The sequence below is a fragment of the Sebastes fasciatus genome, chromosome 2, assembly GCF_043250625.1.
Source record: "Sebastes fasciatus isolate fSebFas1 chromosome 2, fSebFas1.pri, whole genome shotgun sequence".
In the NCBI taxonomy this organism is placed as follows: domain Eukaryota; kingdom Metazoa; phylum Chordata; class Actinopteri; order Perciformes; family Sebastidae; genus Sebastes; species Sebastes fasciatus.
The window spans coordinates 36,228,087-36,300,175 of record NC_133796.1 but is presented as its reverse complement, the minus strand read 5'-3'; the positions used below and the strand labels follow the sequence as shown (position 1 = coordinate 36,300,175).

The window sequence follows — 72,089 nt, the reverse complement described above, 5'->3', positions numbered from 1 at the left end:
AAAGTGTTTTTGTAGTGTTTTATTAGTAGCTTGACAATTATTCCTTTCACACCTGGTGTATAACCATTTCTCTTAAAGATTCTGATCTGGGGTCAGAGCAATTTTTACTCCTCAAGCTGCAAAGAGGCATCCAATCAAAGGAGAAAATAAATTGTGCAGTTCATAAAATCTTTTGTTCTTCCGCATCTTAAATGAGTTTCTGGTTGTAATTCAAGGAGTCATCTCAATTATCATCTCTCAGGGAGAAGTTAAGTGTTACAGTTAAGTTTAAGCTCTTCACACCGACTCCCACCATCTGTGACCTTTTCTTGAGGCTAATAAGTGTTCTCATGTAATTACATGCTGCAGACCCCTGCGCCGCGGCAGTAAAAGCATAAGCTCCAGTAAAGGGCAGCCATGGTTTCTTTCAGGACTTTCAGCACCAACTTGACTCACGCCCTCTCTCCACTAATACTGGCTAGACAATGATTCCTTTGACAGTATCCTGGGTCATGTTAATGCTGTATTTCAGCGAATATGTGAATGCCCAATATAATGGGGAGGACCAACTGTCATTATTGTCATAGTTCCTTAAAATGTAATTCAGTTAGAGACAGATTTGCACATGTTACTCATTATCAGTCAGCAGGGACATTTTATTCACATTTCCTCAGTGATACCTGCATGCCCTGGGTTATTATTAAGGCAGTAAACAGACAAAATCCCTCTTGTTAAGCTGCACAAACATTAAAATTGTTTCAGGAGCAATTATCCAAGAACTCTCTAACCCTAAAAACTATATTTTCTGACATTAGTATGAATATTACGTGGCGACCAGATCTACCTTTACCTAGAACTGAGCCCTTTTAATGTAGTCACCCAGTTTTCTTCCTCATCACGATGGAGGCGATTATGTTCCACAGAGACCCTGGGAGCAAAAACACAAAGCAGACAAGCTGAATTATTCGTAACACTATCAAAACAATCTGCTGGTCCATTTAATAGCTGTTCTGGAGCTTTCAATCATATCACGTAATCTTCATCAGGAAATGAAGCCCTGCAGATATTTACTCAGCCTTTTTCCCAGTTCGTCAGAGTTGCTATGTGCTTTGTACCTTTATTCTTGAGCCTCTGTATCCTGTAATCCTGTTACCTGGAACCTGTACCTGTAAACCTTTGGATTCGTTTGCCTGTTTGGACTGACTTCCTGGTTTTGACCAAGGCCTATTGAATGAAGGCTGGGTCACGGGCACTAGAAATAAAGGGACATGGTGTCTGCTCAGGTGGTCTTTGGGTGCGCTCGGCCTGACAGAACTTTTTGGGTATGCTCAAATGGATGGCAAAGCATTTGTTTGTGGTTGTTTATCAAAGATATTTTCAATAATTGCAGAATTGTAATTTTCACCCATAAAGTAGGCTACTTTTGGCACCCTCCCTGCGGACGCCTCAATGAAACGAATCAATCATCTTCATGTTCTGTGATCGTGCACCAGCTAGTGAGCCTTTCAGCAAGTGCAGACCAGATTTTACCGTGCATGTGTTGTTGTACCCTGATGATATGATGCAATATGGCGCATATCACTTTGGCAATAAATCACTGAACTTATGCCGTTTGTCCGCGTTTGGGTCCGATCCTGCATTCCCTAAGCCGTGACAAAATGTCCAATTTTTTTTTAGGACTACTCATCTTCATTTAGTTTAAAAGTTTAGACTTTAAAGTATTTTTTTTAGCTTAGTGTAGTTGACAAAACACTCTTATTACATGATCTTTTAGTAGCTGCTCTGTTCTGAACAGCTACTAAATGGCCCTTTCAGTAAGACTGCTTCCAAGGTCAAGAAAAACATTATTGGTGTCTTTTACAGTAAATGAAATGCAAAAATTGTGCACAGAATAACAACCGCTAACTCCAGGCACCTGTTGGCCTGCTGACCTCCCAGCCTGGCTGTACTGTACATGGCCCATAAAAGCTCAAATCTTTGTGAGGTCACCACCTGAAGTGAGAAGGACACAGTTGGTTACAATCCCTGGCAGAGTAGAGCAGGTTCTAGCATCGACTGAACATGGAAAATGACCTCTGTGAGGTAAAAGAAACATGCATGGTTCAGGAGGTTGAGCCGAATTTCATTCTGCTGCTCCTCTCCTCACACAATGTGAACAGTTCTCCTCCACGGAGCTTTTGGTAATGATGGGGGATTTGGAGTGTGCTCTGGGGAACAGTCTTACTGATCTGGAGCATTGTTATTGGACTTTTGTGCTGGAAATTGTCTACAACAAAGGTCTGTGTTCAGAGTTTGGCAGACATCTGCAGAGGGGGCTACACTGCTGAAAGAGACGTGGTAAAACCAAACTGCTGTGGCAAATGTTGAACTGGTGGAACCATCGCCCACAAGTATTCGGCTTCGGAATATTTTCTGAGTAATGTTAAGATTGTGTAATATAATGCTTCACCTTTTACATAACTGCTAAATGAGTTGTTTGGAGAAAGATGACAAGGGCCTGTGCACCTTGCACCCAATTTTAAACCATTGTCTGGTACAATATTGAAAAATAAATTAAATGTTAACATTTTGAAAAATAGGAGATGCTGTGCCTACCGCACTTCCTTTTCTTTATAGATTAAACAAGTTAATCAGTGAGCTTTAGAGCAGGGGTTCTCAACCGTATGTAACTTGAGGCCCACTTCTGATTGTTAAAAATTCCCGAGGACCACCTCCCCAAATAAATGACAAGCTGGGCTATAATTGTGTTATGCCACTGTCATGTGTAATGACCCGCATAATTATTCAGCTTACCCTCACCCATCACTGCCTGCCATTATGAATCCAAAAAATCCAGGGTCATATTTCCTCACCACACACTTTGGAGCTTTTACTGGTGCAGGGTTGTCTCCAACATCACTTTTTCATTTAAAAAAACTTTCCATTTTGTGTCACTGCATCCGAGACATGTATCTCTGTAAAGGGGAGACTCATGGGTACCCACATAACCCATTTTCATTCAGATATCTTGAGGTCAGAGGTCAAGAGAACAGTTTTTCCTCGCCAGAATTTAGCATAACGTTGGAGCATTATTTAGCCTCCTTCCCATCAAGCTAGTATGACATGGTTGGTACCAATGGATTCATTTGGTTTTCTAGTTTCATATGATACCGTTATCTTCAGTTTCTAGCTTTAAAACTGAGCCCGCTATAACCTCTGAAAGACAGAATAGTGGTTGTCGGATTTTGAAAGGTTAATATTGTTATGTTTCTGTACACCAAAAGCGTGGACTCAATTGCAGACACAACAAAAGTCTTTTGAAGGTGTAACAAAATTAATTTATTACACTAAATATAATAGGACTGTGAACAGGACTGGATTTCCTGGAGGGAAGGATCCAGATCGAGGAGGAGCAGCGTGCAGGAGTGAGCAGGCAGGTAGTTCCAGGAAGCAGCAACAGCTGACAGGTGAACAGACCTGAACAGAGGACAAAAATAGTGTGAATCCACAAATCCGAAAACACGAGCAAGTCAAAAAAAGCCAAAAACACAAGGGAGCCTGAATATGTAATGTACCACTGTGGGTGACGGAACGATCTGGCGATGAGTGGCAGGAAGACCGGGGTATATATACTGCAGGTGTGTGTGATGATTGCTTGATTGTTTTCAGCTGCTCCAGCAGTGCCCGCCCAGAGGAGGAGGAGGAGAAAGGCCACACCTCCCAACACACTGACAGAGTAGACAAACAGGGAAAAACACACAGGAGACAAAAGGGCAGGGAAACAGAGGAAACACAAGGAAACACTAGGCTGCCAAGATGATAACATGACAGTACCTCCCCCTCAACGAGAGCCTCCAGGCGATCTTCCAGGTTTCTCAGGATGAGCCTGATGAAACTCCCGAACCATGTCAGCATCCAGGATGCGGGAACGAGGTACCCAGGAGCGCTCCTCTGGGCCGTATCGCTCCTCTGGGCCGTATCCCTCCTCTGGGCCGTATCCCTCCCAGTCCACCAGATACTGACAACCCCGGCCTCGGCGTCTAACATCCATTAGTCGTCTGACCGTATAAGCCGGCTGATTGTCAATGATCCGGGCGGGAGGAGGGGGATTGGTCGGAGGGACCAGAGGACTGGTGAGAACCGGTTTCAGCTGGGAAACGTGAAACGATGGATGAATCCTTAGAGATTTAGGCAGGATGAGTCTGACAGTGGAAGGGTTAATAATTCTCTCAATCTCAAACGGTCCAATGAAACGGGGAGACAGTTTTCTGGAGTCAGTTTTCAAAGGAATGTCTCTGGAGGACAACCAAACTCTCTGACCTGGGATGTAGACAGGAGCCGGGGTCCTGTGACGATCCGCGATCCTCTTGTTTCTCTCAGCCGTACGAAGTAAGGCAGCCATAGTGTCCTTCCAGACCTTGCGACAGCGTCGAAGGTGGTGCTGCACAGATGGCACAGCCAACTCCTCCTCTTGTGCTGGAAACAGTGGAGGCTGGTACCCTAATGAGGCTTCAAAAGGAGAAACACCAGTGGCAGCAGAAGAGAGAGAATTATGCGCATATTCAATCCAACATAACTGAACTCCAAGAAGATGGATTAATAGCAGCGACACAACGTATGGCGGATTCCAAATCCTGATTAGCCCTCTCTGACTGTCCATTCGTCTGAGGGTGGAAACCAGAAGACAGACTGACAGTGGCTCCAAGGGCTTGACAAAAAGACTTCCAAACCTGAGAGATGAACTGAGGACCACGGTCTGAGACGATGTCCACAGGAATACCATGCAGACGAAAAACATGGTTAGTCAAGAGATCAGCTGTCTCATGTGCTGAAGGCAGCTTGGGAAGACCAATGAAATGAACGGCCTTGGAGAACCGATCAACAATGGTAAGTATCACTGTCTTACCATTAGAGGGAGGAAGACCAGTGACAAAGTCCAATGCGATGTGGGACCAAGGGCGACCAGGTATGGGTAATGGGCGGAGCAACCCCACAGGCGGCCGATGAGATGTCTTTCCCCGGGCACAGACTGTGCAGGCGAGGACGTATTCCTTGACGTCCCTCTCCATTGTGGCCCACCAGAAGTGTCGTCTGAGGAGTGACAAAGTCCTACTCATCCCAGGATGGCAAGCGAACCGGGAAACGTGTCCCCACTGCAGGACCTGGGAGCGAACTGACACAGGAACAAACATTCGATTAGCGGGGCCAGTACCTGGATCCGGTTCTTCACGTTGAGCCTCCCGAACCGCTGACTCAACCTCCCAGGTTAACGTCCCCACCACCAAGGCTGCCGGCAGAATGGTGTCTGAAACACTTGGTGACTCCTCTGATGAAAACTGCCGGGATAACGCGTCAGGCTTGATGTTCTTGGAACCAGGACGGTAAGTAATGGTGAAGTCGAATCGACCAAAGAATAAAGCCCACCGAGCCTGGCGGGAATTCAGTCGTTTGGCTGACTGGATGTAGGCAAGATTCTTGTGATCAGTCCATACAATAAACGGGATCTCCGAACCCTCCAACCAGTGTCTCCATTCCTCCAGGGCCAACTTCACTGCTAACAGCTCACGATTTCCCACGTCGTAGTTGCTCTCAGCTGGAGACAGGCGTCGAGAGAAGAAAGCACAGGGATGTAACTTCTTATCTGGTCTGGAGCGTTGGGAGAGAACAGCCCCCACACCAATGTCCGAGGCATCAACCTCCACCACAAACTGAAGAGAAGAGTCAGGTTGCACCAGGATAGGTGCGGACGTAAAGCGGTCCTTTAATAAGGCAAACGCCTGGTCCGCCTCAGGAGTCCAGCGAAAAGGAACAGCGAGGGATGTGAGCTTGGTCAGTGGTGCAGCAATTCTGCTGTAATCTCGGATGAACCGGCGGTAGAAGTTGGCGAATCCAAGGAAGCGTTGTAAGAGCTTTCTGGAGGATGGTTCAGGCCACTCTGCCACCGCCTTGATCTTGTCCGGATCCGTCTTCACCTGCCCACTCTCAATGATGTAACCAAGGAATCCAACAGAGCTTACGTGAAACTCGCACTTCTCAGCCTTCACAAACAGTTTGTTCTCCAGTAGTCTCTGGAGCACTTGGCGCACATGAAGCTGATGTTCTGCGAGATCAGAGGAAAAAATCAAAATGTCATCCACGTAGACAAACACAAACCGGTCCAAAAAATCTCTCAAAACATCATTAACCAGTGCTTGAAACACTGCAGGAGCGTTAGTCAGTCCAAAAGGCATCACTAAGTACTCGGAGTGACCCAGTGGTGTGTTGAATGCTGTCTTCCATTCATCTCCTTCCCGAATCCGTACCAGATGGTACGTGTTCCGTAAATCTAGCTTGCTGAAGACAGTGGCTCCCTGTAGTGGTTCAAAAGCAGAGCTGATTAATGGCAGAGGGTACTTGTTCTTCACCGTGATATTGTTTAACCCTCGAAAATCAATACACGGGCGGAGAGTCTTGTCTTTCTTGCTAACAAAAAAGAATCCTGCCCCTAGAGGCGAAGAGGAAGGTCTGATGAGACCTGCAGCTAGAGAGTCATTAATGTAGGTCTCCATAGCACCTCTCTCAGGACGTGACAGATTGTACAGGCGACTTGAAGGCAGAGTGGTACCAGGTAGCAGCTCAATAGCACAATCATATGGACGATGAGGTGGCAAGGATAACGCTCTCTCCTTACTGAAAACCTCCCCGACATCATGATATTCAGTAGGCACAGTAGACAAGTCAGGAGGAACACAGGGCGGAGAAGCAACACTGATCTCTACAGGAGGTAAAGCCGACTGCAAGCACGAGGAATGACAAAAACTACTCCATCCCATAATTTTACTGGTCGACCAGTCGATCTGAGGGTTGTGTAGTTTTAACCACGGGTGTCCGAGAACAAGAGGAGTCTTAGGGGCAGAGAAAACAAAAAACTGTATTAGCTCACGGTGGTTACCAGACAGAATAAGAGACAGAGGTTCAGTGCGGTGAGTTACTAATGCTAAAGACTTGCCGTCTAAAGCACAAACTCTGACAGGAGTCTCAAGGGGTTCCATGCTGATGCCAGCCTGAGAGACTAACTCAGCATCTAGAAAACTCTGCTCTGCACCGGAGTCAATCAATGCTAACAGGGGCAAGGACATTGTACTCATACACAGTTTAGCAGGTATTTGAGTACGAGGTCTAGTGTTGGTGGGGACGTCAGTCTTACTCACCAGTATCCCCACAGCTACAGGTGAGCCCGCTCTTTTGGGCGGAGAGGACATGCAGCAAGGAAATGTCCGACTTCACCACAGTAGATACACTCACCCGCTCGGATCCGTCTCTGACGTTCAGCGGGAGTGAGATTAGCCCGGCCCACCTGCATGGGTTCATCAGAGTGAGCAGAGGAGCTGGGGCCGGAGCCGTGAGTCTCTGACGAGCCGGAGGCAACTCTCGCGAGAGCAGGAGTAGCAGCAAAAAAGTTCACGGGAGTGTGGGATTTGTAGTTCTTCTCCCGGCGTCTCTCCCGCATACGGTTGTCCAGTCTTATAGACAGATCAATAAGAGCATCAAGGGAGTTAGTTTCATCACGGACAGCAAGTTCATCCTTTAACTGCTCACACAACCCGTGTAGAAAAACTCCTCTTAATGCCTCGTCATTCCAGCCTGCCTCCGCAGCCAGAATCCGGAAGTCCACAGAATAATCCGCCACATTTCTTTGATTCTGTCGTAGGTTAAGCAAACGTTTAGCAGCATCTCCAATACAGACAGGGTGATCAAACACTTTCTTCATTTCACTCAAGAAACGATCATAGGACACAGAATTTATTTCCCCTCCTCCCAACATCGCTTCAGCCCAGTCCAGTGCTCTCCCTCTTAACAGTCCTGTAACATACGCTACCTTGGCTTGATCTGTGGTGAAGGTGACTGGTTGTCGGGAAAAAAACAGAGAACATTGGAGCTGGAATCCTTTACACCTCCCCAAATCACCGGCATATGGTTCAGGTGGGGGAACAGGTGATTCTCTGAGTGGCTGAGGCGGAGGAGGAGGAGGCAGAGCGGGGGATGGGGCTAATTGGCCTGAGATTGTCTCCAAACATTTCCCCATCTGAGAAATTTGGATACCTAAGGCTTGTTGGGTCTCCAATAAACCCTGAAGTAACTGGTGATGGTGTGATAATAAATTATCATGGCTGGAAACAGCCTCCTGAATTGTATTTGTGTCTGCTGAGTCCATTTTGTAGGCCAGATCGTTCTGTTATGTTTCTGTACACCAAAAGCGTGGACTCAATTGCAGACACAACAAAAGTCTTTTGGAGGTGTAACAAAATTAATTTATTACACTAAATATAATAGGACTGTGAACAGGACTGGATTTCCTGGAGGGAAGGATCCAGATCGAGGAGGAGCAGCGTGCAGGAGTGAGCAGGCAGGTAGTTCCAGGAAGCAGCAACAGCTGACAGGTGAACAGACCTGAACAGAGGACAAAAATAGTGTGAATCCACAAATCCGAAAACACGAGCAAGTCAAAAAAAGCCCAAAACACAAGGGAGCCTGAATATGTAATGTACCACTGTGGGTGACGGAACGATCTGGCGATGAGTGGCAGGAAGACCGGGGTATATATACTGCAGGTGTGTGTGATGATTGCTTGATTGTTTTCAGCTGCTCCAGCAGTGCCCGCCCAGAGGAGGAGGAGGAGAAAGGCCACACCTCCCAACACACTGACAGACTAGACAAACAGGGAAAAACACACAGGAGACAAAAGGGCAGGGAAACAGAGGAAACACAAGGAAACACTAGGCTGCCAAGATGATAACATGACAAATATAACCATTTGGCAGAACCTCCGCAGGCCAACTAGGTGGCGCTCTGAGGCCCGCCAGTGGGTCCGAATAGCTGCTTTAGAGGATGATAGGTATATATTTGTTTACTTTGGGCAGAGCCAGGCTAGCTGTCTTTCTGCTCGCCTCCTGGGTCCAGCTCCATACTTAATGCACAGACATGAGTGGTATTGATCTTCTCATTTAACTCTTGTTCTTGAATGAGGCCCCTGTGTTGTTTTGTAGCAGATTTATTTTTCTTCTCAGGTAGCCCACTCTCTCTTAGCACCTGTTACACTACATATTCAGATGGCAGTACAATCTGATTTTACAGGAACAGTGTATGATCTAGTGGTATCTAGCGGTAAGGGGTAACCCCCCAGAACCCTAAGCATAGCCCCGTAAACCGAAACACACATCAGACATCACAATGGACCTGAACTACAGTGTTGCAAAAACGCAAATGGCCGCTACTGTGCATGAAACATGCACAGTAGCGTTTGCTCGGTCACATGACTCGGTCACGGGGTCCCAATGTCAAGCCGTCGTCACGGATTGCGCTCCAGCCTTGGTCTGGGTCTCATTCACATGAACGGAGGAAGGAAAATAACTCTGAATTCGGCTATTAGTGCATTTTACAACTTTTAGGACTTAATGATTTAAATACGGGCAATTACAGTGTTCGTACTGGGAAGTTGATTAACCTAAAAAAAAAAATTCCGCTGAGTTACAGACGTCTCTTTCCCAATGTAAGTCTATGGGAAAAAGTATTTTTGGGCCCAATGTCATCACGTGACGGACGCGGAAGTTGCAGTACCGCCGTTTAGCCACTACGAAAGTTGGGATCAACGACCGGCGCTCTTCCTGGGGGCTTAGTGTGCACAGTACGTTAATAGATAAAATCAAAACAGAGAGCTGCAGGCTAAATGAGGAATACAGATGTATCCTCCTGCACTGGAGGACGTCGACATGCAGCCATGCTTCATGCTGCAGTGACAGCCCTTCAACATTTAAGACTCTGAGGCCAAACTGAGACACGCCTCTACTTTGATGTGAATTGGTTTTCAATTATCTATGAGTGGGGTTTGACACCGACTTCCGAAAAAATCGATATCCATGACCATGTGTGTTTCAAGCCTCGATAAAAGCAGCCTGGCTTAGATTTGGTCTGCCGATCTGGACATACTGTAGCTTTGGAGATCTTCACGCCTGTCCCTATCCCAGCCTGTGATTTACACATAGCCCTCCATGCAATGTGGTATATGAGTCATATCTGTTTTTGTCCAAGAGATTCTATGGCTCATATCAACTCTCCCAACACACTGCCAGACTGATTCACTGTGGTGAAATGAATCATTTTTCAGTTAAACCAGTTCCTATGCCATTCTTCTCTTTGGAGCTGTGTGAGTGTGTTGACTCATCGCTTCATTTTCACCTAATACATTGTGGAAAAATGTCCATCTGCCCAGCGCTTTGAATTAATCTAATTGTCTGCAAAGATGGTTGCGTGTTTTTCATAAACACTCAGCCGACAGTATGTTTTATACTAATGAGTGTATGGATTTAATTCTGTGTGACAACGTGGTTGAGTTCATTCTGAATCACTGCTGTCTCTTATATCTGTCATCGTCCACTTCATACCTAAGCACACAGAGCTTTGTTTGTTTTTCTGTTAATACAGTGGGTTGTGTGTCATCAGCGCTGTGTAGGCCAAACCTCTTGAAACCAGTCGCCCGAGCTTGGCCATTATTTAAAAGATGACTGTAAATTACTTCTGCATGGTCCATTATATTTGTATAATACGCTGTTTTCACATTTGTTCATTTACTAGGTGTTTATTAATGCTGATTTTTATCCTAGTACGTTATAGAGGTGATTTTATTTTGAAAAGGTAACACCGGTAATAGAACCTCTTACATTACATTATTAAGGTGGGTGCTTTTATTTTGAAAGGGGGATTCCAGTAAGAAGTGAAGACGATCAGTAAACATGTCTGTCGTCGTGTCTTCCCAAAGAAGGAGTGTGTTGTACAGTTTTGTTGTTTAGCACCTGGCTGACAAGGGCACTTGAGTAGCCATTATTTAAATAATTAGGTCCTAAAAGTTGTAAAATGCACTAATAGCTGAATCCAGAGTTATTTTCCCTCCTCCGTTCATGTGAATGAGTCCAAGATCGAGGCTGGACCGCGGGCTGGGCGGTGGAGTTAAAGGAAACGCTACTGTGCCTGCTCTATGGCCCGATGGATGCGGAAGATCCGAGTACTTTATCACTCGGCAGTCAAGCCATTTTGGCTTCATGCATCACTGAGAAACTCTCAGGAATGAACAGGAGCCCGCCTCCAATGCTGTATCCAGATATCTTTATGGTCTTCCCAAAGAAGGAGTGTGTCGTATAGTTTTATTGTTTAGCACCCGGCTGACAAGGGCACAATGTTTGTCAATGTTTCGTTTCTTAGTAGAAAACTAGAAAAGTGACATTATAATGTAATTTTACAGTTTTTGCTCTGTTAAAAAGAGTGAAACAGTGTGTGTGTGTGTGTGTGTGTGTGTAAGCTAGCAAAGACGCCATGTTGGCTCTACCTGCCTGGTGTGAATTCCGTGTCACAGCTGCATTTTGTGTGTGATTAAAGGTTTAAAAGGGGACTAATAATATAATTTAAAGTTAAATATGCTCATCTGTAGCACTCTATCAGAGCTTGTCATTTGTGTAAAGTTAAAAATGGTAATATTTAGTTTTCGTTTTCTCCTCAGCTCTTGTCGTGTGTTCACAATGTGGTCACAGCATATTGTTTTTGGAGCAAATAATGTTTGTGAACCGTCAGTCGGAGAGTTAGACCATCATTCGGCCAGAGATGCTACGATGACACAACACTACTATGTGGTTTTCTGCATTTTGACTCGGGACTTGCTTGTCTTGATTTGGGACTTGAGTGCAAAGACTTGAGACTTACTTGTGACTTGCAAAACAATGACGTGGTCCTACCTCTGGTGCACACCGCATAATACACACAGCAACTAAATTGTTGTAAATTGATTCAATAGAAATGTCCAATTTATATAAAATCGACTTTGAGTCAGCATTGGGTAATAATGCAGGAACCCTTCAGGGGATAGCCTATTCTACCTTGATGGTGTATATTCCCAAACACATTTGCAATTCATGATATTACCTCAAACCAATTGACACCCAGTGAGCCTGGTGCCCTCAGAGCCGCTCAGAGTCTGGAGCCCTGGGGCGGTTGCCCACTTTGTCTGGTTGGTGATGCAGCCTCGGTAGCATCTGAAAGAATCGCGTTGGTTCAAAGATTCGATTTTCCATTAACTCCCTGACCTACCAGGGGCAGAGGGCATCACATTTTCACTGCATGGGAGGAATCACTGCAAATATTAACCAGGTCAAACACAGAAAGTTTCTTTGGCAAAACTATAATCTTAAACTACACTGTAAACCTAGTCCTGTCAGCAGCGGGAGCAGAATGAAATTATTACCTTGAACGCACCTCAAATCATTTATGGAGACGCAGTCCTCCCTGATTGGTCTTCTTAGTTCACTCAATAGATGACATATGAAACTCATTGAGGCTGTTTGAGGACATGCAGCGAACTGGGAGAGTTCATACAGAATACTATCAATCAGCACAGAAATTAAAAAAATGTATGAAACATCTTTCAGCTGAACTACTTTGTTTATAATCTTAAAGGCAACATATCATGCTCATTTTCAGGTTCATACTTGTATTTTGGGTTTCTACTAAAACATGTTTACATGCTTTACTGCTGCAATGGGTAGAAATGGAGCATATATGATTTTAAAAAAAGTTATTGCTATAAGACGGTCGCTATGTAGTACATGAGACAGGTAATCTGAAAAAAATCATGTGCCTCTGTGTCCTCCGGTGCTCCTCATGCCATCTGCAAGATTTCACAGACCGGAGGAAAACAACCAATCAGAGCTGATCTGGAGTCTGCCGTTTCTGAGCAGCTGTCAATCACTCACAAACTCTGATGAAACGGTCAAACTAGGCAGCACTGATCAGATATCAATCAATATTTTGTTACTGTAATGCCTATTTCTCTCCTCAAATGTTTTCAGAAACATCTTGTAGTGTACTGTTTAGCTGTAAAATTAGAAAGTTTGTGACCTGGCAGCCATGTTGAGATCTCTTGAGGAAATACCAAGCACCGCCCACCAGCCGGAGCAACAGCCAATAGGAACGCTCTCTCTGGAATGACCTGTGATTGGTCAAAGTCTCCTGTCAGGGGCTAGATTTTTTAAAGCCTGAAAACAGAGTCATGAGGAGGTGCAGAAGTCTAGTTTTCTCTCAGAACACTTGAATTACAATATGCTGAAAGATTATTATGGAATCTTTACCCAATGATGCCAAACACTTATTGCCTGAAGCTTTAATGTATTTTTTTTTAACAACATACATTTAATCAACTAATTACAACTAACAAAATTCATCAGCCAATTAACACAGTAACTACTTTACAATATTTACAAATTTTCCTTGCCCTGCTCCTCCTCAACTTGCTCCTCCGCGACCTCCATCTTCTCCTCCGTCTCTCTGTGTGCCAGCATCACAGACATCATCTTTTTCAAAGCAGGCTGAGGCCGGCGCCACCTTCAAGCTGCTGGAGAGAGTTCGTCAGTTTGGCCTTGGTGGCTTCCAGCTCCTCCGCAACATGGCCACCTTTTTTTCTGCAGGCGGACCTGGCGCACCAGGACATCCATGGCACGCGTACTGGTCCGTAGGCTCTGGTCACAGAGGTATTGCACAGCAGGATCAGAACATGCATAACTAAGCAGCTGGCATGCCTGTCGGAGTGCCTCCATATCTGCATCTCTGCTGAGTACAATGACACCTCTCGTAACAGTCTACGGCAAACAGTTCAGGAGATATGAAGGGGGTGAGGCTAACGTGTAGGGGCGGGGTTATGAGTCTATATTGGCATGTAAATGACCTCAGGCCTTGACCGTCATCATGGCTTAGAAATTTGGAGCATATTTGACAAAGTACGCTGAAGTTAGAACAACTTCCTGTTTCATGGCGAATCACGCCAAATGGCCGCCATGCTACGGCAACGCCGTTCAACGAAAACTCCCAATCTTCACTATAATGCATCATCAAGCTCTTAAGGCTTTTCTGACCACATTTGAGGTGCATCTGCTCAACTTCCTAGGAACAGTTCATTAAAATATAAAACATGTCATTTCCTGTTGCCAGTAGGGGGCGCTATGAGTGTGACTCAATATCGACATGTAAATGTCCTCAGGTCTGGGCCCTTACCATGCATGAGAACTTTTGGGCGGACTGGACTATGTGCATTGGAGTTACAACAACTTCCTGTTTCATGGCGAATGGCCCAACATGGCTACCAAGCCACGGCAAGGTCGGTCAATATATGGGATGCCTCTATATCTGCAGGACATTGACACGGTTATTCATTAACGAAAAGGCAAACTAATCACGCAGCTCCACCAGGTGGGTGCAAAACTTTATGACTTGAGTCAATTCAGACATGCACACTTCAACACTGACTTAAAAACAACTCGCATTACTGACTTTTGCAAAGTTAGACTCATGCCAAACCCGCTGGTGTGCACAAAACCGCAATCAGCAAATTTGGCTCTGGAGACCCACTGGTAACGGTTTTCATCAGAACTGCATCATAAAATTGCGTGGTGCAGAATTAACTGGCTGCTGTGTATGTTTATTTTTCCAAATTTCCTGTGCCGTGAATGAAGCAGTGCATTATTTATGCTTCCCGAGTTCAAATTCCACAAAGTCCCTGAAGTCATTATCTACTGAATGAGACATTTACCAAATAACGCCACCGCCGGCTGCATATGAAAAACATTATCATTTAATGATTATTGTTCTCCTGATGTTGAAGGCGGTGGGTTTGAGATGGAAAGAGGTCACACCTCAGGACACTTTTAGCTTCATATTTACTGTACAGACATGTGGTATCAATCTTTTCATCTAACTCTCTGCCAGAAAGCAAGCAAGTATATTTCCTGTAATGTCAAACTTTTGCTGTAATGCTAAGCTAGCTACTGTATGTGTCTGTTTAAAGATTGATCTCATGAAGAACAAAATGTGCAATTGTGTGTTGAGACTGAAGTCGTTGCTCGAGAAGAGCATATGAAATCCAGGGACTGTGTGTAGTTGCAGTTTTATGTGGGTTGAAACATATTTGGCTTCTGAGGATTTGCCAATAAAAGTTATATGGCACAAACAGAAAACTTGATTTTCTCTGAAAAGAAGGTCTCCACAGAAACAATGACGAAACACCCACTGTCCTAAATCCAGTTCTTTCCTGGCGTGAAGACAAGTTCACATGAGGTTCACCGTGGGGAATCATTCCCTGTTTCTCAAAGATCAATCAAGCAACACGTGCGCATACACAGTGCCAGTTCAAGTCCATGCTGTGCTGTCTATTAGTCAGACCTGTCTTTACTTTACACAGTGAGTCAAAGGATATCAGCTAGCCTGAAAAGCAACAGCTGGAGACTGCCAGTGGCCGTACAGGGAAGAAGACCATGATTTGAAACAGACAAGAGCTTGGAAACTTTCAGGCACTCATAGACTGTCTTTTTAAGATTTCAAATAAAAATCCCAACATCTGACATCAAGAAATCTATGTATAGCACTATAAAACACTTTTCATCTTTTGATTCATAAAACACATCAGATGTTACACCTTGAAGAAGGTTGTGGACAAATGGTTAAACATTTCAGTTCATCCAGATGGTCTGAGACAGATTTGAAATAAAATGTTCAAATACATTTATGTCATCGCATTATGAGCATTACTATTTGTCTCAAGTGTTTTTGTCCTTAACCAATAAAACTGCATGGTTGGAGGTGGATGTCTAAAGTAAATAAGCTGTCCAAAAAAAGAAAACATAGATTCAAAAGCTGATATGACAAGTTACCACATCTGGCTTAAATAACATTTAAGAAAACATCTACTGTGCATCAACAACATGTGAAAAATCAGAAAAAATCATAGACTGTATATAAGAAGTGGACGTAGTCACCGTGACGTCACCCATTAGTTTGTGGAATGATGTTTTGAAGCCTTGAGTTCGGCATTTTGGCCGTCGCCATCTTGTTTTTTTTGGCAACCGGAAGTGACACGACAAGGGCGGAGCTTAGTACAACCGAACACTGAATAAGACAGTTTTAGGTGAATAAAAAAGTTCTAATTAACTTTCATGATGAAGTTCTAAGACGAAAACACGGACAACTCCCAGACCAGACAACACCGCGGTAGCGACCTGACAATCACAAGGTAGCCCCGCCCTAAAGCATCCCCTGCTTTATGGTCTATTTGACTCTAAGTGGGACCATAATTTACTAAATGAACATCATGCTGTATCGAAGAAGACTTGAAACTAGCGATTGAGACCATAAACTCATGTTTACAATGTTTACTGAGGTAATAAATCAAGTGAGAAGTAGGCTCATTTTCTCATAGACTTCTATACAATCAGACTTCTTTTTGCAACCAGAGGAGTCGCCCCCTGCTGGCTACTAGAAAGAATACAAGTTTAAGGCACTTCTGCATTGGCTTCACTTTTCAGACCCCGGAGCTGCCCACTGGAAGAAAAATGTAATTAAATTGAACGATGCTTAAATGGCACTGGCATCATATCAAGCAAGGGGACCTTTCTTCACAGTTGTCAGGTAAATCCAATTACCAATCACAACTCATGTTAACTAATGATGCTGCGTTCGAAAATTAATGAACGCCAAAACAAAATGACATACCGAGAAACATCTTATTTTAATTCTGTCTCTCAGGGACTAATTCATGTTTCGGAAAAACAGACTAACTCTGACTGTCCAATTCTTTTAGCAAATCTTGCAATAAACATCCCCAGTGTAGAAATGGCTTCACTGAGGAAGAGGTCAAAAGTGGAGCCACATTAGCACATCAGGACAGGCAGTAGAACCACAGCAAAAAAAGAACACATATACGTATTACACAATTTTCCCAAGTAAAACGGAATTACCTGAAACGTCTTTTGTAATGACACGGACATTGAGTGTGCAGGCAAATGGATTTGTTCTTGGGCCATTATCTCAGGCTGAGAAGGAATAACTTCATTATCGTTGGGGGACGTACTGTGAGTCTGGGTTGCTGGAGCAGGAGAACAGAGACACATGACTTAAGGAAAGGAAGAAAAGAATGAACGAGGATGAAATTCATTTGGCAGCTGGTTCGTGACAAAATTGCCCCTAAAGTCCAGACAGATAATTATGGATTAAAGTAAAACAAATGTATTCAACTCGTATTAAACTATACACAAACATACTGTGAAACATGTAAAGTAGTGAGTGCATGGGTGTAGGTGAGTGTAGGCATAGTGTAAGGTGGAGAGCAAATCTAATAGAACTCAAAACACAACCAAACAAATCCCTGCTGGGAGGAGAGAGAGACTGAACTGACATATCCAGCCCTCTTATATCAGGAGGAGCAATTAGGAGGTGGCTCATCCTCCTGACACACCACTGCCACTCTGACTGCCTCCTACACAGGAACAGGAAAAACACACACACACACACACACACACACAATGGGCCTTTCTCATTTCCCAGTTTGTACATCCTCGATTCCTTTCCGCTCGGGACTAAGACGCGAGGAGAGGACGTGAGGAAGAGACGCGAGGAGAGAGGAGCCCAGGCAACAGGCAATTGACGTCAGTTGAATATAATGTGGAGCACACCTGCATCAGCTGGCTCGGACATCTCCGTATTCAAAGGCGTTTGCAGCAAGCCCCCGGAAAGTGCGGCAGTCGTCGATCCGGACTTTCGTAGTGGCCAAACGGCGGTACTCCAACTTCCGTGTCAGTCACGTGATGCCGTTGGGCCCAAAAATACTTTTTCCCATAGACTTACATTGGGAAAAAGACGTCTGTAACTCAGCGGATCATTTTTTTGAGGTGAATCAACTTCCCAGTACGAACAGCTAAATAGCCCTCATTTAAAAAAAATGTTTTTAAAGTTGTAAAACGCACTAATAGCCGAATCCAGAGTTATTTCACTTCCTCCGTTCATGTGAGTGTGACCCAGACCGAGGCTGGAGCACAAGCCGTGATGACGGCGTGACGAGCGGACGCTACTCCGCCAATCATCTCGGACACTACTCCGCCAAGATCCGGGTACTTTTCCAGACGGAAGTCGAGCCATTTAGGCTTCATGCGCCACTGAGCAACTCTCACAGGAATGACCGGGGCCCCGCCTCCAACCCTGTTCTTTTAATACATCCATGGTTTGCAGGCAGGCAATGCCGGCTGTATGGGTTGTAGCTGCTGCGGAAGTGGGACAATCATACATCGCATTAAATCAGAGAACGCTGGCCGTGATTGGCTGCAAGCAAAACCATACAATCTTTTTTTTCTATATCTGGGCACAAAAATGATCGATTGCATGTGTCGTTTGCCTGGAGATGTTTCGATAAAACTTGGTACTGGGTTATCAATGCGATACCTTAGGTGTTGAGTATCGGTACCCAGCCCTAATGCTGTGTGTGCAAACTCTAACAGAGTACACTATGGAGACTAAGATGTAACTACTACTGCCTATCCTCTGATTCCCAAAAATCACACTGTATAAAATCATACAACAAAATATCCGGTGGATTCATCATCTGGGGACCAGGCATGCCTTGAAGCAAAATTTCATGGCAATCCACCCAGTAGTTATTGAGAGATGTCAGTCTGGACGAACCGCTAGACATTCCTTCCCAAGGAGCCAAGGAGCTATAGCATGTCGTGTGTTAAAACAGCACTTTAGTTGCAGTGCACGTACTCCGCCAAAGTGTATTTCTAGTTAGCCGAGCAGGAAGAAGGCTAACAACACTGTACGTGCTCTGCAGAATATCATGTTGTGGACATCTGACACCTCCACCCACATCTAGCTGGATAAAAAGACCTTGAGAGATAAAAAATAATGATCCAACACATCTGTTCATATGGGAATAAGGTATATGATTTGTTGTGCATACTGCAGCATATAAGCCTGGTCTGAAGGCTGGAGCAGGTCCAGAGATGCTGCTGGTTACAATCATATAAAAGACGAACACTAAACCAACAGGATGGCCAACTTTCATTACAGTTGTAAGAAGAGACAATCTCACACACCTATGCATTAGCTCTGCCTCGCCAGAGCAGGGAGACACTTTTATGCACAAAAAAATGATGGGGGAGAGTCGACTTCACAGATACAAAGGACATTTGGCTTTACAGATACATAGTTTGAGGCTCCGCAGACAAGGCCATGCATCTTCAGCATTGGCTGTCTTCCTGCTTTGCTATCTAAATCCTCCCTGGCCCACAATCTGTCTGTGGAATACAATAGATTCGCTGACTAGCAGAAACAACTGATAATGAAAAAGGATAAGAATGAATATTGGAATTTCTCTTTGTGTTACATTTTACAGTCTGAGTTGCAGCACAAACCAACTCTTAAAAGTTCACATGATTTATGATGTCACTGCCACCACACTGTAGTAACTGGGTACGCTTGGTCATCACTTTTTTTGGGCTTGGAGCAGAGTGCCGGAGGGGTTTTGCGAGAACGTTACAAAGTTTGGTGCGTAATTCGAAGCCAACTGTGACATAAAGGCTCAAAGAGAGCAACGTTGTGAGAAGTGCAGCCAAAAACATTTTCAGAGGAGATTTTTTAATTATGTTTAATTGGGTGAAACGGAGTGAGTGGGGCAGAATTTTCCGCAGACATTTCACAATATACAAACTACTCTGGGTCTTGCCATGAGTTAGTAAATTACCCATTTTAAATCAATCACATGTATGTATATGCTTTTTTAAATTTCACATTTCATTTTCATTGTAATACTTTAACTTGATGTGTAATACCAAATCATTTGCAACGTGTTTAAAGAAAATCTTGTCATAATGATAAATTGTCAACACTCTCTCATCCCAATTCGTCACATACTGCCACTTTGTCACGACCTTTGGCGCCACCACCCTTGGTGCCACCATCCTTGGCGCCACCACCCTTGGCGCCACTTTATTTTCGGCATCAAAACCACTATATATTTTTTTTCACCTTGATTTATTACTCTCTTTTTCAGGAACGCCCTGATCACATTCACACAGTTACACATTCATACCTGGAAGCTGCCCAGTACAACCACAGTCTGATCTGCTGGCCACTGAGCAGCTCCACTGGAGCGGTTGGGGTTAAGGGCCTTGCTCAAGGGCACCTCAGTGGTGGTAATGACAGAGGGGCAAGCGCTGCTTCTTCACTTTCCCCACCCACATTTATCCTGTCCTATCCGGTCCAGGGGATTCTCCCGGCAACCTTCCAGCCAAGCTCGCCTTTAGGCCATCACCGCCCTAGCTACCCTTGGCGTCCCTTTAGGATTAGGCTACAAAACCACTATAGTTAAGTTTAGGTAGGAACTACATGGTTGGCCTTAAAACTTCTACGTTTGTAGAGTGAAAATGACACCGAACGTTGTGAACACGGGACACGAATGAACAGCTGATTGTCAAGTGAGGCACGGGACACGAACAGCGGTCTCCTGGATGAAAGCCTCGTGTTTGTTGGACCCATCCATCCATCTACCCTCCCGTCTGCCATCTGTGTGTCTTTTCGCTCTTTGCACACCAAGCCGTCAGTCGGCCGTCGGACAGTTTGGGACCGTCGGTGAGCGCCTGTCGGCCTAGTTTTTGCGGTGCACCGTCGGCTCTAGTCAGTTGGAGTTTTTTCAGCCGATTCAGCATGTTGAATCTGCGGCGGTGCCCGTCGGTGAGAGAAATCACTCTGATTGGCTGTTCAGCGTGAAGAGAAACAGACATGAGGAAAGCAAGCCAACAAGTAAAGTCAAGAGGAAAAACACAGAAGGCTCTTTTTCATCTTCATCTCATTTGATCATTCCAACGACATGGCCATCTGGAATGAAGTGGTGAGTGAGAGTGGTGTGAAAATGGTCGGCAAACGCAGCTTTGTTTCATGTACGTATCATAACATTGGCTTGTATATCCACAGTCCGCAGTCTTCCGGTAACCTTTTTTGAATGACGAATACAGACTACCCCCACCTGCTGGTGGGGAGAGTTATTTCCTCTCACGCAGGCACAGAATGTATATGTTCAAATGCAACTTGTTGGCAAAAGACAAAGACGATGTGAGGCGAAACTACGTCACCACACTCCCGGTGCACTTTCTCTGAGTGTTTACTGTTGCCGCGGATGGGTTTACATTTTAGTTAATTGAAAGTCTGGTGCGTCTCATACCAGCACTTAAGGGTGCCGTGTGCCGCGGTACTGAATTCAGATGGTCGTGACACAGCCTCGGTATTTGACGCCCTGGGAATGAGAAACGGGCTAAAATCGTTTATGGGTGGTAAATTAGTGTCTTTTGCTCAGACTCACACATGTTTTTTTTAAGTGTGCCACAATGCTAAGACTCTAGAGATAAAAATAATAACAATCATCTTCAGTTTATCTGTGTTGGATTAATTATGACTGAGTTGCAAATCCATCAGCTTCTAATTAGCAAAATCATATATGCTTTCACAACAGTCAGCTACTATCTGTTTTACTGTTGGAATAGATCGTCCTTTAACAAGAAAGGTTTAGTTTTTTTCAGCCCAACACTGTTGGCACAGCAATAAATCACCTTTGAGGAGCTTATAATGCTTCTAAAGTTCAGTTGACACAGTGTCAGAAAAGTGTCGATTCAACTCTAAGGTGCTTTTTGAAGCTCATAATTTGTGGTGCCGTTGTGCATTTTTATCAGGTCTCAAAAATCCCCCAACAGTTGAGTCAAGACCTCTCTGACATCAGACTGGATTACACAGCACAAATGTGGACTTTGTTGTGTTCACTCCTTGTACGTGTCACAGCTCCATCACATAATGTCAGGCCCTGTTATTCCCTTCCTGACCAGCAGTGGTCCTCAGTCAGCTCCCACCGCTCCCCAGTCATGTGATCATCACCTGCCAGCACACCTGCCCCTCATTCCCTCTAATCAGGCACTTATATACAGTATATACCCGCCCACAGACACCAGCCCTTTGCCAGGTTGTTCAATGTAGCATTATGCCATTGTGTTTCATCTTCCTGCCTGCTCCCATTTGGACCAGTTTGCGTTTGCTGACAGCTGACTTCTGTTCTCAACATCGACCAAGTGAACCCCACTTTTATTTCACCTGCTCCGCCTCCATGTTCTGCTTCGTGAGACAAAACATCTACCAGAACTATGACAATAAGTGGATCCAATAATGATTATACTCTCTTAAATATACGAAGACATTTTCCAATAACACAGTTCAGCGCAGAAGTCAGTCTCCGTTGGTCCCAAAAATGTAAAATAAACCCTCTTCTGCAATCACAGGAAGCACTCTTTGAGCCAGATTTGCTGAATCACTTTAAATCAAACTCAAAGTGGGAAGCAGAGGTTTTTGCCAAACTGGAATCTAATCCCAGTTTGGTCAATTTAGCCCAAAGTTGGAGGCACTTTATCACAAATTAGGTTGTTAAATGTTGTACTGTACCAAATTTCATCCAATATCCAGACTGAAGGGATCAAAACAGATGCTACAGCAAAGAACTGGTAAGAGCAAAAAAATATCTGGATTGTGTTTTAGCTTTACAGTTTGTTTAAAAAAAATGAGCCAAAGCAATTTAGACAGTCTTAACATTTTCTAAACTGTAAGTAGCAATTGTCAGAACTGTTTGATGGGACATCACAACTCTATTGCATGACTGCAAAAGGTAGTAACTCACCCAAAACACTTCATTCATGCTTCAAAACTTAGTTATTGTGTCAGTAAATTGGCCAACGCCACCAAAATGAAAAGTTGTTTTGTCATCATGTGAGTCGTCCTGGTCAAAATGTTTACATGTTTTTTTAACAATGACAGTGTCAACAACAAAGCGATTTGTATAAAAGAAACATTTCCAGGGTTGACTAAGTGCTTACTGTACTACCAGAATGTCAGTTTTTGTCTAGCTGAATGCTGTTGTGTATCACACTGAGCTTTTTAGGTTCCCATTTCAACAGCAGGTAAAGGTTTACTAGGAAAAGTCATTAGTGCACAGAAACAGGATATGTAAATGTGTGTTTATACTGCAAATATATTTGTGTAGCAATATGTTACATGTAGTATAAGTAGATTCACCTTTGAGCTTTCATGTAAAGTCAGATACAGTGAACAGAAAATTTGCCACAAAATGACATCCATGCCAAAAAAAAACAAAAAAACAATGAAAGAACCAGAGGCCTGTACTACGAAGTGAGTTCAACATACACAGGGTATCGTCTCGTTATCTGGTTTAACTTAACTAACCCTAATAAACGCGATCACGCTAAACGGTCCTACGACACTGGTTATCAACTCACTCTGCCTGTCTGTCCGCAATTCTGTAGACTTGTCCATGTTTGTGATTGGTCAGATGCTGCAAACGCCGCCCCGTTCATGTGAACACGCTCATGGCCAGCTTGAGAAACCCTGGGTTGCTTTACCGAGTTGATAACCGCCGAACCGGACCGCTTAGTGGCATCTCGTTTGTTAGGGTTAGTTAAGCCAGATAACGTCAAAATACCCTGGGTATGTTGAACTCGCTTTGCAGTACAGGCCTCTGCTGTAGTTCAGTAAAAAAACAACTAATTGTACCTCCTCACAGAACATAACACCATCTCATAGATATTCATGGAATATACACGTATGTCGGACAGATGATCTGATAACTGAATGGATCATTTTGCATGTTTCACTGAGAATCAACTCACCAACTCTTTTGATCAGCAAGACATGTGCAAGTGGTTACTGTGCAAATTGTAGACAATTGTATTGACTCTTTTGCACACACGTGCCAAAACACGTGCAATTTGCTTGAATGAATGAGAAATTCTAATCTGTTGTGATCAACAACCTAATTGTTCAGGGATTTGAGCTCATTGTTTTGAAAAAAAATTATTCTCATTTGAGAATTGAGCCAAAGCGAATGAGAAAAACTGTAATGCAAAGAGAGGGAGGTCATCAACTACTGCATCCTGGGCTTTTTTTACGTCCTATGTGAGAAGGTGGAGTTCTTCTCCACTTCAAAAAGATTTAATGTAAATGTAAACGTGCCACAAAAGACGTCAAATCAAAACAGAGTGACACACCCAAAACCCAACATGACTTCATTTTCCATTTTCTTTTTTTCGGTCTGACACCACATTGAAATTCTTTCTGCAGAGTTATGTCACAGGACAGGCACTGGTAAAGTACGCTTCTCTGATCTCTGACAGCATCATTCCCTTTTTATAGTGTAGCTGGCACTGCAGGGTTCTAATAAAAAGTGGAGTTGCACACATGCTGATAGATCTTATTACTGTTGGAGTAGAGGATAAAATTTGTAATTGTGAAACCTTCAGAAACACATGGGCAACAGCGACAGACAATGTTGAATTATGCTCTTTCAATTATTGTTATTATTGAGGTTAGAGACAGACATGATGAGCAGTGAGGCATTTCTCTCCATCCTAAATCCGACTGATGCACATTGCAGATCCTGTTTTATGTAAGACTTATGTAACAAAACTTCTGTTTTTGTATTAATAATATGACATTTTAAACAGAATCAGAAACAGAAGGCCTGCGCATACAAGGAATTTGGTGTTTTGTAAATAAATTGGGGATCTAAACCTATTTTTAATAATGAATTTACCACCTAAAACTCTCCTCTGCTCTGCTCAATCTTTAATTTATGCAGGTTACAACCCTGACTGATCACTCATGCAGTGGAAAAATGAGAGCAGGACTCCTCAGAGGTAGGTGATGCTGTAACGTCTGCTGTTTCCACTGGAAAGATTGTGCACGCATCGAGTGGAATTGTGGGTTTAGCAAATTAGCTCACTCTTAACATGTTAGATCTTGAGATATATAAGATCATATTCCCTCGGGGCATTGCATTCGTGACTAAAGCGGCTTAAGCGTACTGGAAAAAAGCATCACTTAGTTAGAATGGCATTTCTTGGATCAACATATTAAAATATGTCTTTAAATTACTGGATCACTGTTTCAAACATATTCTTTTATTTCCAAAAGTAGTTATAATCAGTGCAGCACAGGGGAAAAAATGTAGACAAAGTACAGGTCTATACTGAGACAAAGCTTTCCGACTCTCAACAGGTGATCATCACATGTATTTCTATTTCCTTTCAACTGAGCTGGAACTTGTAATTTGATGCCAGCAGGCAACTAAAACAAACAGGTGGTCACTAAAGGAAGCGCAGCGAACATGTGGTTATGCCTCCTGAATTTAGTCTATGTGCTTCCAACTACACAGGCCAGACATACTGTATGCATTACAAGATTATTTCTGGTGTTAAATAATGACTCTTACACTTTGTTATATTGTTCAATAAAACAATGATCAATTGCAGATTAAAAAGAGCAATTAAAGCCTTTTAAATTCAATTCAATTTGTATTCTTAGATATGTTTCAACTGTTGGCAGGGATAAAGTGGAGAGTAAAGAGAAGCTATTTCTAACAGTAAATAACTGTTATTATAGGCAGTGGAGGAAGAAGTATTCAGATCCTTTACTCAAGTACAAATGGCAATACCACAGTGTGAAAGCAATCAGAAACAAGAGTATTATGAACAAAATGTAGTTAAAGCATCACAAGTAAAAGTACTCAGCAGAAGAACGACCCCTATCAGAGTTATATCATTATACAGTAGAATATTATATTATCTGATGATTAATAGTGATGCCTAAACATGTAAACAGTATTTTAATTTTTTTTGCAGGTTGACGTGGAAATGTTTGAACTACTTTCCTACTGTTGGGCAGTTTAATCTATAACAGTGCATCATATTTTGCAATCTTATGTTTTGTGTGTAAAATTTTAATCAGAATGAGAAATACTTTATTGATCCCCAGGGGGAAATTGGGATGTAAAAGTTGCTCTTATATAACATAAAGAAATGTAAGAAAATAGAAATAATAACATGTAAATTATGTGCATAATGCTACAATATATAAACCACGATATCTGTAGCCTAGAGAAATATAAATAAATAGTAAAAATATGAATAAGAAATGAGAATATAAGAAATATGTGCATTAAATACATACAATATATAACCACAGTGCAAATAAGTAAACACAAAATGCTGAGAAGTGGGATCTATTATAAGTGTGTTAACTATAAATGCAATTTTAGTATAAATATGAATTAAATAAGAATATTTCTTGAAATGTACAGTATAAATGCTGTATTAATGCCAGGGTATTGCACAGTTGAATTATTGCACAAATTATTGTACAGTAATCTGTAAAATAACCAGTAACCATGGCTGAGAAATAGGCCTACATGTAGAGGAGTAAAATGTATAAACTAACTGCCTCTAAAATATAGTGGAGTTAAAGTAATAGAAAAGTAAAGTATAAAAATGTAAACACTGAAGCTAAGTACAAAAATTGCACTTTAGTACAGTAGCCTACTTGAGTAAATGTACTTAATTATGGATGTAGTATTTTACCAGGGGCAGGAGGAGACAATCCTGCACATTGTAATATAATCCAATATATTAGCCTGTAATACTACATTTGTCTTTTTTTCTTTCATTTATCATGTTAAGCTTTTTATTCATTATTAGCCTATATATATTGGCTACATTTACTGCAAATTGTTTCTGATATTTTGTCTTTTTGTGTTTTTGCATACATTTTGTGTTTGCACTGTAACAGTTTAATTAAAAGATAATACATAAAAAAATACGTTGTTTCTAATATTTTGTTCAACTCATCTTTGGGGAGCAAAACTTGAAATCAAATGTAATAATCTGATCCAATACAACAATGCAACTAAAGTCTAAAGAATTACATGTAAAAAAATAACACAGTGGGTAGAAATGGAGCAAATATGATTTTTGAAATGACCTGTGATTGGCCAGTTTGTAGATTTTTTAAAGCCTGAAAACAGAGCCATGAGGAGGAGCAATAGTCTAGTTATCTCTCAGAACACTTGAATTACAATATGCTGAAAGGTTATTATGGAATTGTTGCCCAATGATGCCAAAAATATACTGCCTACTGCAAGATTAATTGTAAAAAATAAAAAATTCTAATTTTTTTTCTTTGGGGGCAAAACTATTAAACACACTTTTAAACAGTATCATTCAATCAAATAATGTATCCTAATAATCCAATCTAATACAACAAAGCAACAGAAGTCTAAAAAATATCTGGCAACTACTGTTAAATACACATTTCTGCCACATGTCACCAGGTGTTTAAAAATAACAAGTTTTCTAAAAGTAGGCCTACTATAATTACAGGACTGTTGTGTTGGATTGTGTTTCACATGTTATACATGTGGTCAACTTGTTTATTCCTCAATCCCTCTCATAACTTTTCTAACCATCTACGCCAGCTTGTCCCGGTTGTGTGCACTACCACTGGTCTGCTGCAGACTGAATGCAGCCTTTTAAAGTGACGGAGCGGCTGTAACCTGAGAGCAGCAGCAGTAGAGCAGCAATAGAGGAGGAGGTTTTATTATTAGCAGCCAAAAAGCTGAAGCGCGGCACTTGAGACATCCAGATGTTGCGTTTGAGGCACCGAGAGAGGAGTCGGGAGAGTACAACTGTTTCCACACTGAAACTAACTCTCATACATTAGTGTTCCTGTTCACCAGCAGCAGTGATGGAGGCTGGCCGGCTGCACTAGAGGAGGAGAAGAGAGGCTGCTTTTGAAACATTTTCACGCCACTTTGTATCTGTTTGGGACAAAGAGGACATTGTGGAGGACACTGAGGAGGACGTGAAGCGGCTACAACTAAAACTGCGCAGTTTGGACGTTTAAAGCTGACTGAAATGTTCGTGTTGGAGTTAAATAGTCCCTCAGGCTGACTCTGTCGCTGAAATAACGTGTTAATATTTCATATTTAGTGTGTTTTGTGGGACATCATCATCATGTCTGTCCTCTACTTGCTCCTGTGCACCGGGCTGTTCTCGCTACCGACGTGCGGAGCGTTTTTCCGCGGACCGCTCCAACCGGAGATGTCTAACGGGACCTTCCACCACTACTTCGTGCCGGACGGAGACTACGAGGACAACGACGACCCGGAGCATTGCCAGATGCTCTTCAAGATGACCGACGAGCGAAAGTGCGGTTTGGCCGAGGACCAGGACGCCGTGATCCGGGACGACTTCACCATCATCAAGCGGCAGATCGAGGACTCGGCCCGGGTGCTGGAGGGCATCGGTAAGAGCATCTCCTACGACCTGGACGGAGAGGACAACTACGGCCGGTACCTGCGGAGGGAGACGGCGCAGATCGGAGAGGCGTTCACGAACTCTGAGAAGTCTCTGCTGGAGCTGGAGGTGAAGTTCAAGCAGAGCCAGGACAGCGAGCTGAAAGAGGAGCACCGGCTCAACGACGATTTCCTCAACATGGTAGTGCACACCAGGGACGTCCTGAAGGACACGCTGGACATCTCTCTGGGACTGAAGGACAAACACGAGCTGCTGTCTCTGATCATCCGCAGCCACGGCACGAGGCTGAGCCGGCTGAAGAACGAGTACATGAAGTTCTGAGAGAGAAAGTAGTCCCTACAGGTCTCACTACAGTAGTAGTAGTATGTTATTGTTTTATATGGTGACCACGAGGCAGAGGCAGAGCAGTCATATCAGGGATAAAAACACAACTTAAAGGGTCAGTTCACCTAAATTACAAAATAACATATTTTCTCGCTTAATTCATGCGCAGTGGTTCCCTACTTGGAGTCCCTCTAATTGGTCAAAAGATAGTCGATATATCTTCAGTCTCAAGGCGGTTAATGTGATAGGAAATAAGAAAAAAAACTATTGTAAGTTTATTTTCGGACTTATTTTATCTAAGCTTTTTTTCTTGTGAAATACTCGACAGTTAACCTTTTTTGTTGCTGAAAATTATTCAAATTAAACAATCTGCTCACAACTCACAGTCATAAGCGACCCTTGATGAGGGGTTGCGGGTACACACTGCTTCACTTTAAAGTATCAGAAATAATTTTTTTTAAAAAAGGTAGGGATCCACTGCTCTAGAGGTAGACTATGTAGTCATGCATATTGTTTTGGTTGAATTTGCCCGGGTTTTGTGATATGTCTCCTGGATTACCAAAAGGGCAACTGCACCGAGACCCCCAAAAGCCTCCCATATTCACTGCGTGTCAATTGTGATTTGGTTATTTGTAAATTGTGTTGCAGATATAGGCTACTGAAGTATAATATCAACAATGATGGGTTTCCTACATTATTACCCGATCTCACGGTCCTGTTTTGTGAAGGGGTCGTGTGTCAGCATCTGTTATTTTAGTTTATTGTGCTCATTTGGTCCACTTTCCTAAATGAAGTTGTGCTCCAAATAATAAAAATATAATATTGTGAGAGAAACAAAGTATATTCCATTTACATCCGTTCCATTCATGGCAGAAATCTCTGTGAGGGCTGATATAAAAACCTGGGCATATACAACCAAAACTATCTCCATTGCTAGGAACTGCTAAGAAAATGTGTTGTTTTGAGCTTTTAAAAAGTCTGGTGGACTGTATCTGACACCAACAAGCTTACTTTCTATAAAAAGACTGAGGAGTGGGCAATGATACCTCTTTCACAGTATATGCAATTTTATATGACAATATTATGATACATTTTCTGGAAAAAGCCAACTGAGAAAATGTTAAGGGATACAATAACCAGAAAGGAATGACTGTTTTTGGCTGACCCAGCAAACTAAATTCCTAACGAAGTACTGCATCATATTGATGCAAAAGATCATATAAAAATCCAATATTGCCATAAAGTGGTCCCAATGCACCCAGAGATATTAAAGAGCCACCGAGGTATAAACAGTAAAATCACTAGACAAATATATATCATCTGAATGTGTAAATCGTCATATTGCCCACTCCTAGAGCCCATTGTAATGGTCATTACGCACCATAAAACACACTATAGTAGTTAAATATTTTTATTGAAAAATGGCTGAAGAGTAATTACAGTAATATTTTATAAGAAATGATGTATGGCATTATCCGTCCGTTGGTCACTTTTGGTAAGTGCGTTAAATTTACCCGTAAACAGTCGCAGGTTTGTGCGTGTGTGTTTGTAAGTGTGTGTGTAAAACAACGACTTCAAATATGAGTCAGCCAATCCAAAAAAGTGAGAACAGGAACTATCAGTTTTCATAACACTAGTACTGTAGTCAGATGAATGGTTTTCCAAACTCATTCAGTACTCTGTGACCTAAAAAACGGAGTGAGGAGTGAGTTTTGGAGCGATTCATTTGAGGATTAAGTAACATTTTGGACACGCTGGACAGCCTATGTGTCAGTGTTCATATCCACTAGTGACTGCTATGTGTTAGGTTTGAGTTTGACCCAAAAGTTGGATAAATGAGTTTTTTGAATGAACTCGTCACATAGCAGTAAAGCAGGGGTGGACCTCATATAGTAGCCTGGTTTAAAGCTCCTACAGTAACACGAGCAGCTGTTGTTGTTGCTCTGTTATGACACTCCAGATGAATGTTTCTAAGAATATCCAAGAATGTTTACATATGGACACCTATGTTGTATTTTTTTTTTTCTTTATAGGATATAGCAGACTTTGCACAATACTTTTCCGGTGCTAAAGGTTGTGACATGATTTTTAAATACAAGACCGTTACTGTGCTGTTCTGCACAGGCAGTATAATCTTGGAAAATGTACAGTGTATTATTAGAAGTAAGTAAATACTGTGAGTACCAATATCTTTATTAAAAAATACCGTAACATGTATTCATTGTTTATATAAAGTTTTGAAATAGAGCTGCATATATATATTCTTGTTTACCTTGTTAAGATGCGTGGTGAGATGTAATACCCTGACGGATAAGACTGCAGGCAGCACTCGTGGACTTCAATGTCAAACACCAATCTGTGCGACAATATTCTTAATGGATTGTGGTGTCTTCTTAAATAAAGAGTTTGTGTTTGAAGTGTTGTTGCAAGAGCATGTTTTATAGATAGATAGATAGATAGATAAATGTAGATAGAGAGAGAAGGAAAATTAAAACACCATAGCAGTTACATTAAAATACAAGACAAAAAAACTGATTAAAAATCAAACAAGTTACATATTAAAGGTCCCATATGGTAATTTGTAATTGGGATTTCCCTGTCCTTTTTTATAATAAAGCAGGTTTTTAAGTATCGAAATTCTCAATCCATGGAGAAATACAAAAACTGTGCCTTTAAACAAGCCATCAGGATTTCTGTACATTTGTGATGTCACAACTATGCAATATTTAGACTATTGGTGCTTTCAAATGGGGTCATGTTTACCATGTTCACAAGAAGAGTCCATATGAACGCCCCCCCTCTTGTGAAGTGGAAAGTTTCTGAAAGCTCCGACAAGTTGTGACATTGTCAGAAATGGCGGAGCCCATGGAAGTTATATTTTCGGTGCATAATAAGTTAATATATTTTAATTTTAGTTGTATATTTTTCGTTGTAATTTTCTAATACGTATGTCTGTGGAAAAGGTTGATATTCCCAACAGCTTCCTATGTTGTAAACACAACTCGTGAGTTTCATTTGAAGGCACCATATGATTGACATCAGCTCACAGGAAGTAAACATGGACCCAAGCTGTTGCCTAGTAATGCAATTCCGTTGATATTTGCTAAAAACGGAGCGTTTCAGACAGACAGAGGGTAAATACATATTCAGGCAGACAGTATGAGGGGTATGAGGATAGTATGATTTTTTTATCATTACAGCATGTAAACATGTTCTAGTAGAAAAACAAAATATATATACTATACTATACTATATATAATAATATATAATATAAGTATGAATCTGAAAATTAGCGTGGTATGGGACCTTTAAACCTGCAAGTTTTATTCAATGTTCTTGATGTGCTAAGAGCAGAGTTGTAAAGTCTGATAGCACCCGGCAGGAATGATCTCCCATAACGCTCGTTTACACACCGGGGTTGAATAAGTCTGTTAAAGGTGCTCTTTATGGCTGTCATGCTGTGTAGGGGGTGGGAGGTGTTATCCATTATCGCCAGCACTCTGTCCTCCGCCAACTCCTCCATTTTGGAGCCAATGACAGACCTAGCCTTCTTTACAAGTTTACTCAGTCTGTTGACATCCTTTGCTTTGATGCCCTCGCCCCAGCACACAACATAGAAGATGGTACTCACAATAACAGACTGATAAAACACGGGGAGTGCTAGAACAGGCTGCCACTAGCATGCACGCCGCCATCTTGGGTCACATTTCCTTAGAACGGTGATTCTCAAAGTTGGGTCCACTCTGTCAGGGTAAACAATTTGCTATAAATTATAAAATTATGCTGCATCATTATCTACAGATGGGGACCATTTGCACCAATAAAACAAGCATACCACCAACGTTAGCCTTGGGCCAGTATAAACACTGATTGTGACACACAAATTCATTATTCTTAAGTTGAAGCACAAACTGAAGTCAGCTTTAGAGTGGTAAGTTTAAAGATCTGGATTTGTTAGGACTATGCCAGTCTTTCTACTGTTCATTTTCTGAAAGCTTTTATTTAGGGATGTGAAAGTTAACGTGATAAAAACGCGTTAACGCAAATTCGTTTTGACGTCACAAATTTTTTTAACACAAACAATCTTTCGGGGGATATAGCGGGCTCAGTTTTAAAGCTAGTGAAGATACTGGTATCATATGAAACTAGAAAAACCTAATGAATCCATTGCTACCAACCATGTCATGTTGGCTTGTCGTGAAGGAGCTTAAATAACGCTCCAAACTTATTTATCCCAAATCTAATAGGTGCAAGAACAGAACAAGAAGGATAAAATAAACTTTATTAAGACCGACGCATCCGAAACATGGAGCTCAAATTGAGCTTGTGTTCTGTTACTAAAATATAAAATTATTAGGGCTGTCAAAGTAAAGATAATAATGCATTAACGCAACTTGTGATTTTTAGGTTAGGTTTACGTTTTTTGGTGAAGGTATTAACATCATATGAAACTAAAAAAACTTAGGAATCCATTGGTACCAACCATGTCATACTAGCTTGTTGAGAAGGAGCTTAAATAACGCTCCAAACTTATGCTAAATTTTGGCGAGGAAAAACTGTCATGGCCATTTTCAAAAGGGTACCTTGACCTCTGACCTCAAGATATGTGAATGAAAATGGGTTCTATGGGTACCCATGAGTCTCCCCTTTACAGACATGCCCACTTTATGATAATCACATGCAGTTTGGGGCAAGTCATAGTCAAGTCAGCACATTGACACACTGACAGCTGTTGTTGCCTGTTGGGTTGCAGTTTGCCATGTTATGATTTGAGCATGTTTTTATGCTAAATGCAGTACCTGTGAGGGTTTCTGGACAATATTTGTCATTGTTTTGTGTTGTTAATTGATTTCCAACTAGAAGTGCACTCGAAGAGCGCAGACCTCCGCCAAGGCAGGTTTCATGTTTGTCGCTAGTTTATTGAAATGTTTCTATTTATCACAAGGTCTGAAGTATTTAGGATGAAAAGCTTAAGAATACAAATAGTTCCAAAGGCATCTAAGAGTACAGATGGTAGTTAGCATATGTTTAATCAGTGTTTATTTAGATAAAGAGGGGGTCATTGGAGAATAGTCTCCCCTGTAAAGGGTCCCTGGCCCCAAAACGTTTGAGAATCCCTGCCTTAGAAAACTATGATTTGGTCTTGGGTCGAAACATTCATCCTTTCCAGTTATTACTGGTCTCTTCTAGTCACTAATAACATAAAAGTGAGATTAAATGATTCCTTATTTTGCTAAGAATTCCTACAGAGGTCCCCATCCTCAAAGTGTCAGTAGCACTATACCACTGGGAGTGCGTGCTGTATTGCCACGTGCACCGTAATTACAAAGTTCCCCTCCATGTTTGCTTTACAAGGTTTTGAGGTCTGCTGTAAATTATATACACAGCCCTCCTATGGGCGCTTTGAAGGAGGAAGCTGGTTGTTGGTATTTATGAGGAACAGACATGTAAGGAAGTTGTGTTGAGAGGTGCGGTGGGGCTTACAAACAACTTGTTTTTTGTCCCGTATTCGTCACCAGTGCTGAAAGTGCTGAAAACAACATTTTTTTGAGATACTTCAGCCTTTTAAAGTCGTGAATACGCTTGAGTAAACAGTTAGAGGTTTTGAGTCAAAGGAATTACTATCCACAACTCCGTACCGCACTGAAAAGTGCCAACTGATATGTAACATGGCAAAGTACAGTATGACGGTTGCAATTGTGGTTACACACACTCAATAGATACTTTGAGCCCACTGATTACTGATTACAATGATGAGGCAACATAAAATACAGCAAAAACCCTTAGCTTGCATTGTATGTTTCCAGTAGAGGGGAAAACCCCTGGTTTTTTTCATTTAGATAGATGGATTATTGGCATCACACAGAGGAAAAAACATTTATGTAACATAGGTTTGAAAGAGTCGAGGTATCATGAGACTTCTGCTTCAACTATCATCCTACTTTGTGGTAGTGTTGCGTAAGGTAAAAAAAAACAACCTTAACCCAGGCTATGGTTTAGATAAATCATTAAAGTGAATTTATGATGGAAGTTATCATTTACAGGTTGGCACAACATTATGTAACTTCTGAACCAGGATGTTTTGATTGGTGCAGTCAGTATACCAGATAGAAATCTGACACAAAACACATCAGTGTACTGTAACAGATGTTTAGCATCGATCACGTCTTTTGCACATTTTATTCTGCTACAAAAATAATGTGAAAATACAATACTCCTAAAATGATTGATTCCAAAAATGTCTAATATTTCCATCTATGTTTAATATCTCTCTTTCTCTCTCTCAGGTTTACATGAAAGTTGACTATATGCTTGAACCAATACCACAAAGTCGTCCATTACATGATACGACTATCAGTGTTACCGATATTGTTGTTGTTCATGAACGTGTGTGCTGATGTTAGTTACAGAGGTGACAAAGGTGAGTTGTATAATCCTCACCTACCCTCACAAACTCTGTTATATTATAACTTGACCTGTTAACTTGACCACAGTGACAGTATCTTATCCCGGGTTAATAATTGCAAAAAAATCTATAAAATTTATACTCAGACGTTAGCAGGTGTTACTTGGTTAGAAGACGGTTCTTCACATCCATTGGGTGCTGGTCATCTTCCAGGAACCTGCAAAGAAATGTAAGAGGTATGACTGAATGCTAAAAAACTTTACATTACTTTCAGTATGGATTAATGTGGAGATGGGTTTCTTGATTAATTGAGCAATGTCAGAAAATAATGACTGACTATACTGAACACAATTTCCCGGAGCCCAAGGTGGTGTCGTTAAATTCCTTGTTTTATTCAACCATCAGTCTAAATGTGTTTATTGTCATATATGACAAATTAAAGCAGGAAATCGTCACATTTAAGAAGCTGGAGCCAGTGATTTATTTGCCAGATAAATAACAAAAACAATTAATTGATCATCAAAATATTAAGAAAATGTTCTGTTGTCTGGCTAATTGAATAATTGGTTGAATTGTTTCAGCTCTAGTGCAGTTGAAGATATTTACATTACGTTTCCAACTGTCCCGTAAAATAAGGAATCATCCCGTAATTGGCAACTAAAAGACATGTTCCGTATTGGACTGATAAGGGACGCACTTTGCTCCGTATTTTTGAGAATCAATTCAGTGCAAATCTATGGGAGAGAAATATTACAGATTAGACTATTAAAACAGGGAGATTTGTATGAGAAAGAAGCAAACCCTCCTGATCTGTCATATACAAAATCATCTGAACAAATTCAGGTTTGTGTGTTAGCTTGTCTTTTTTTGGACAAAATGAGCATTGCACAATAATCAAATATCTGTAATAGGTCCACAGTAGTCGTTGCTCCTCAGTCTAAGTACTTGCCAACTCTTCCGATTTTCCCAGGAGACTCCTGTTTTCATTGCCCTCTCCCGGTTTCCTCCCGGGGTCACAATTCCCCTGTATTTATCCAAATTTATGGCAAATTTTCACACTTTTTTCTTCCTTTTAGTTATCTCATCCTGCTTCTGGCCCTGTACAGTTTGTATAAGCCCTACTATTTACACCCGGACGGCAATAGAGCTACACCAAATGTCGTTTCCCCGTGCAGCGCCCGAAGTTGGGCTTTGCTCGACGCAGCAAAAAGCTGTCATGGCGCAAGCTATCGGAAATATTAAGTTTTAGAGCGCAGTAGTGCCGTTGTCGCGTTGTGTCTGAAAGGGCCTCCAGCGAGTGAGAGACGGAGAGAGAAATGCAGAGTACTGATAGAAAGAAATACTGAATGAATGAATAAAAACTGATTAATATTAGTTTATGCCAGAGATTTACACAAGTTCACACCAGAGGGGCGAATTCTTCAGTTTTCTTTCCTTGGAGTTAAAGGTAAAATTAAAAGTAGGCCTTTTTAACAACAAAATGCTGTGGCAGTTTACTTATTATTATGTTATTTTCATTCTTTAAAAGTCACCAGAATGCAGAAAACAAAGTCTCTGAAACACAAATTACCCCGCTTTGGTCCTGAAATCCTCCCTATTTTTTAAAGTCTCAAGGTTGGCAAATATTGTCTAAGGTCATAAGGTCATAAGGTCATGTCACATAAGTATGTAAAACACGTCACAAACGTGTTTGTTGGACCCGTCCACCCTTCTTTTTTTTATATTCTACGTCACTAGCTCTGAGCGTAGGATACGGTGGTGTACGAATTACATGCCAAAAGCAAGAAGGGCGTTCTTATTACGCGCTAAACGCCTTGTGCATTATCGTGCCATTCATAATGCTTTTCGTACGAACGGGCTGCTATGTCACATTTTTAGGAACAAGGACAACAAAGCTAGACAGATAAAGGTGAGGAATACACAGGCCTGTTATGTACACAATGGGTAAAAATGGGAATATATATATAAATATTATATAAATAGCCTATATTTAAGAGCACCAATGACCAACAATAAAATAAGAATAAAATAATAAAATAAAAAGTCTATTGGCTATACAAGTCAAGTGTTCTGGAAGTTGTAAACAAAACAAATAGTGCAAAGAAATACATACTGAATGGATATACATGGTCTGGGTGATCATGTACAGTATGTAGACTAGAGACTCCTCTCTTTGTTAAATTACCAATATTGTGTTAGAGGGTCCCCAGATCACCTAAAACCATATAAACCCTTCTCCCCCAGAAACACCTGTTGGTTGAGCAACCCCAATCTGTATTGTACTTTATCACCATCGTGTAAACAAATCAGTGTTGGCTCAGGGAGTAAAGTAGAGCGCCGTTCACGCACTAGCAGTGATGATGTCATCGGTTCAGCCTCCCGCCGGTCGACCTTTCACCCACTTTCTCTCTCACACTCACACACAGACACATACTCAGCCGGTGTTTGTTGTTGACGGAGCGACGCTGGTGGGGAAGAGGAACAGTTATCAAAACATTACAGGTACTGTTGACATCTGTTACTGGCTAACACGGTTTCACTGTTTTTTAGGCACTTTAATACATAAACTTTACATCAACCCGGTGAGGAACCCTGTGGTGAGAGAAGTTAGTCTCTGTGAGCTTCAGACACTGATAGTGTGATGTAACGATCAGACTACAGTGGGGTGCTAACTGGCTAACAACAGTTAGCAGCTTCTTCTTCTTCTTCTTCTTTCAATAAAACGAAAGACTACCGGCTAAACATGTATTATCAGTTAAGCTGTTGTCACCTTAACTGTAGAGGACGGCTAACTTCGGTTCACACACTCCTCTGTGTGTTTGTTATGCTGCTAATCATCAAAGTCAGTCCACCAGCTGGCTGCTAGTGATGTGACAGCCTGAGTGACTGTGTTGGTAGTTTAAAGGGGACCTATTATTATGCGTTTCCTTATTTTGTGTCGCATATATAACGTTACTATGTCGGATGTTCACATTAAACCTGGTCAAAGTGTCAACTAATGAGGTTATGTAAAAGTATTTCCTGTGAGCAAAAACATCCGACCGGCTTCTGAAGAGATGAGTTAGAGGCTGCTTTATTTACCCTGAAATGTAATATGCATGTAAATAAGCAAGAAAGCAAGCAAGCACGCCCACACTGAATCAAAGAGGAAGATAGATCATGTATTGGATTTAAAAGGCTACACAAATGTCTTGTCCTTAGAGAGCAATACAAACATGTGGTTACACACAGACTGAATCACATCAACACAAACTGTTGCTGGAATTCACGAGAGCTGCAATGATTAATTTTCTGTCAATCAACTACTTGATTAATTGGCAACTGTCTTGATGAATGATTAATCGTTTGTCATTTTTCTTTTTTTTAATACTTTTTTTCCCTTTTTTCGAGTTTATTTTCATATATTCAATTTACAGTTCGTAATTACAATAGTTTATAAACCATTTTTTTATGTAGTTGAGCTTATAGACAAACTCTTCAAACAACTTCAACATTCAAAAATGAAATCAAATAAAATCCGTTTGTCATTTTTCAAGCAAAAATGGTAATATCTTTGGGTTTTGGACTTAGTCAGACAGAGAACACATCATTTGATGACATCACTTTGGGCTCAAGGAATTTTTATGTTTTTCTTTTTATAGACAAAATTATCAATCAATTAATCCAGAGAATTATCAGCTGATTAATCAGTTATGGAAAAAAAATGTCAGTACTGTGGCCCTGTTCAGACCTGGCATTAACATGCGTCCTGAGGGATCGGACCACAAGTGGACAGCTTTAAGTACATCTGTTCACACCTGGGGTTTGAATGCGTCTCCACATGCTTATTGAGTGACCACTAGTGATCGGCTCTCACTTCCCCGCTCTATATGCAAATAAACACGTAGTAAACACACGGCTAATACAGCAGACGTTGAGACTTAATATTACAGGAATGTCAGTAGTAATATCTTACATATTCGGGTACATTATATTGACATCAAAATATAAGGTTATCGTACCTCCTCGCATGCCACCGGCACCGCTGCCTTTTGCCAGTCAACAGCGGGGTACAGAGCTTCAGAGAGCCGGGGATGAGAGAAAGCGAGCGGGCAGGTGTCAGCTCCGCGCAAAGCACCGGAACAAAAACACTGACACATCTCCGACAGTATGATGATAATGCACTTTGAGTGCCATCAGTCTGATAGTTTGTAGATTATGTAGCCTATATATATATATATATTATAATAAAAAATATTTTAATAAAAAACAGTTGTACCGACAGAATACAGTAGAGCACAGAGGCCGTTTCCATGCCGAAAGGCAGACAAGCGCTCGCTGCCTGTCTGTTCACCTGAGTAGCGCAGAGACAAACGGATCCCAGCGGGACGTCAGTTGAGTAGGTGGTCCTTAATGTGGCCCAGGACACATTCACGTACACACTGCTAAAAGAATGTGGCCATATGTTGACCAGACCACCTCTGAATGTGGTCTGAGCGATCGGATCTCAATGCGTCTGGAGTGCATTGATTCACACCTGTAGTTAGAGCTGTCCACTTGTGATCAGATCACTCAGGATGCATGTTAATGCCAGGTCTGAACAGGGTCTTTGTATTGTGTTTCTTAAAATATGGTGCCTTTTTAAATGGGGTCGTGTTTACCGTGTTCACGAGAAGAGTCCATATGAACGCCCCCCTCTTGAGGTATTCACAACCTTTTGAGTGGAAAGTTTCTGAAAGCTCCGAGTTCACGAGGTGTGACGTTGTCAGAAATGGCGGAGGCCATGTAAGTTAATTTTTCGGTAGATAAGTTAATATATTGTAATTTTAGTCGTATATTGTTTTTCTTCGTAATTTTATAATATGTCTGAGGAAAATGTTGATATTCCCAACGGCCTCATCTTTTTCCTCTGTTATCATATCTTTGCATTTCCTGCATTTTGTAACCCACTTGCTAAATTGTTAGCCTCTGTGGCTTAAGATGCTGACAGTAATATTAATATTGTCGTTGCTTAGCAGTGGTGTTCTCACGACGTAACCACTTGAACGCCAAGTGTACACGACTTCCCATTTTGTAAACACGAGCTCACGAGTTTCATTTGAAGGCACCATTAGACAGATATGACAAAAAATATTGCTGATGCTTGTTAATACACCAGTGCATTATTTAATTTTTATCACATTGGCTCATTATATACTTAATTAAATTAAAAAAATTTAATTAAATTTTGTTTTCATTTTATTGCTTCCCTTCCTCATTAACTACAGAGAGTTGGTGGCCCTTTTTGATCTGGAGACATAGTCGCCTAGAGGGAACCAGAAATGTGGATGAGTACATTTTCCCGTCTCGCCCTGCCTGCCCTGCGGGGGAGCACGTCTGCCATGGCGTGCCGGGCTCTGAGGGCTTGTTGTAGACCAGGGCGGGCTGCAGGTCCACTACCCTCTTCTCTGACTTCAATGCAGCTTCGTGGGCAGCAGACACTGGGGTCTGCCTCCAACCCTCTGGCTCGCCACTCAGTGAGGACCGTCCAGGCTCTGGATGAGAAGAGGATGGTGGAGGTGGAGTGGGAGGATGGAGGCAGCAGTCTGTACCCGTTCACCTGGCTGAGAGACAACTGCCAGTGTCCAACGTGTACCCTGGCGTCGGCTCAGGCACGGAAACTGTTGATGGCTGATCTTGATATCCATACAGGAATTGACACTGTGGAGGTCACCAATGACAACAAGGTAGGCTGCTGCCACTATCTGACTTATATTTTTCAGGGTTCGATGTTCTATATTAAGAGAAAAAGATGAATGTTTGAATTATTACCCAAACTGACTGTGTAAATAAATCTTTACATATCTACATCCTGGTTCAACATTCACAACACTTCTGTAATTGTGCCCCCAGACAGTTTTACAATTCCACTGGATGGTAATAATGGCCATTTTGGTTGCATTAACTTTCATTTTTCCTTTTCAATAGGAGGATATGTTTGAAAATATGGTTAATCTTTTAATAAAAAAAAAAAAAAAAGCCGGTTTGGCCATGTGACTGCTTGTGCTTCTTGTTCTATTTGACTCTGCTGTAAAAAAAATACGTTCAGCAGTGCTTCAGCATCCTCAGATATAAGCAAGGAAATTGCCAATAGATCAAACTTTTTAAAAAAGGTATCTTGTTTGTAGCTATAGTACCATCAGTTAAAGCGGTGGGGCATCTCATTTCTTCTCACTGGGACCCCAAAGATTTATCCTATTTGGAATGTGAAATTTTGGTGTCGGTATGGACTCTTCTCCACCCACAGCAAGACAAAAATCTAAGTTAAAATCAACAAATATTGAGCATGAAAGTTCATTCATGAAGTTACCTAACAAGTTTCAGCGACTGAGATAAGGTTTGACTCACTACTTTCAGATTTAATTCCATCATATTAGAGTTAATGATGAGCAATGATTAGTCCATTAATTCATTAGTCGATCGACAGCATATTAATCTGCAGCTATTTTGATAATTGATGTTATTTAAAGTCATTTTTCAAGCAAAATTCCCAAATTTGACTGTACAATATGTCAAATTGATTATAAAAACAAGATAATCAACGTAAAAAGATTATTGTGACACACTCCGTTTTGCAAAGACTCTCGTTTTGTCTTAAATAATAAATCCAGAACCCCCTTTTTTCCTTTAAAGCGGTGCGCTTTTGCCCCGCTCGTCGTGTCGGGGATAGGGACGCACCAATACCGGATCGGATATCGGGCCGATACTGACTCAAATAGCTGGCTCGGATATCAGTGACAATGGGGCCGATCCATTCGATTCAATTCTATGTTTATATACTAAATACATATTGGAATTTTAATTCCTGTTTAAGTTTTGACCAGTTTGTTGCTGCATTATAACAGTTTACACCTGAATTGTAATTCATATATATGTATTTGTTACATTTTGTTTTACAAAGTTAGGAAAGAAATATTTACGTTAAGCCTGATGTTGCCTTACACATAAAAGACTGATCCCAGTCACTTCCACACAGTGAGGCATACAGATTCTTAATTAAACACTGGTATCGGATCGGTACTCAGTATCGGCCGATACCCAAAGCCCAGGTATCATATTGGTATCGAGATTGAAGAAGTCGGATCGGTGCATCCCAAGTCAGGGATGGCTGCTCGGTGTAGGAGGATCCCCTCTTGAGAACTTGACTGGCTGGCCCCCGCCGAGCGTATTGGTGGTGCACCACAACCGACTCTGGGTTGGCTTGAAAAGGCCCGGGGTGAATGTGGCGCGAATGTGGCGCTTTACAGCAACCCTCGCCTGGACCTCGCCGCTTAGTGCTCGCTGTGCCGTCTCACCCTGCCCTGAATATTTCCTGGTTTCTTTCCTCCCCTACGACAGTAAACTGATTACCATTGAGTTGTGGACAAAACAAGACATTTGAGGACATCATCTTGGGCTTTGGGAAACACAGAACACTGATTTTCAGCATTTTCCGACATTTTATAAACCAAACAACTAACCGATTAATGAAGAAAATATTCGACAGATTAATTAACAATGAAAATAATCGTTAGTTGCAGCCCTACATCCCATTACACTATTTCTCAACCTATCACATCATTACTGTTATAGGACTAATATGACATGACACTATTCTTATAACTGATATTGTGTTTGCCCTACAATTTCTGACGTTACTGGGCAGTTCTTGTTTATCATCCTGTGTTAAAGTTAAACAACACAACTTGTACTGAACTTTGGTATCATGAAACTTGTCCCAGTTTACAAATGGCATTTAAACCTTTGCTGACTGTTTGAGGGCAACTGCCTGATGATGAACTGGGAGGTTATATGATCTAATTTTGGCAGAAGCACACATTCAGTCTGACCTTTAAGTCTTCCAAAGGAACCACCTTTGGATCCTGTAGAGGATTCGGCCCCTGAAGTGGGACACAGCTATAAATAGATTGCTTTGACGTGACATTGCTGCCAAGCTACTGTGTGCCATTTGTGATTTCTAGATGAAAATTAAATGCACTTTCCTGTACCAAGATATGCTTGATAATCTATTATAGTAAACGTGTTTTAAGTACCACAGCAATGGTTTCATGCTTGGCTGTGACTATAGAAAATATTAGATGGCGACACTGGCCAAAAGTATTAAAAAAGCAGATGGTGAAGATAGGAGATCCTCATTTGAAAATAAAAAAAAAATGCATTTCTTTCTCAGTTTTATGAATTAAAAGAGCACATTGAAAGCTTAACCTTCAAGGGGAAGACCACCAGAATACCAAGTAAATATTCAGACCTCATCATTGCCGGTCAATAAAAATGGGTTTCGCTTACAGTTTATTTGAAAAGAGAGATGGTGCACTTTCAGTTGATGGCTTATGAAAACAAAATGCGTAGAAACTTGGAAAAAGAGCTAAAACATTTTGGCCTATTGGGATCAATAAACGCTTTGTCTCTCCACAGGTGTCCATTGTGTGGCCCGACCAGCACGCCAGCGTCTTTGATGCAGAGTGGCTGAAGAAACGCTGCTTCTCTGCTTCTGCCAGACAAGCAATGCAAGAAGAGTTTTTCCTCAACGGTGAGTCTAGCGTTCACATTTTTTCATTTAAAGGAAAAGTCTGTATTGTGGAATTTCCTGTAATGGATTGGTTTTAGGGAACACGTTTTCTATGCAGGTATTGCTGCTCTACAGGTACTTGTCCGACAGAAATACACTCTGTTGCCACTTTATAAGGTACACCTAGTTAAAAACGAAAGCAGTCTAATATAGGGCTGCATGATTATGGCCAAAATGACAATCACGATTGGTCTGATCAACACTGAGATGACGATTATTTATCACGATTATTCATTGATTTTAGGGACAAAATATTTTTCTTGCGTATTCAGCACAGATTTCTATGAGCGGAGCACACATTTTAAACATCAATATCTCAGTCCATCATGTTCATTTAATTGTGGGAAGCCAAAATTGTGATCGCGATTAATATTTGATCAATTGTTCAGCCCTAGTCTAATACTAAGTCCTGCAATAAATCCTACCATCATGAACATTATGATGATCAGTTTTTGTTGAAGCTGTTTTAGAAAGGTATTGATTCAACCGTGTGGTCATTTTGGAGGATGGTAAATGGACTTGGACTTATATAGCGCTTTTCTAGTCTTCCGACCACTCAAAGCGCTTTACACTACATGTCAGTATTCACCCATTCACACACTGATGGCAGAGGTTACTAAGGTGCCAACTTTGCCCATCAGGATTTAATCTAAATACTCATTCACACACCGATGGCTATGCCTCCGGGAGCAATTTAGGGTTAAGTGTCTTGCTCAAGGACACATCGACATGTGACCCGGAGCAGCCGGGGATCGAACCACCGACCTTCCGATTGGTGGACAACCTGCTCTACCCTCTGAGCCACAGCCGCCCACTACAGGATGTAGTCTGTGGTGCCATTATACTGACAGGTGTTTCTATTATTTTGTCCACTTCATGTATATCGATGAGGGTGGCCAAAATAGCAAAAATCTCTCTATATAATGCAATACAGTTTAGTTCAGCTAGTGGCCACTAACGGCTAGGACACACTGGATGCGTGAGTATTGCGTGTGCATCGCGGAATCTCTTGCTTTTTATTTCGGCACCCATGTTCGGCTGCGTGTCAGCTGCATCTCCTCTAGAGATTCAAGGTCTTACTTATTTTTTTCTGTGCCACTCACAGCAAAAGTAGACAGTGAAAATGATATTTTGACTGTATATTGAAATCATACCAGCAACATTACTACAGTTTCAATGTCTGCATCTGTAGAATATGTCACAGATGTGAAAAAGTAAATATTTATTTTGTACTCAACACTCAACGCCCTCCAGCATGTTTTCTGTGGACAGAATTCCTTCATTTGTTAGCACAAGGTTTTTATTCTAAAATATTTGCAGGACGGTGTTGTAGAAAATGCAGTGACTTGCACAGCTCCATGAATTAATACCGTCTTTTAATCGCGGATTATTACTATTAACAAGCGTCCAGTGTGTCCCAGCCGTAGGTGTATATGTTGAATGTGTCAGGGGCTTTTTATGTAGAATATTCAGCTCGGTTCATCTCCTCCCAAATGTATTTACCATGTGTATATAAGTCAGTGGTGCTGTACTGATAAGATAAAAAATAAAAACACACAATGCATTCAAACTGCTGACAAAAAAGGCCTACTGATTGGATTGCACTGGTTTGAAACTAAACGAATGATTACCTTCTAATTGATTACCTGTTGTTTATCGAAGAGATGTTTTCTAAAAGAGGCCATAAATCAAAATGCAGCTGTCTTAGAATTAACAGGATGAACAAACACTGTCATGAGTTACTGCATTTTCAAAGCGATATCTGAGAACAGTAATTTGTCTGCTTGGCAAGCAGCAAGTGTTACCTGCTTGTACATAAATAGCAAACAATCTCGTCACAGATGACACTTTCCATACTGTGACCGCATGCCATTATGGACGTCATATTTAACACATAGCCTACAGACCTTTGTAATTACCATTAAAGTCCCCAAGTATATCCTCATATATCAGTCCAAAGTCCAATCCAATCTGTGTTAAATCCAAACAGCCCATTTATATCCTCAATGACCTGACAAATCTAATGCTTTATTCTTCACTGCAGAAATGTGATGAAATAGTCAGTGTCACCAATTTAGCTTCTTTTTTTTTTTTTTTTAACAAAAGCACCAATACAGTAACACATTCACTGTAAATTATTGCAGAATACAAGCGGATCTAATTTTCTTCCCACTGTAACCATATTGGAAAGTTTGTTGTGAAATTATATATTTTCCTGAGTGACATTTACTGTCTGTCTTTGAAGTCAGTATAAAAAAGAAAGTGCAAGAGTTTCTGCTTTAGCAATATTGCAGATAAACACACATTTATGTTTTGCTGTTGAATTCTTTGTGGTTTAATCCCTATTGTTGGGTTTTGAAAGAGTATGACAAAGACTTTCCCTCTGACAATAGTGTAAAATGACAAAAAGTGTAGTTTTTTTTTAATGCACTTAAGAGGTTTTTGGCATTGTTTCCATCATGACTTCCCTTAATAGTTCAACAAATACTGCCGTATTCAAATTAGGGTTGTTGAAGTTAGTTTTAACAGCACTAATTTCTTTAACGCATTAACGCAACCGGCAGCTATTCGATCTTTCGGAGGTTGTAGCGGGCTCAGTTTTAAAGCTAGAGGGAAGATACTGGCATCATATGAAATAAAAAAAAACCATGCCATATTAGCTTGTAGCGAAGGAGGGTAAATAACGCTCTAAACAATTGCTCAAAATTTTGGCGAGGAAAAACTGGCATGGCCATTTTCAAAGGGGTCCCTTGACCTCTGACCTCAAAATATGTGAGCGAAAATGAGTTCTATGGGTACCCACGAGTCTCCCCTTTACAGACATGACCACTTTATGATAATCACATGCAGTTTGGGGCAAGTCATAGTCAAGTCAACACACTGACACACTGACAGCTGTTGTTGCCTGTTGGGCTGCGGTTTGCCATGTTATGATTTGAGCATATTTTTTATGCTAAATGCAGTACCTGTGAGGGTTTCTGGACAATATTTGTCATTGTTTTGTGTTGTTAATTAATTTCCAAAAATAAATATATACATACATTTGCATAAAGCAGCATATTTACCCAATCCCATGTTGATAAGAGCATTAAATACTTGAGAAATCTCTCTTTAGATTTAGCTGTAAACAGTAAGCCTGACACACTGAACAACATCACAATTGTCTAAATGAGGTGTGTTTAACTCTTAATTGTGAAAAAGGGGCAAATTAAATGAGAAATATATTTTTAATTGAAATGTAATAGGTATACTGTGGCAACAGCAGGAAATGAGTGGTTGTGAATAAAAGGGTTGTTAACGTCCATTATGTAATTAAGCAGCAGCTCTCTGATGTGTGTGTGTGTGTGTGTGTGTGTGTGTGTGTAATGAAAATGAGTGGACTTTCTCTGCTAACCTTTCATGGGGAAAAAAAAGGATCTGATTTAAACTCTTCTTTCCACACATTTCTCAGTAACATAACAGGGTTGTTAAGTTCTTTAAAAACTGGAAAGAGAACTCATTTTACAGTACATTAACAATGGCCCAGTACGCTTTACAGTCTGCCAGACAGCAGAGGAGAAAGTTCAGCCGTGGAACAAGGTAGCAGCATTTCAGTGGAGCGGGGGATGGACTGTAGTCGGTTTGTGTACACACACGTGGTCCTGAAGGACCCACAGGGCTGAGCGGCTCCTGCTCTGTTCCAGGCTGATTAACGTTACGTGTGTGCGTGTTACAGAACTCCTGCATTCATGTTGAAGTGTAAACAGATCCCCTTCATAACAATTTACAGACAGATACTCATTATGTGTAGAGTAGATTTCTTTTTTCTCTCAGCTCAGAGCCAGGAGTGCTCCTGGAAGACGCTGCTAAGCTCAAAAACCAAAACACAATACAAGATGACGTGCTCACACACACTCTCTCTGGGTTTAATTATTTCCTCCTGAGTGCCAGCCTGAAATTCCTCGCACCGAAAAATACCGGAAAGGTCTGCATTCTCAAAAGATGGATGATGAACAGCGTTCACCTCCGAGGATTTTGGCTCCCATTCTCGCTCGTTGCTTCTCCGTGACGCTAACTCACTGAAGCGTAGTCCACAGTTTGAATTTCTGTTTCCTTTTTCATGCAGTGCACCTAGACTTTACAGGCCCAAGTATGCCTGTTAAAGTGTTCTGAACAGTGAAAGTTAAGCACTCACGGGACACTGTGAGGTCAATATGAAAATTGGAGCTCTGGGGATATTATTCAGCTTGTACTATACCTCCCGCTTTCATGTCTAAAGTAATGTTTTTTTCTTCTGCTTTTACCGTTTCTATGGAGTTGTGCAACTCAAACCGCGGTATGTAGTTCAGCAGCAGCTATTATTGGAGCGAGACATGGAACTGGTACTATTCAAGGACACTTATTACATTATAATGAAAACTTTTAAATCTGTTATACAGTCTCAAATATAGAAATCGGCTACAACATACTTTCCATAATTCTCAGACAGTAGATTTTACTTTTAAATGACTTTCCACGCATCGTAATTGTTCAGTCACTTCCTCAATTAGGCCTTTATTTTCAAATGTCATATTGGATGCACATGTGATTTGTCAGCATCTCTAGTTTATTGGCCTTGCTCATCTACTCCAGACAAAACCGAACCAAAGAGCAGCGTGTCTGCATGTGAAACAGTTGACCTTCTGAAGGGCTGACATCTGTATAAATGTGAGTCTCATTCAGACCCCCTTCTGCCTATGCCATATGGAAAACTGATTTAGAGTGAGGGTCAAGAAAAGCTCTGCATGTTCTTACCAAACACAAGCTCACCGTTGTCAGTATTTCCTTCCTTGGGAACGAACAAATCCCAGAGCCCGTAGGTATGTGTAACCAGGAATTTAACCTCAAAGTGCCTGGTGCCCGAGACTGACATGTTACAGACATATTCTTAGTAAGTCTTTAATATCCCAATACACAGTTGTTATTGTTTGGACACTATATTTTAGTAATTTTAACACTTTTATTACACATATTTGTGCCACGTTTGGTAGCTATGCTGTTTTTTTTTTGTTAGAAACAGTTGTTCCTGCCTTCATTCAGGAATCTTGATTGACATTTATTTTCAAAAGACATAAACTACAGGAGGCTCCCCCAGTCCATTGTTTGTTTTGTTGCCAAGGTAACGGCATGGCTCCAGGGCTGGCGATGACTGTCGGTCGGAAACGTCGGAAACGGGATGGATTGCCATGAAATTTGATTCAAACATTTATGTTCCCCTCGGTATGTTTTGTATTAACTTAAGTGTTTCCCTCAACTGGTCATATATATCCAGTGAAATATCTCTCAACATCTGCAACATGGATTGGCATGAATTTTGTGACATTCATGATCCTCAGAGCGTGATTCGCTAAAGTCTACCTTGACTTTACCACCACCACCGCCACCAGCAGGTTGGCATTTGTTCAATTCAATTTATTTTTATGCAGCGTCAAAATATAACAGAAGTTATCTCAAGACGCTTTTCATATAGAGCAGGGCTAGACGGTACTCTATAATTTACAGAGACACAACAAGACATCCCCTATGAGCATACACTAGGTGCGACAGTGGCAAGAAAATACTCTCCATTAACGGGTAGAAACCTTGGGCAGAACAGGGCTCTGGGTGGGCGGCCATCTGCCTCGACCGCTTGGGTTGAGTGAGAGAGAGAGAGAGAGTGTGCACTTGTATTTCAATGATTGAAATGGCACGACAACTATTGGATGGATTATCGTTCAATTTAGTGCAGACATGATGGTTTTAGTGAAAATTGGCGAGCCCCTGATTATTCATCTCATGCCATCATCAGGTCAGAATAAAATGTTCAATACTTTGGTGTATTAACAGTGTGTTGTTTACAATGAGCATACTAGGGGTGGGGAAAACAATCAATACAGCATAGTATCGCAATATTTTGCGTGGCAATATTGTATCGTTACACGGACGTCAAGTATTGGATCTTTTATTATAAAGACTAAAACCTTTTAACAATCCGACTGCTATTGTGTCTTTCAGAGGTTGTAGCGGGCTCAGTTGTAAAGCTAGAGTTGCTCAGAATGAAGGTACTGGTATCATATGAAACTAGAAAGCCTAAGGAATCAATGTCATGTTAGCTTGTCGGGAAGAGCGCTAAATAACAATTCAAAGTTTTGTTCTAAATTTTGGCGAGGAAAAACTGGCATGGCCATTTTCAAAGGGGTCCCTTGACCTCTGACCTCAAGAATTGTGAATGAAAACTCTGAGATGAGCAGATGAAAACTGTATCTTATTAGATAAAAACAGATGTTTACAAACTGCATAATTTACAGTTGAAAAAAGGTATTAAATCGCATTATATATTATACTCCTATCGCAAAATGTTTAAAATCATAATAACATCGTATCGTGACTTAAGTATCGTGATAACATCGTATCATGGGGCCTCTGGTGATTCCCAAGCCTAGAGCCTACACTAGTGTGGCTCATTTATTTCTATTTCCTTGGACAAACATCTTTATGGGCCACTCAGCAGCTGGCACCTTTAGTCAAATATTTAATTAGCCAACTACTATGTGACAAGCATCCTGTCAGATTTATGTGTTTCTGTTTGTCTCTGTAATCACCAGCACGAGTATCACATCTCATTCATAGATGTGTTCAGGACCTTTGGAATTCACACATGGTGCTTTCTTGCCGTCATGTGCACTTTGAACCTTTCACGTCACGTAGAGGAGAGTGATGATGCTGCATTGCTCTCGGGAACACCAAAAACATGTCACTCACAACCTTATCTGCGACGACTCTTCCTTTCACCGATAAATCTGTCAGTGGCTTACTCAAACGCCTGCCAGATGCTTTTAATATTTGAACCGTGTCATCGTCTCAGGCCTCCCATTTTGCGCCTGTCATGTTTGTTTAGTCGGGGTGGGAATCATGACTAATTTCATGTCACTGGTATTTAAAAGAGGGATGGGAAACAGGTTAAATGGATTTTTAGAAAAAAGTAAAAATATAGCTCACAAACACATAGCTCACAGCCTTTACTCACACACTTATCCACCAACTCACATCGGTAGTTTGTGAAAGGAGTCTGTCTTCTTGCCCTTACAACATTTCCCTTATTCAGTGGATTACTCGTCCTCAACAAGGCTTAATGGTATGCCGTTTCTGTGACAAGTTGAGTCATTTGCTGTGATCACTCAGAGTAACTGCATCAAGTTGTACTAATGGAAGTGGCCCCTTTCACATTTCGTTGTGCTACTTTTACATAGCAAGCAACAATGGTTGAATGGTAGTTTGACCATGTGCAGTTCAGAGTTAGACTCGCCTGTTTACTATAATCATTTGCAAATTGTTTTTGTTCCTCGTGTTCCTCCAGTAGATTGCTAGCTTTTAGGGCTGTCAATCGATTAAAATATTTAATTGCAATTAATCACATGATTGTCCATAGTATAAAAGCATAAAACATATGCTCAAATCATAACATGGCAAACTGCAGCCCAACAGGCAACAACAGCTGTCAGTGTGTCAGTGTGCTGACTTGACTATGACTTGCCCCAAACTGCATGTGATTATCATAAAGTGGGCATGTCTGTAAAGGGGAGACTCGTGGGTACTTATAGAACCCATTTTCATTCACATATCTTGAGGTTAGAGGTCAAGGGACCCCTTTGAAAATTGCCATGCCAGTTTTTTTCCTCACCAAAATTTAGCGCAAGTTTGGAGCGTTATTTCTCATCCTTTAGCAACAAGCTAGTATGACATGGTTTGTACCAATGGATTCCTAGGGTTTTCTAGTTTCATATGATGCCAGTACCTTCACCTAAAAACCTAAACCTAACCTAAAAATCACAAGTTGCGTTAATGCATTATTATCTTTACTTTGACAGCCCTACTAATTAAATATTTTAGTAACAGAACACAAGCTCAATTTGAGCTCCATGTTTCGGATGCGTCGGTCTTAATAAAGTTTATTTTATCCTTCTTGTTCTGTTCTTGCACCTATTAGATTTGGGATTTTGTTTTTAATTTAGTTGCCTTGTGTTTGGTACCTTAGCACTTGTATTGATCAATACCGCTGCTTTTATATCAAGCCATCAGTAAACAGCAATACGACAATAACAGATTTAATAATAATAGATTTTCTTTTATTCTAGAAAGTTCTTTCTTGACCTTGGAGACGACGGGGAGTTTCACAGTCTGTAATACCTTACGGTGTAGTTTAGTCCAACGGTTTCAAAATATAATGCAAGTATGTAAAAGCTTAGGAGACTTTGAAAGCAGTATGCTAGACAGATTTTGTGAAATTTACTGTAGGAAAGTTTTTGTGACAGCTGTCTCTGTTATATCTTCCTCTAACCTGCCAAAAAAAACAACCCTAGTTACTAGTCATAGCCAAAAAACCTGAACAATTTCTAACCCTACGGAAATCTCTGGCACTTCACCATGTCTTTATAACTATCTGGTCTCAATCAATCTTAGCATTGTGAAAATATCTGTGAAGCGGTCAAAAATCTGACAAAGGCCATGCATGCCCTAAATACAAAGTGGGAAATATTCCTCAGTAGTGTGTACTTTATAGTAGACTGTGGCAATATTTGTGGTACTAGGTAATACATTTCAATACCAATACAGACAGATGATCTCTAGTAGACTCTTTTGTCTACCAAAAATGTCATAAATCAGTTAAAGTTGATCCAGAATGGCCGCCTGAGTGCCGACTAGGTCCAGAAGAAGAGCACACCTCGCACCCATTTTTAAGGCCTTACTCTTTGTTGCTTGTTTTTGTACAGATTTCACTAAAATCTATGGAGAATAGTACTTCTGAAGAAGCATATGAATTGTTTTAAAGTGCAGGATGAAAACGTTTTCTGCAACAGCTTGTAGCTCTTATGCTCCAAACCATTAAGGACAAATAATCATTTCCACAACCGCGTAGCCATGAAGGTCAGTGATGTGTAAATGTCATCTGCCCATGAGGACCTTTGCTTTACTCTTTGTGAATGTCCGTCTGCAGATGAAAATTTACGACCACAAGCAGTTTGCACGTGTCGACCCATCTGCCTATGCAGGCACCCTGTGTCCCAGTGTCATGGAAACAGAACAGTTTGCACGTATACTTTCGGTGTCCGCATATGTTTTGGAATATAATTAGCTATTTAGGACATTCTGCTCAAGGACCTATTGTAAGGGGAGCTGAAAATGGTGCATAGTGGTATCTTTAAATATACATGCAACACTTTTTTAGCCTGGCTTTTAGTCTGTTTAAACACTTTTCTGTACCTCCACCCCAGCAACAGCTGTGGCTGGAGGCATTCGGGTTGTCCGTCTGTCTGTCTGTCTGTTGCACGTACTGTACGTGTCTCCGTCCATCCGTCCGTCCACTAGGGCTGTGTATTGGCAAGAATCTGGTGATACGATACGAATCATGATACTGGAGTAACGATTCAATATATTGAAATATATTGCGATACAGTAAGCAAGGCGATATATTGTGATTTAAATTTAATTTTAGGAAAACTGTCCTAGTATAAAGTACACACCAGAAATTTGAGATTTTTACCATTTTAGAATAGAAAATAACACCTTTATACTGCATGCAAAAAACTGCATGTGATTTGCCTCTAACTGCATGTGATTAGCATGAAGTTGGAATGTCTGTAAAGGGGAGACTCGTGGGTACCCATAGAACCCATTTTCATTCACACATCTTGAGGTCAGAGGTCAATGGACCCCTGTGAAAACCGCCATGCCAGTTTTTCCTCGCCAAAATTTATTGTAACTCTGGAGTGTTATTTAGCCTCTTTCTCGACAAGCTAGTATGACATGGTTGGTACCAATAGATTCCTTCCATTTTTCTAGTTTTATATGATGCCAATATTCACTCTAGCTTCAAGCATTAAGACTGAGCCCGCGGCAGCCTCTTAAAGACAGTAATGTCAGCCGGGATTGGCGACGATCCCGTGGGTGTCAGAGGGTTTAATAGTTATTTTTTAGGGGTGCTGAGATGAAATTTAGGTGTGCTTGAGCACCCTTATAAAGAGTCTAAAATCACCAGTAACTTCACACTAGCTTTAAAAACTGAGCCCGCTACAACCTCCAAAAGATCGAATAGCAGCCGGCCGTCGGGTTTTTAAGAGGTTAATTAAAAATCGATACAGTGTTTTGGAGAATCTATATAATATCGCGATACTCATGTGTATCGATATTTTCTTACACCCCTACCGTCCACCACATTCTCGTGAACGAGATATCTCAGGAACGCCTGGAGGGAATTTCTTCACAAATTTGGCACAAACATCCACTTGGACTAAAGGATGAACTGATTCGATTTTGGTGGTTATAGGTCACTGTGAGCTCACAAAACACATTTTTGGCCGTATCACAATAATTCATATGCTAAATATGGCAATTTCATACAAAGATAATAGATAATAGATTTCAAACAAGATAAAATGATGAAGTGATGACATTTTGGGAAGACATGGATGTAAACTGCAACTTGACTGGTTTGCGGAGGAATACAACCATGAGGTGGTAATTCTAGTTTTTTTATTTAAGCCATTCTTATTCACTTTTAAACTTAAATCTTTTTTTTTTTACTTTCTTTTTTAACATATTAAGTTCTACATTCTACTTCGAAGTACTCTCTCACTTTATTTCTCACTCTTCAATTTACTGATTACATAAATTTGTCAGTCATTTGCAAAGCACACTGATCTGCACATACCTGCACATATACACAGGTAGGTGCTACAGAGATAAGGTTTGAGTGGTTTGACTCAGCCAAGTAGCAGCTGATTTGTCAATCCCCCGTCTTGGCTGGTGTTTCCCATTTTCCATCTGGTCTGAATTTAGCCGTCTATGTCATCTCTCGTCAGTTGACAGAAAAGGCTCCTGGAAACATAGCTGCGGAGGGCCATCCACGGAAAAAGTGTTTTCCAAACCTGACAGTCAGTTCACACGCCATTTACAGCTTCAGCAGAACACATGCTTACATACACGTGTACATGTGGTGTGTTATTAACCTGCAAGGAGTTTAAACTGTAAACTATTAGTGTTTCATTTATCAAAATTAGCTTTTATCATTGTGAAGTGTGCTATAATGGACTGTTGACCATTCAAATTTGTCAAAAATCATGGTGGTCAGCCAAAGCTTCCACATACCAGATGTGTCTTTCAAGAGAAATTAAGCCTCCTTTCAACAGATTTCACTATTTTTCACCCACACACAGTTTATTTTTCACCGTATATATTCCTGTAATTCCTTCACGGATCAACTATATTTGGGTTAAATCCTTTCTCTTTGTCATCTCTTTTGAAATTTCAACACCTTTACATCAGACTGCACTGAAAGCTTGGCGATTATAATGATTGGATTTTTCGTTTCTCTGGCAAGCCAGACCTCCCGCTTGGCGCTTTGAATAATACTGAAAGCATTGAGTATAAGTTGGCAAAAGGGACATGATTTGACAAACTACTGCAAGGCTCAGTATAATTTGGGGAAGCTAAACTTGCTGATGGAGAAAGAGTTGTGTTTGGATTAGTGTGTGTGGACGGCCTGCAGCTCTCCAGTGAGACAACACTGCTCACTCTGTCTGCTCCAAACTGGGAGTGCAGAGGTTGGCTGCTCTATCATCCAGGTAGGTTTCATAGATAAAGGTGTGTTTGTCCAATTAGTGGAGGGTGGAGTGAGTTTCACGAAGCTCTATTGACACACACACACATTATGTACACTGTGAAAACGCAAACACACATGCTAATTGTTAACTGAAATATAACTAGGAACACAGTTTATTTTTTGCTTTTCAAATGTCTGGACTCACGGGTGTAGTAAAAATTGCTTTGAAACTTCTCACAATTTATAACTTTTATGACGGCATGCAATGACAAAAACATGTTCTTCTTTCCCAGTTGAGACACATTACAAACATTTTACAATTCTTAATATAGATATAAATCACAACAAGTTTAAAACAAGTTGTTTCGTTGCTCTAAGTTTGGCAGGCTAATTTAATTTGGCAAGTTGCGTAGCAAATTAACACTAATGAATGCACAACATGTTGGCAGTATGGTAATGTAATGGGTGCTATTCCTTCTCAAGAACACTAATCATTAATCTTTAAGCAGCTTTTGTTCTTGCAGCTGTTAACAAGCTGGTTTAAATAATCTGTAGTCACTTAACACGTGTATTAACAGAGATGCAACAGTGTTAATAATTTATTACTTGCTGTGATTAATGAGAAAGACAGTCAAAATATGCTTTATTCAGTGGTGGAGGAAGTATTCAGATCTTTTATTTACGTAAAAGTAACAATACTGCAATATAAGAATACAGTTTCGGATAAAATTCCTGCGTTGAAAATGTCTCTTACAGAGTAACTTAGGTATTTTTCAACCATATTTCCCCATGTTTTTCTGTCTAAGTGACTAATGCGGACAACAATTTATGAATTTGGTTCATTATTGAAGGAGAGCGCTGTGTCCGGCAGCTGCAAAACGAGATGTGAGAGAAAAGTGAGCAGTGTCAGTGTAACGTTATGTTCACTAAAAGTGCTTGTTTTTGCCACTGACTCAGCCTCAGATTGTTTTTATAAGTGTCTGACAACATTATGGAAAGGACCCTAAAGAGAAATAAAATGTCTGGACTCATGGGTGTGGTTAAACATGGGATTACTTTGAAACTTCTCATAATTTATAACTTTTATGAAGGCCTGCAATGACAAACATATTTTCTTCTTGACGAGTAAAGCACTTTCTGTAGTTACTCCAATACAATCTCAATCCTCCCAGAAGAAACAAAAAGTCTCATTTGTGGCAAATGCAGATTATGGCTGTTATGGGGAAAACATTTTACACTTGTTAATATGGATATAAATAACAACAAGTTACCAAATATGGCGCTATTCCCTCTTTAAAACAAGTTGTTTCGTTGCTCTAAGTTTGGCAGGCTAATTTAGTTTGGCAAGTTGCTGAACAAATTAACACTAATGAATGCACAACATGTTGGCAGTATGGTAATGTAATGGGTGCTATTCCTTCTCAAGAACACTAATCATTAATCATTAAACAGCTTTTGTTCTTGCAGCTGTTAACAGGCTGGTTTAAATCATCTGTATTCACTTAACAAGTGTATTAACAGAGATGCAACAGTGTTAAAAATGTATAACTTGCTGTGATTAATGAGAAAGACAGTCAAAAGATGCTTTATTCAGTGGTGGAGGAAGTATTCAGCAATACTGCAATATAAGAATACAGTTTTGGGTATAATTCCTGCGTTGAAAATGTCACTTAGAGGGTAACTTAGGTGTTTTTCAACTTGAACCCCTGGATCCTATTTTCCCATGTTTTTGTGTCTAAGTGACTAATAGGGACAACAATTTCTGAAATAGGTCCAGTATTGAGGGAGAACGGTGCAGTCGGCAGCTGCTTAACGAGCTGTGAGGGCAAGGGAGCAGCGTCTATGTGACATTACGTCCACTAAAAGTGCTTGTTTTTGCCACCGACAGGCTCAGATTGTTATTATAACATTACAGAAAGCACCCTATCGAGAAATGAATCCTTTTTCTTACCTTTTGCTTGATGCGGTCTGGTTGTTTCTGTGTGTCTCACTCAGAGAAGTTTCATTGTGAAATCTGAATATCCGTATACTCTGGCTCAAGTAAATACGGAAGCCATTGAATTCAAATAACTCATCCACGTTGTCAAAATCATCTAAATATTCAGCCATGACATTGAAATCTTTTAGATAACATTAAGCTAAGCTTTCTGTACTCCAACACAAAAAATCTGCCCGGCTGGCACTCCAGCTCAACACGTCACCTCGCCAGATTTCAGAACGAGACTTCTCCTTGAGCGAGACTCTTTCCATAATGTTGTCAGACACTTATAATAACATTCACTGCAAAAACAAGCACTTTTAGTGGACGTAAATTAAGGTGCCAGTTTACCCCGATGGGATTACATTGCAGCCTGTGAGCGGCTACTGTCTGCAGCGTTCTCCCTCAGTACTGGACCAATTTCAGAAATTGTTGTCCCCATTAGTCACTTAGACACAAAAACATGGGAAATATGGTCCAGGTTGAAAAATACCAAAATGACCCTTTAATAAAAAGTACATAAATATTATGAGCAAAATTTATTTGAAAGTATCAAAAGAAAAAGTATTTATAATGTAGAGAAATGGCTCTCTGTGAGTGTTATACTATTGTACATGACATTATTGGATTATTACTGATGAATTAATGTGTAAGCAGCATTTTACTGTTATAGTTGGTCGAGGCGCTAATTTATCTATTTATGTCTTATAGCTACTGTTGGGTAGTTTAATCTATAGAAATGCATCATAATTTATAAAATCATCATATGCTTTGTGTATGAAATCTTAATTTGTAAAGTAACTGCAATTGTTAAATAAATGTGGCGTAAAAAGTACAATATTTCCCACTGAATTGTCGCTGAGTAGTCACTGGGATTATTTATACTGAAACATCAGTAAAATCAAATCCAAGAATGAAATATTTGGAGGTCAGATTGCAGCTGAAATACGGCAATCTTATTTTATTTTATTTCAGTGCAATCTCTAAAATAGCCTACTATATGCTTTTAGTATAAACAACAGCTTGAATCTAATTATTCTTTCCAAAAAAAAATAAAAAAAGGTTGTTTCTGCCCATCTGGCTGTGAGCCCTCCACTGTGCATTCCACAGACGGCCCATTGAAGTGAGCTGATCCGAGCTCTGTGATAAAACTTAACCAAGTCAAAACAAAAGCTCTCTGGATAACTGCAGTGATTGAAACGGAGCTTTGGAGGCGCTCCCAGCTGCAGAGGAGAGCGACGCGGCCCTCCGAGCTTAAACAGAGCACAGAGAGGGGAGAGCCAAACTGCCATGAGCTGCCTGACAGCCACGGGAGCCGCGGCTTCAGGTTTCCTCATCTGGAAAAGCCACTGTAGCAGACCACGACCGAGGGGGGAAACAGGGGAGAGGATTATGCACATATACTATCTTGTCAGACTGTCAGAGGTGCCCCTTCAAGCAAACACCAGCACGGTCCGTCCTGTGAAATACGCAGTGGTTTTACTGAAATGAACAAATTAACTTAAACCTGCAATAGCAAGCAGTGGAAACGAGCTGTAAACACAACATTGACGTACAGTTTCCAAACTTAGCAAACAGTTATAGGCTTATTTTTTTAGCTTATGTACACATCCAGCATTCATTTGGAGTCGGTTTTCTGGCCACTTGGAGAATGGAAATCTATAATAAAATTTAATAGTAATTATCAAATAATACTCACTTTCTTTGAGCTCTGTTTTTGGTCTCCACCAAATCCTGAGGGAAATGTCTGGCTCTTTAGCTGCTTAATGCTCCACTATATTCACCAGCTAGTTTCTAACTTTGTCTGTCTGCTGTTTGGTGCTGAGCAGGTAGTGAACAGTGGGCAACCTCCGGGTCTGAGAAGTGAAGCCAATGCTGAAGTGCTTTAAGCTTGCATTCTTTCTAATATCCAGCAGGGGGCGACTCCTCTGGTTGCAAAAATAAGTCTGATTGTATAGAAGTCTCTGAGAAAATGAGCCTACTTCTCACTTGATTTATTACCTCAGTAAAGATTGTAAACATGAGTTTATGGTCTCAGTCTCTAGTTTCAAGTCTTCTTCAATACAGCGTGATGTTCATTTAGTAAATTATGGTCCCATTTAGAGTCAAAGGGATGATAAAAGCAGGGTACGCAGGGCGTGGCTACCTTGTGATTGGCAGGTCGCTACCACGGCGTTGTCCGGTCTGGGAGTTGTCCGTGTTTTTGTCTTACAACTTTAACCTTTTCACGGTGTGCTTTCAGTTCATGGAAGTTAATTGTAACATTTTCTGTAGCCTGAAAACATCTTATTCAGCGTTCGGTTGTACTTAGCTCCACCCTCTTGTGTCACTTCTGGTTGCAAATAACCAAGATTGCGATGGCCAAAATGCCGAACTCAAGGCTTCAAAACTGTAGTCCACAAGCCAATGGGTGACATCGTCCACTTCTTATGAGTCTATGGTAGTGTACAGTGTTTTTTAGAGCTTGTTCGCTGAAAACTGCTGTTTGCTGCGGCTGAAAACGACACTATGAGAGCAGTGAGAGTGAAGAAAAACAAAAGTTGCAGGCCGGACAACTAAACAATGAACTGTAACTCACTGTGAAGCTCCATCGAGCCGAGGGGAGCTGCAGATACAGCTGATAATTCTCTGTAGGTTCATCAGACCAGAACAAAGTCTTACAAGCCCAATACCAAGGATGCAAAATAACCAGTAACTGTAGCTGTTCCATAATTGCAGTGGTAAAGAGTATTTCCATCTGAAATAAGGTGGAAAGTAGTGTAATAAGTAGAAGTCGGAAATACTCATGTAAAGTACAAGTACTTCAAAGCTGGATTTAGGGTGATCTATAAGCAGAAATGGAATATAATGTTCATAACTATGATTTTAATATAAATCACCTGAAACTAAGAATTGTTGTGTTTTCGTTAGCTTAGAATGACTCCGTTATATCTACATAGGGAGCGGGTCCTCTTCAAGGAGTACACCATGTTCCTCTGCCATGTTTCTACAGCAGCCCAGAACAGACAAACCAAACACTGGCTCTAGAAAGAGCCTTTCCCGTTTTTACAAGGGCTGTCAAAGTTAAGGCAATAACGTGTTAACGCATCCTTAACCACTAAATCCTACACACTGGTCATGTGCATTACTTAAAAAAATAAATTAAAAAATCTGCTTTATCGGCTCTAAATTTGACCAGATTTATATCTACAGCAGTTTGGGGCCCTTATTTGTTCTTTAATCTGCTGCCAGTGTGAGCTGACAAGAAACTAAAAAAAGAACTTTCTTGTGATTCTTCACATCTAAGATTTGTGATGAGCCTTCCCAGTTAAAAATGAAGCACATTTGCGGAGCTAATTACATGATTAGAAGGCAGATATTCAAGCAAAGCTCTCATCTTTTGTTCGACCCGGCCGCCGCAGTGTGAACTCCCTCGACAGCAGCGAGGGTGTTCAAAATGAGATTGGAGCTGAACTACAGCCAGGTCTGCACAGCTGATGTATGTGCACACTGCGACCAGCGCTGTAGCCTCTTTGTCACGGGCGATACTCTAAACCGTGGAGCCAAAACACCGGCGTGTCTGCAAAAGACATCCAGGTTCAGTTTCACGAGAGCAATTGTAACATTCAGGCATGACCTTTGCCCCAGTTTTCCTGTTTCTCTGCCTTTGTTTCCCCCCCTCTGCCCTCTTGACAAGTTTTAACAAGCGGGAGGTTCCTGACCCTTTTGAACTGTGCGGCCAGAAGCTGATCCTTTGTGACAACAGCCTGGAGGGAGGTCTGCGAGTCATGATGATCACTGTGTTTCTGACTGATGATGCATCCCGGTGTGCTTTGTACCTCCCTGCCTTTTTAAAAATAAAAAACAAGGCACAGAAATTCCTCATCACCGGTTGGTCTGTTGCTACTGTACATCTTTATGGCCTTCAGAACAAACAGTCGCAATGTCTTTTAACATTTTAGACACTTGAGGATGATAAATTATGCATGAAGTTCAGCTCGCCTCGCCGTGTGTCCGTCTCCTGCTGGCTTTAACCTTGTAATGTGTTTGTGATGCAGCCATTTGGAAAGTTTAAGTTGGTGGGTACTGAAAAGAGACACAAGGAGGAGACACAAAGATCAGACAGGTACACAATCTCCTCAGCTAAACTTTCCTCCTCCTCCTCCTCGTCCTGCAAATGTACTTAGCAGCTGTTTCTGTGGAAGTCACTGGAGAGAGGCTGCATGGAAAAAGGAGTCGAGCCAGCTGGGTGGAGAGCAGTGGGAGGATTCTTTCCACTTCTGTCTGTCTGACGGAGACGGGCTGACTTTTCTCAGCGAGCTATTCATCTTGTGCGCAGACTATCACATGCAGTGCATCGTTTTCAAATGAAAGACACAGGAGACCAAAAATGAAGTTATAAATTAATTGCTTCCCTTTTGTGACAAAGCAAACATAAAATCTGTCGCACCGCGAGCCACTTCTAATATCCATCCATCCATCCATTATCTGTAACCACTTATCCCATTCGGGGTCGGGGGGTGGGCTGTAAATCCAAGCTGACATTGGGCGAAGGCGGGGTACACCCTGGACAGGACGCCAGACTATCACAGGGCTGAGACACATAGAGACAGACAACCATTCACACTTACGGGCAATTTAGAGTCAACAATTAACCTGCATGTCTTTGGACTATGGGAAGAACCGGGAGAAAACCCACACTAACACGGGGAGAACATGCAAACTCCCCACAGAAGGGCCCCAAGCCGGGTTTGAACCTGCGACCCTCTTCACTTCTAATATGTTTTTTCAAATATTTAGTTACATTTTTAAGCCTAAAAAATTGCCAACTACACATTAATAATGTGTTTCATTCAATAGAAAGTGTGAGTTCATGCTTGACTTGATTTCCTCTGGCTGTAGCACACCAGACAGCACCTAACGGCACATTATTCAACTTTCATTCCGCCATCTCGGAAAAAGAATGATTCCTAAAGTTAGCGATGTGTGTTGATGGAAAGTATAAGGGAATGGTCATGCTCTATACTGTAATGTAGCTCATTCCTGCTGCACACCTGGATGGTTCCGGTCCTTTTCAGTTCAACCAAACAATGGGATAACGTTGACGTGTCTTTAGTGAAAACATTAGGTATCTTTGCGAATTCAAACTTATATCTTAGAGTGAATGTGCATTAAAAAAATGTATGTAACATCTGATAAAGTTGCTATGATACAGAGCAGTTCTGTCCTTGTGCAGCTTTTGTTTGTTGAGCAGAGCAGCGACGGGACAGGACAAAGACAGACTGTTGGGTGGGAAAGCTTCATGTCTGTGCATTGTAGACACACAGCTTATTTCTTGTCAGACAAACAAAACAAAAAAACAGAAACCACTGTATGTATGTAAATCTCCACTAAGATGAAGTGACGTTTCCCCCATGTCCCCTTTCTCATTTCAGAGCGCTTTTATTGGGACTCCAAACTGCACATTCCCACGGGCGACTTCCAGGAAGTCCTCCATGACGATAAGGCTGCGCTGGCCTGGCTCATGGCCCTGCGTCGCGTTGGCATCGTCTACCTGACGGGGGCGCAGGCAGAGAAAGGCCAAGTGGCCAGACTAGCTGAGAGGATTGGCTATCTCCGGTTGACCTACTACGGGTAAGACTCTGTGACGTTCATCCATTTTTCTCTTGTCATCCTCAGCCAAGCCACTGTTTAATAATCTGACTCCCCACTAAATCCCGAACTGCTGAATTTTCCACTGATCATATTTTTGCTGGAGCAGAGCCCAGGGAGTGTTATTATTAAAAAATTAAATACAAAAGAGCTTTTATTTACATGGGAAAATAGGGGAAAAGGGGGGGAAAAAGCAGCTAGATATTTTGTTGAAAGACGTTCTCAGATTCTCACTTTACAACATTAATGTTTAGGAAAATGTGTCCACTCGTCAATTATCTGTAGCTTTGATTCATTTAGTTTCCACGGAGAAGCTTAGAGAGTGTCTGTTGGCCCTTTCATCGCACCAGAGTTCATCACTTTGACTTACTGCAGTGCTGATTACTTGAGGACAGAGACGGGGAAAACAACCTAAGAGCATTCCAGCTTTTTTAAGCCAGAGGAATTACCTGGTGCACTCAGTCAGAACAGAGGTTTGGAGCGTAAAGCTTTTCCACTGCCAGCGGATGAGCTCATACTGCTGGAAGTAAAGACACTGCAGACTAAAGCTGAAGGCCTGCCATTGGAGAAACTAGACCATTTTACGAGTCGGGCATCCAAACGAGGCATGCAAACAGAACATGGAAGATAACTTTACCTCATTAGCGCTCGACTCCTGCTGCATCTCAATGAAGTGTCTACTTCAGAGACTACAGTCTGAGCGTTCCTGTGAAGCTGCCCGCTTTCCCCCCGCAGGGATCCCTGCAAAGTTCATGTCATCTCATCCTTTTTCTCCACACAGCCTAATTGTCGCTGCTTATCTTTAAAGCCAAAGTTAAATAATTAACGTGGAGTTTAGTAATGAATGTTATCTTTGTCTTCAGGCACACATGGCAGGTGCAGGACAAACACATGGCAAACAATGTAGCCTACACTTCAGGAAGGCTCAGTGCCCATACAGACTACCCTGCATTGTACTTCACACCTGGAGTGAGTAAAATCTGACTTATATGGTCCATTTAGAGGATTAGACTGCACGACGCAGATATGGTTTCACTTATGAATTTATGTGCTGCTTTTAAGTTTGTTTCGATTGCTGGCATTTATGCCGTTAGAGTCGTAAAACGAGCATTTGTGCCGCATGTGTGTGTTGGATTTGTTGTAGGTGCAGGTTCTGCACTGCATCAACCAGGCCGAGGAGGGAGGGGAGAGCGAGGTGGTGGATGGCTTCCACATGGCCGAGGTGCTGCGGAGAGAAGACCCAGAAGCCTTCAGGACGCTCACCACGCTCCAAGCGGACTTCACCGACACGGGGTCGGACTACTGTGACTTCATGCTGCAGTCCAAGAAATGCATCATCGAGTAAGATGGGCTTTTTTAGATCACTGTTTTTTATTAACACACACACATACACACACATTTACTATCTCTGTGTGAAGCAAAGATTCAGACCTTGCAAAAATCTAAATGACATGCATTTAGAAAAAGAAAAAAAGATGCAGTGGAGTTTGTGTGTGTGATTGGAAATGGGACACTGCCATCTGCTGTTCAGAATTATTATGTCCAAAATATATACTCTATATGGCCTCCAACACCAGGTGGAACAGAAGAGTGTTGCATAATAATGTTCACTATGTGGTCTAATGCTCATGAGTCCATATACTTTTGGCCACGTAGAGTTGATTTTTAGTTAATGTGCGATAAATAAATGAGGCTTTTGAATCCTTTCTGGGTAAAAGGACTGCAACCAAATTACTATTTTCATAATTGATTAATATATTGATGATTTGATGCTTGAGTCTCTAAAATGTTAGAAAATAGAGAAAAATGCAAGTTTTCCATTGCCCAAAGTGATGTCTTCAAATTGCACATTTTGTCAATTTTTTTCAGTCAAATATCCAAAAATATTTAATGTGCAATTTTGAAAAAAAGCAGCAAATCATCACATTGGTTTTCACTATTTTCTGAAATTTTATATACCAAATCCAGATTATATCAGATTAATCAATAATGAAAAATAATTAATACTAGCCCTGCTAGTGAATTTGGCACGTTTGCTTGGTATTTGACTTATTTGATTAATTAATTATCAAAATTGTTGCCAATAATTTTTTTTGTTGAGCATCCAATCAATTAATCAACGAATAGTTTCAACTCTAAAACTCATGAGTCATGTTAGTTTGACATTGAACGTCTTCTTCCTCTCTGAGTAGCGTTAACGCCGAGGGCTGTGTTACGAGGATAAGCTTCAACAACGCCACCCGAGATTCGGTGCTGGACCTCCCCCTCCATCAAGTTCAGCCCTTCTACAGAGCGCTGAAGGCCTTCACGGACATCGTGAACCGACCAGAGAACGTGGTCACCTACAAAATGATGCCAGGTCAGTGTGCACCTCTAAAAACTCTACCGACATAAATACAAATATCAGAAAATGTACCTGTAAAGCCCTCTAATCACAGTAAAAGTGCTAATACTCAGGCTCGTAGTAAACAGAACATGTACCGGTACATTGACGTACAACAACCTCATCATCAAGGTCACAATGACATCAGAGAGTCAATGTGACCTCTGTCACTGTAGACCAGATTAAATTACCTCATGTGAGGTGTAACCCTCTCTAAATAATCACTGCTCTGCAAAGAGTCTGCCACGCCAAGTGACAGAGATGAAGTAGTGATATTGTATGAGTCTAAGGACATCCCAGTGTAGCAGCATGGTGCTGTCAGTAGAGAGACGCAGGGTTCAAGCCTCCATGTTGGAAAGCATCCATCCTGACGACGCGGCCTTGAGATGCTTCAAACAAACGTGTCCTTTAAACTTGTTTTCCAAGTAGCCACACCCCAAAGCCTGCCGTCATAGAGAGGGGCGAGACGCGATGAAAATACATTTGGCTAAACCCCTCACCTGAACAGCAATTATCCAGACATAGCGCAGCAACTGTAACTAGGCTTGTCGGGACTGTCAAACTACTTTAAGCTGTAGTAAGAGAGACATATTAGCAGTTTGGAGGTCTTTTTTAATCTTTCAAAAACACAAGTAAAAGTTTAAGAAATTGATTAAAGGAACACTATGTAGGACTGACCGCTTGAGTTTCAAATGGGTAACACAGTCCAAATTAAAAAAAATTGGAGCCTTGAACCGTCCACTCCTCCGATGTGACTGATTGCAGCGCAGGTTTTTGCAGTTGGAGGGTTACCTTCTAGACACGACCGCATTTGCCTCTGTCCAGCAGCAGTCTGAATCATTTCACCGGCGGTGTGTCTCAAATACTGGCTGCCTTGATAACCCAGCTGCACACGGACCACAGAGAGATGTGCCGATGTGCTTGCTGCCACAGCTGCTGAAGGCTGTGTTTGTATGTCAATTTGTTTCATATGTGGCGACAGGGTGTTGAAATGTGCAGTGGACGGGATCACACCGGCCAAAACAAAAACAGACTTCCTGGACCGGAATGGAAATTTCACAGGAGAACATCCTGGCCGTAGCATTGTTGTCTGAGAAGCCAGTATTTCAATTCAGCATGTGTCCTTAATTTCTGATGAAATATCATATCATATGTCATTTTATGATTTATTACAGTAAATATATTACATATTGGTCCTTTAAACAGTGTGTTTATCTGCTTTAACGTAAGATGCAAACGTTCGCATGTCTGTCGACTGGCTGACTAGTTTACTACCTACAGTAGTCACTGATTAACAGTGATTGTTACTTCCAAGGCCAAGAAGCATTTCATTAAGGTGCTTATTTTGAAATTCAGAGCATTAATATAGCAGCAAACAACTGTTGTCTGTGTAAAGATATAGTGGGTTAATGTCTACCTGAGCAGAGAATGAAGTCACGTTCCTGTGTGTTTTGTAATCCGAGCGTCTCTGTGCTTTGTTTACGTAGCCGGTCTGGCCGTGCGTGCACGTGAGTCCGTTTGCCCCGCTGGCTAACTAATCACCGCTGCTCTGCACTGCTTATACGGCGGTTACAGCTGATAATACCGTCTCAACCGACGGTGTCGTCGTCGTGTTTGCACTGTTTGTGCTGTTAGCAACATTAGCTGCCAGCCACCAGCTCAGCTGTCACCATGTTGAGAGCCGTGTGGAGGCAATCCCTCAATTATAAATAAGCTCTGAATTTGGAGTTTAGCACCGTTAACAAACTACATTATTTTGACGAAATGTAATTCCTTACTGAAATAAAGATCTAATGAAATATACCTCATACCTTCGTAAATGATGTTTTGGATTTGTTGTGTTTCAGGCGACGTAGTGATCTTTGATAACTGGCGTCTGATGCACGGGCGGAAGAACTACGTCAGCAGGCCAGACAAGTTGCGACACCTGGAGGGCGCCTACCTGGACTGGGATGAAGTCATGTCTCGCCTCCGGATACTCCGCAGCTCGGTCCACGGGAATATTTGAGCTCCGGAAACAGCCAATCTTTTTTGTTGGGCGTCTCTAAACTGCAAGTTGAGCTAAATGTTGCTCTCAACAGCTAAATCTGACGCTGAGGAAGTCAAGCATCAAATCATAAATGAAACAACCTGATGAATTGCACAACGATTTTAGAGTGAGGATGCTTTACAAAATCTGCAAAGTTTAAATGATGAAAGCAACTTTTCAAACATGTGACATAGTGCAACGCTTCAATGCAAAGATGATGAAAAACACCTTGCTTTCAGATTTTGAAGGTGCTGTTGGATTCAGTCATAGTGACTAGTGACAAATACGTTTTATAAGCTTAAATTTAACTAAGTGGGTTTATACATTTTCCTAAGGACACCAAATTCCGATTGATATTGTGTAATTTATAATTTTTTTAATACATAATTCATCATTCCCAGTTCTGTGGTTAAATATGTGGCTGAAGACGGCTGCCTCAAAATCACTCCATATTAAAGGGTCAGTTCGGGTGTTTTGAAGTGGGGTTGTATGAGGTACTTATCCATAGTAGGTTTATTACTTACAGTAGATGACAGTCGTCACGCCCCCAGCTTGGAGAAACAGACAGAAGCGCTGGAGCAAAGCAATACAGTGTTGTGGACAGGAACGGCAGAAAAACGTATTTTAGCCACCTAGAAGAAAGACTTACCTAAAGAATTGACATCCGTTTAAGTGTACGCTATATTTAGAATATTCTCCGTCAGTGAACTGAACTGAGAGTGAAACATATCTATACTGTTTTTGTCATCTGAGCCTGCTGGCTTTGGAGAGAGCTTAGAAAGGTTTCACTTTCAGTTCAGTTCCCTGTCGGAAAGGAGAAGGAAAGGGTTATCTGACGGCAAGATAAAGCGGTGAAAATACAACTCCACTTCAAAATACCCGCACTATCCCTTTAACTAACTTCTGAATTTTTTGACGATAATTCTGAAATTTCAACTTATTGCACACTACAGTAAACTGTTGAGTGTCTATTATTGTATAAAGAGAGTAGTGAACGAGGCAGTGATTTCACACACTCCCTTTGTAATGTAAAACTTGTTCTTGCTACCTCTCCTGTTCAATCATGTGCCTACACAAAGGATGTCCTTGACTTCCCCTTCATTCTGTAGAGTTGCAGTCTGAATTAAAAAGTGCCTTAAGCTACAGTACAGTAGTTGTACTAGAAGTGGCAGTGAGAAGTATCTGCAGTTGTGAATTTAAAAGGTCAGTTTAACCAACTGACAAAAATGTGTACTTTCCACTTAACCTTAATGGCACCTGGCCAAACAGAAAGTTTGGGTTTTATGTGATGAGGTTTTGAGATACAGCCTACCGGCATTTCCAGATTTGAAATTTTTTTGGACAAACAGAAGGATTAATCTGAATCTTTATAAAATAAATAAAACATGTAAAAAAAAATTGGGTTTATCTGAAAAATGTTTGTCATTAAGCTGAAAACCAGTCTGTTTATTTTAGGTAAGGATTGAGAAACCACATTAGAAAAACTCAACAGCAATTTATCTTTGATGATCTATGATGTCCTGGTTACTTGGATAATCCACAGATCGCACTGTGGAACTACTTTTTTTTACCAAAGAAATAGTTCCTGCCAAAACTTTTGACAGTTCTGTGGGTTATCCAGAGTATCAGGAGGTTTTCAATGTTTTGAGCAGCACATGTTAAATGTCTTTCACCCCAGAAGTTTCAGACAAAGGTATGCTGAGCATACAAGATCCCAAACTATGTACACGGTTACCTGGGTTAGGTGATAAAATACTATTTTGTAATATAAGTAAACTGATCCTTCAAATACCCATAAACTGTTATTAAACAGCACAATGTGCTCATGTTTCAATACGGCCAGTTTGTGATTGATTTATTCTGTTTTCCTGCTCACTCACTGCTGTTACTGAAAAATAAGAATCAGCATTTTCTTATTATGTGCTGGAGCTGTTGCCCCCGCGACCCGATCCCGGATAAGCGGTTGAAGATGGATGGATGGATGGATTTTCTTATTCATCTTCTTTGCTACAAAATCGAACGCTTTAACATATTTTTATGCATCTTAAAAAAAATGTCAATGGCGATATGGATGTACTTCCAAAAGCATTTTGCACATTTAATACAAAAGAAAATCCTCCAGTTTTAGTCATAAAAACGGTCATAAAAAAAGTCATAGTGTAGTATGCCATAAAAAAAAGTGATAGTATATGTCATGAAAAAGTCATACAGTAGAATGGTATGTCATAAAAAAAACATCATGGTATAGTATATAATAAAAAAAACGTCAAAAAAGTCTGTCATAGATGTCATAAAAAATCATAGTACAGTATGTCATAAAGTTACAAAAAGTCATAGCATGTCATAAAAAGGCAAAGTATATATATGATTTTATACATACATGTACATATACATATATATACACACACATATATACACACATATATACATACATTATACATATATATATAAATATATATAAAAATCCCAATATAGTATGTCATAAAAAATATAGTTTAGTATGTTATAAAAATCATAGAATAGTATGCCATAAAAAAATTTAAGTATGTCCTAAAAAAATCATGGTATAGTATACCATAAAAAATTATAGTATAGTATGCCATACATTTTTTTTATCGTATAGCATGTCCTAAAAAAGTCATAGTATAGTATGTCCTAAAAAAAAACCTATTATAGTATGCCATAAAAAATGTCAATCAATCATTTTAAAGGGACTGTTTGTAACTTTTTAAGCGTATAAATGTACCGGGTCGGGACACATGCGCGCTCGCATATGCGTGCGCGCATGTGTCCTCCTCCGCTTGCTCGCCTTCACTCACAGCGCGCGCGTTCTCGTGTACTCGCTCCACCTCTAGACGTGAACGCCCGCTCACTCCACACTGCAGAAGAGTTAGTTTAGCTCTGAGAATATCTAGTGAACGTTTGTGCCGAAATAACTGCTGCAGCTCCTCCAGACCAACAGAGGTTTTCCGTGTGTTGTAAAGTGACGGGGCTCCGCAGCGAGAAACGTTATTGTCTCGTTACCGACTGGGTGCCGGTGTCTCCCGTTTACTCCGGCTGCGGGCGGAAACGACAACGTTACTCGCTGCGGAGCCCCGCTGCCTCAGCCTGTGCTCAGCCTGTGCTGAGGCAGGAAAAGCCATCACTAGGATCAGCAGTGATTCATGGAGAGACCTTCGTCTGGTCAGCTAACATTACTGCCAAGCAGGTGAAATATAGAGTGATATTGTGGTTTTAGCTGACGTGTGTCGCCTCACTGTGTTGAGCGATGCTCGTTCAGGTATATTTAGAGCGAGCAAGCGCGAGCCCGACGCTGCCTTTCGTTGACTTAACGGCCACAGGTGTCGCTGTTTACAAGCATTTCTGAAAGTTACAAATAGTCCCTTTAAGCTGTAGTATGTCATAAAAAGGCATAATATAGTATAAAAAAAAAATCATATAGTATGCCATAAAAATCTTAGTAGGCTGTATTATGTCATAAAAAAAGTAAATTTGGGAGAGAGGGTTAGTGATCAATAGGGGGAGCTAGTGGTGAAACACTACTCTGAGGTGTTGTTTTTGTAAGCAGTGATGGAGATGGAGGTTCCGGGAGGTGTGCAAGGTCGATCATGTGGAGAGGATTGTACCTGATTGTACCGCGTGCTGCATGTTAGCTGTTAGCGAGCGGCCCAGCCGTCTGGGGGGGACTCAGTCCTGAAGAGGGAGAAACGTCCCAAAACACATTCAATTTGCCAATAAAACTTATCTTGTGAGCTCTGCAGGTGGACTGTAGCCCAGTGTGGAGGCTGAGGATCCTGCTGAAATGCCCTGCTCCACCTGCTCCACCTGCCAGTGTGTGTTAATAGGACCAGAAATAAAAACAGACTTCACATACAAGTAAAGTTACTTCGAAAGTTTAAACGGCTCGTTAAAGTCCCTTTTAGTCGGCTCAGACTGCTGACAAGCTGTGTCATTTGTCCCCATATGGACTATCACTGGGTTGAGAGGACGGGAGTGAGCGCAGCAGCCCCGGGAGCTGACCAGGTCTATGGCTCCAGGGAGACGGGGAGGGAATCTTTCTTTTTCAGCTCATCAGAAAGCCGTCGGATATCCTCCTTAAGGTCACTGATCTTTTGATTTGCTTTCTTGAGTAACAAAAGTCTTCAGAGTTCAAAGAAGTCTGACAGCTGCTTGTGCTCAGCTTCTCAGATAATAGTGTCATAAAAGGTGGATGAAGGTCAGGCTCTGGTAGGTTTGTGATGGTAGTTCGTCTCTGTGATGTAGTTAAAAACGACCAAGATCGAGTTAGTATCTCCAGTGGGATCGCTAGGTCTAGTATGTCATAAAAAAAAGTCATAGTATATTATGTCTTAAAAAGTCATAGTATAGTATTTTATTAAAAATTGATAGTATAGTATGATGAAATATATAATGAAATTTCATAGTATAGTACTTTGAAAAATATCATGAAAAGTCATAGTACATTATGTAGAAAGTTGTTATAAAAAGAGTCATGGTATAGTATGTCGAAAAATGTAAAAAAAAAGTCATAGTATAGTATGTCGAAAAATTAAAAACAAAGTAATTTAAGTATGCAAAAAAAATAAAGTCATAGTATAGTATGTCGAGAAAAAGTCACACTATAGCATGTCGAAAAAACAAAAAAGTCATAGTATAGTATGTACAATTTTTTTTTAAAAGTCATAGTATAGTATGTCGAAAAACGTCATATAGTATGTCGAACAAAATTTAAAAAAGTCATAGAATCGTATGTCGAAAAAAAAAGAGTCATAGTATAGTATGTCAAAAAAATGTAAGTCATAGTATAGCATATCGAAAAAAAAATCAAAGTATAGTATGTCGAAAAAATAAAAGTCCAAGTAAAGTATGTCAAAAAAAATCGTATGGTATGTCGAAAAAATAAAAAGTCATATTATAGTATGTCGAAAAAAAGTCATGGTATAGTATGTTAAAACATTTTTTAAAGTCATAGTTTAGTATGTCGAAAAAAAGTCAAAGTATAATGTCGAAAAAATAAAAAAAGTTATAGTATAGTATTTCGAAAAAAAGTCACAGTATAGTGTCGAAAAAATTAAAAGTAATATTATGGTAGGTCGAAAAAAAAGTCAGTGTAGTACGTTGAAAAAATTAAAAAAGTTAAAATAAAGTATGTATATATAT

The 72,089-nt window shown here is 41.0% G+C and overlaps 2 protein-coding genes across 4 annotated transcripts; both read left to right on the top strand.

The window, feature by feature from the left end:
- Window positions 1-27,190: 27,190 nt before the first annotated feature.
- fibinb (fin bud initiation factor b) lies at window positions 27,191-30,736 on the top strand. The gene has a single exon (XM_074622389.1). It carries the CDS (start codon window positions 27,693-27,695, stop codon window positions 28,314-28,316), a length of 624 nt encoding a protein of 207 aa, XP_074478490.1. The 5' UTR covers window positions 27,191-27,692; the 3' UTR covers window positions 28,317-30,736.
- A 4,172-nt stretch (window positions 30,737-34,908) lies between these two features.
- Window positions 34,909-68,763, top strand: bbox1 (butyrobetaine (gamma), 2-oxoglutarate dioxygenase (gamma-butyrobetaine hydroxylase) 1). 3 transcript variants are annotated; one of them, XM_074622377.1, is made up of 9 exons: window positions 34,909-34,961; window positions 37,152-37,227; window positions 39,972-40,430; window positions 43,159-43,273; window positions 62,301-62,499; window positions 63,381-63,486; window positions 63,662-63,858; window positions 64,710-64,876; window positions 66,748-68,763. In XM_074622377.1, exons 3-9 carry the CDS (start codon window positions 40,026-40,028, stop codon window positions 66,906-66,908), a joined length of 1,350 nt encoding a protein of 449 aa, XP_074478478.1. In that variant the 5' UTR covers window positions 34,909-34,961; window positions 37,152-37,227; window positions 39,972-40,025; the 3' UTR covers window positions 66,909-68,763. The 3 variants fall into 3 exon arrangements, 2 of the variants coding, with proteins under 2 accessions (XP_074478478.1, XP_074478472.1); XR_012592225.1 differs by lacking the exon at window positions 34,909-34,961 and having other exon boundaries at window positions 37,091-37,227; window positions 66,748-67,632; window positions 67,725-68,763; XM_074622371.1 differs by lacking the exon at window positions 34,909-34,961 and having other exon boundaries at window positions 37,091-37,227.
- Window positions 68,764-72,089: the final 3,326 nt, after the last annotated feature.

Coding starts and splice junctions, on each gene's coding strand:
- fibinb (XM_074622389.1), top strand. CDS start 27,693: ATGTCTGTCCTCTACTTGCTCCTGTGCACCGGGCTGTTCTCGCTACCG.
- bbox1 (XM_074622377.1), top strand. CDS start 40,026: ATGTGGATGAGTACATTTTCCCGTCTCGCCCTGCCTGCCCTGCGGGGG. Junction 62,500..63,380: donor CTCCGGTTGACCTACTACGG/GTAAGACTCTGT, acceptor CTTTGTCTTCAG/GCACACATGGCAGGTGCAGG. Junction 63,487..63,661: donor CATTGTACTTCACACCTGGA/GTGAGTAAAATC, acceptor GATTTGTTGTAG/GTGCAGGTTCTGCACTGCAT.